Source organism: Cucumis melo, chromosome 6 (genome assembly GCF_025177605.1).
Source record: "Cucumis melo cultivar AY chromosome 6, USDA_Cmelo_AY_1.0, whole genome shotgun sequence".
Classification (NCBI taxonomy): Eukaryota; Viridiplantae; Streptophyta; class Magnoliopsida; order Cucurbitales; family Cucurbitaceae; genus Cucumis; species Cucumis melo.
Window position 1 is genome coordinate 29,499,415 of NC_066862.1, and position 69,118 is coordinate 29,568,532.

At 32.8% G+C, this 69,118-nt stretch overlaps 6 protein-coding genes across 8 annotated transcripts; 4 read left to right on the plus strand and 2 right to left on the minus strand.

Moving 5' to 3' along the window:
- Positions 1 to 2,361: 2,361 nt before the first annotated feature.
- LOC103490883 (protein transport protein SEC16A homolog) lies at positions 2,362 to 12,319 on the plus strand. The gene is made up of 13 exons (XM_008450621.3): positions 2,362 to 4,619; positions 4,845 to 5,171; positions 6,624 to 6,752; positions 6,934 to 7,056; positions 7,218 to 7,385; positions 7,642 to 7,767; positions 7,849 to 7,983; positions 8,643 to 8,770; positions 9,229 to 9,337; positions 9,423 to 9,740; positions 9,821 to 9,973; positions 10,094 to 10,398; positions 11,259 to 12,319. The coding sequence occupies exons 1-13, from the start codon at positions 2,907 to 2,909 to the stop codon at positions 11,788 to 11,790; spliced, it is 4,266 nt and encodes a 1,421-aa protein (XP_008448843.1). The 5' UTR covers positions 2,362 to 2,906; the 3' UTR covers positions 11,791 to 12,319.
- LOC107990976 (uncharacterized) lies at positions 5,186 to 6,612 on the plus strand. 2 transcript variants are annotated; one of them, XR_007821858.1, is made up of 2 exons: positions 5,186 to 5,745; positions 5,877 to 6,612. XR_007821858.1 is itself a non-coding variant. In XM_017045124.2 (2 exons), the coding sequence occupies exons 1-2, from the start codon at positions 5,672 to 5,674 to the stop codon at positions 6,335 to 6,337; spliced, it is 519 nt and encodes a 172-aa protein (XP_016900613.1). In that variant the 5' UTR covers positions 5,186 to 5,671; the 3' UTR covers positions 6,338 to 6,612. The 2 variants fall into 2 exon arrangements, 1 of the variants encoding a protein (XP_016900613.1); XM_017045124.2 differs by having other exon boundaries at positions 5,893 to 6,612.
- Positions 12,320 to 14,279: 1,960 nt separating the features above from the next.
- On the minus strand, positions 14,280 to 29,847 carry LOC103490884 (asparagine--tRNA ligase, chloroplastic/mitochondrial). The gene is made up of 15 exons (XM_008450623.3): positions 29,343 to 29,847; positions 28,761 to 28,829; positions 28,086 to 28,196; positions 26,664 to 26,768; positions 25,743 to 25,880; positions 25,555 to 25,635; positions 25,299 to 25,376; positions 25,140 to 25,208; positions 24,935 to 25,009; positions 24,739 to 24,822; positions 24,502 to 24,588; positions 23,664 to 23,759; positions 23,506 to 23,580; positions 16,233 to 16,359; positions 14,280 to 14,661 (listed from the first exon to the last, which is right to left on the minus strand). Exons 1-15 carry the CDS (start codon positions 29,718 to 29,720, stop codon positions 14,546 to 14,548), a joined length of 1,689 nt encoding a protein of 562 aa, XP_008448845.1. The 5' UTR covers positions 29,721 to 29,847; the 3' UTR covers positions 14,280 to 14,545.
- Positions 29,848 to 31,801: 1,954 nt separating this feature from the next.
- Positions 31,802 to 35,493, plus strand: LOC103490885 (peroxisome biogenesis protein 19-1-like). Its single transcript, XM_008450626.3, has 5 exons — positions 31,802 to 32,016; positions 32,101 to 32,149; positions 32,238 to 32,514; positions 34,687 to 35,003; positions 35,193 to 35,493. The coding sequence occupies exons 1-5, from the start codon at positions 31,977 to 31,979 to the stop codon at positions 35,236 to 35,238; spliced, it is 729 nt and encodes a 242-aa protein (XP_008448848.1). The 5' UTR covers positions 31,802 to 31,976; the 3' UTR covers positions 35,239 to 35,493.
- Positions 35,494 to 37,059: 1,566 nt separating this feature from the next.
- Positions 37,060 to 45,620, minus strand: LOC103490886 (putative glucuronosyltransferase PGSIP8). Its single transcript, XM_008450627.3, has 5 exons — positions 44,852 to 45,620; positions 39,296 to 39,554; positions 38,871 to 39,072; positions 38,067 to 38,214; positions 37,060 to 37,795 (listed from the first exon to the last, which is right to left on the minus strand). The coding sequence occupies exons 1-5, from the start codon at positions 45,130 to 45,132 to the stop codon at positions 37,264 to 37,266; spliced, it is 1,422 nt and encodes a 473-aa protein (XP_008448849.1). The 5' UTR covers positions 45,133 to 45,620; the 3' UTR covers positions 37,060 to 37,263.
- A 5,685-nt stretch (positions 45,621 to 51,305) lies between these two features.
- On the plus strand, positions 51,306 to 58,689 carry LOC103490887 (chaperone protein dnaJ 13). 2 transcript variants are annotated; one of them, XR_537960.3, is made up of 14 exons: positions 51,338 to 51,650; positions 52,403 to 52,689; positions 53,274 to 53,471; positions 53,565 to 53,679; positions 53,823 to 53,909; positions 54,084 to 54,172; positions 54,742 to 54,826; positions 55,119 to 55,172; positions 56,038 to 56,118; positions 56,450 to 56,527; positions 56,981 to 57,220; positions 57,859 to 57,966; positions 58,046 to 58,165; positions 58,319 to 58,689. XR_537960.3 is itself a non-coding variant. In XM_008450628.3 (13 exons), the coding sequence occupies exons 1-13, from the start codon at positions 51,504 to 51,506 to the stop codon at positions 58,094 to 58,096; spliced, it is 1,620 nt and encodes a 539-aa protein (XP_008448850.1). In that variant the 5' UTR covers positions 51,306 to 51,503; the 3' UTR covers positions 58,097 to 58,313. The 2 variants fall into 2 exon arrangements, 1 of the variants encoding a protein (XP_008448850.1); XM_008450628.3 differs by lacking the exon at positions 58,319 to 58,689 and having other exon boundaries at positions 51,306 to 51,650; positions 58,046 to 58,313.
- Positions 58,690 to 69,118: the final 10,429 nt, after the last annotated feature.

Here is a 69,118-nt window from a genome sequence, read left to right on the forward strand (position 1 = left end):
AAACCCCCTTTTATCTATCCTCCATTTTCTCATTCAGGTCTCGAAAGGGCTTTATTGAGTTGACAAGGTTAGGAGCAAAGCAGCCCTATAGGGTAGCCGATCGATCGACAAAAGTAGCAACTCTTTCTTCAGTTGAAGTTGTAGTTCTTCTTCCTGATTTTAAATATAGCACAATTAACCAAAATATAAAATTTCAAATATATCACTTGTAGACATCGGTAGACGTTCATTGAAATCTTGTTGTTTATAATAGTTTTGTCGATTACAATAATCTCACTTGTTTGAAAGGACTATAAATGTAAATCTACTCGAAGAATAAGCGTTTTTTAATTAATTATATATAATAAATTAGAGCTCTAATTATGATTGAGTTTAGGAAAGAAAAAAATTGATACATCACTTAGTTGGGACTTTGTTGAAATTAATGCGTTTTTTCCTATGTCCAATATTGTAATTTTATTCAATTCTTCTTTCAATTAATGAACTTTTAGAATTTCATATTGTCTTTTGTCAAAGTTAACAAGTGACCTTAATTAAAGTTGTAGCATTTATATAAGTTTAGGTTTTGAATCATATGAAAAAAGATACATACATACATACATACATACATACATACATACATACATACATACATACATACATACATACATACATACATATATATATATATATATATATATATATATATATATATATATATTATACTTTGCCTTCAAAAAGGTCAAATTTAAATTTATCCCTAAAAAAACAAAAAATAAAAGAAATAAAAGTTGAGTATGTATTCCAACGGAAAAATATTCCAAAGGCTAATACGAACTTATGTAAATGATCGTTTTTATACTATATGTACAAATATAGGTCAAATATGTACCTTATCCATTATTTGAAAGTTCTAATTATTCACCAAAACTAGTCTAACTCAATTGACATAGGAGATGTGTTAACAATAAGGGGTATATATGGATCCGATCCTCGTACCCCATTGTTTTGAATAACAAAAATTACAATTATGCATTTTTCTCAAATAGAGAAAAAATTTATGTGTGTTTGAAACTCGTGAAATAAAATATATGAGAAGCATAAAAAAGAGAGTCAATAGACACACAAATTTACGTGATTCACTAACGATGTGTTTGTTACGTCCACGAGATAAAGGGAGAACAATATTATTAGTAAGAATGTTAAAGAAAATACAAGATGACACCACTTGATTGTTCATAGCGTGACAAATAGATTAAAGACAATATATCATTTATACTTTCAAATAATATTGTTGTTCTTAATTAAAAGTAATGTTCATGCAAAACAACGCAGAAGAATTAATATATATATATATATATATATATATATATATATATATATATATATATATATATATATATATATATATATATATATATATATATACACTACCTATTACGACAATGTGTATCTCCCATTCCAATCTTAATTATAAGAATTTTAAGGAGAACGTTTCACTTGAAGCAATATTTATGTCAGTGTAATGACATTGTCGGTGCTGGACTTATATTTGTATGTTTTTCAAGCTCATAGATATATCACACACAAAATTTACTGTTCAAACTTCAAAAAAAAAAAAAAAAAAAAAAAAATCCTTTACCAATTTTTAAAATTGAAGACCCAAATAAATACAAACCCAAAAACACAACCCAATTTTTAAAAGTGAAATAGATACAATGTCAAACATTATGGTATATAATTAGAAAACACTACATTCCGAAGCTACATTTATTTTTATTTAACTTACTTTAATGTTCAATTTTAGTCGGTCTTGTGATAAACTTTATTTTATAAAAAAAATTTATTTATGTTGTTATAAAGATGGTAAATAGTCGATTCTAAAAATAAAGACATTCACAAACATAGTAAAATGGATCAAAATATTTATAAAATAAAAATGTCTTTTATTTACTATCATTTCTACTAAATAATAAAAACAGAAGATAGAAGAAAGACTAATGGTGAAATAAGTAAGTTAATGTAATGAAATAATAAACGTTAGTGATCATATCTAATAAGCACTTCGTTTCGTAATAAAACCACTTCAAAACTCCACTAATTAATAATCAAAACAATTAATTAATCCAACAAAAAAAATATTAATTCAACAAAAATAAAGAAAGAAAATTAAAAAAACGCAAAGAATCAGACAATGAGAGGAAAAGAAAAAATACGGAAACATCAACGTGGAGCAACATGAAACCTCCACGTATACAATAAAGACGCAATTAATAAATTACAAAAAGAAAATAAAATCACATAAGACGAAAATATTTAGAAAAAAAATGAATAAAAATTTTAGAGATTGATCCCAAAAAACGAAAAAAGAAAAAAAGAAAAAGAAAAAGAAAAAGAAAAAACACCGAAGCTCAAGGTGGGTGGGTGGTGCGAATTTCAGGGTTCATTTCTTTTTTTCATCTCTCTCTCTTTCTTTCTCTCTCTGTTTTTCTCTTTGCCATTTTGTTGCAAATCCATCTGTAGATCTGTAAGTTATTATGTCTGTTGTGCTAGAATTCATAGTTTTTCGTTTCGCGTAATGCGTTGAATTCTAGTGGATGTTTAGGTTTCTGTTTTGTTTTGAGTTTTGGTGTTCCTTGTAATTTGATATATCGTTGTTTGATTGGGGGAGGATTCGAAGGGTCCAGATCTTGCTTGTTTTAGGGTTGGATGTGTAGGATTGAAGCTTGCGTAGTTGTGGAAGTGGTATTGAGGTGCATTTGATCGATTAGGGGCTGGATCTCTTGGTATATGGTGTGGGTGTAGCTGTAATCGAATTGGGAAGTAATATATATATATTTTTTTTGAAGGGTTATTTAGTGGGCAGCGGTGTGAATTTGGGTTGGGGGTGTTTTATTAGGCGTTGGGTTGGATTTAGGGTTTAAAAGATGGCTGCAAATCCTCCTCCATTTCAGGTGGAGGATCAGACAGATGAAGATTTCTTTGATAAATTGGTGGAAGATGACTTTGTGGGGCCCGATGACTCAGGATCCAAGTTTCTTGATGGAAGTGATTCTGATGATGCCAAGGCGTTTTCCAATCTGGGTATTAATGATGCGGACAATACATTCAAGGATTCTGGTGGTGGTGACCATGGGCATGATGAAGCCGTAGGGGAGAAGGGTTCCGTGGAGTTTGATCCAGGGGCATTGGCAGGACATGCAGAAGAGAAGGGTACTTTGGTTTCTTCAAATTCTGTCGGGGGCATTGACGTGTTGGAATCGGGTAATGATGGTATTGGATCAGAATCGACCTCAGATTTGTTGGTGAGCAAGAGCGATGAATCTGATGGTCCGGCCATAAAGGAGGTAGGATGGAGTTCGTTTCATGCTGATTCATCGCAAAATTGGGGTCAGGGGTTTGGATCATATTCGGATTTTTTCAATGATTTGGGTAGTAATGACGCAGGAAGTCTCGGTGGGTCCTTGGAGAATAATTTGAATGGTGAAGCAACGATTAAATCTAGTGCAGACGAGAACTATGCAAATAACTCTGCTAATTATGTGCAGTATCAAAACGATCATCAAGTTTATGAAGGATCCAGTGATCAAGTTTCGGCTGGGCAGGATTTAAGTAGCAGTCAGCAGTGGGAAAATCTCTATCCAGGGTGGAGGTACGATTCAGCTTCTGGACAATGGTACCAGGTAGAGGACTCTGCTGCAGCGGCAAATGCGCAAGGTGCCGTTGATGCTAATTTGAATGGCGAATGGACTAATGTTTCTGGTTCAAACACAGAGGTTGCATATTTACAAACTTCTCAGTCTGTTGTAGGCACTGTAACTGAGACTAGCACGACAGATGGTGTTTCTAACTTTAATCAGGTATCACAGGGAAATACTGGGTACCCTGAACATATGTACTTTGATCCTCAATACCCTGGTTGGTATTACGATACAATTGCTCAAGTATGGTGCTCCTTGGAATCCTATAATTCATCAATTAAATCAACTAATGAAGCTCAGCATAATCAAAACGGGTATGTATCAGCTAATAGCTATAATTATGGCAACAGTAGTATGTATGGCGATTATGTGCAGCCTAACGACTATGGATCAAGTGATGTGCATAATCAAGGCCTAGATGAAAAATTGACAGGGTCTTACCATAATGACAACCAACAGAATTTGACTAGTTGGCAAACGGAAAGTGTTTCATCTCAGGCTGGGCCAACTTTTGGAGGAAATCAGCTACTGGATAGGTCTTCAAGTCCTGACTTTTCTTTAAGAAAAGAGCAGCAGAAGTCTGTTAGTTCTTATGGAACAGTTCCGTCATATTTCCAACCAAGTCAGGTTCGTAATGAGGTCAATGGACCTACCAGCTTAAATAGCTTTCCCTCAACTATGGATTATGGTCATCAGTTTCATCAGGATAATCCAAAGGAACATGAACATATGCCTCGATCGGGTGACTATTATAGCAGTCAGAATGTGACCAATATCCAACAATCGTTTCACGGAGGTCATCAGTCTTCTTTTGCTTCAAATGTTGGAAGATCTTCTGCTGGACGTCCTCCACATGCATTGGTAACATTTGGGTTTGGAGGTAAACTTGTAGTGGTGAAAGATAGCAGCTCTTTTGGCAACTCCACTTACGGAAGTCAGGTTTGGACATCTTTTTTCTGTCTGTTTCCTTTCTGTTGCTTATTGACTAATAGAGGGAAAGTACTGTCTCGCAAGTGTTTAATATTTTACTTTTCAATATATATATATAGACCACAATTAAAATAATCATGTCCCGCTATGTGTTTATTCAAATTAGAACTTCTTTAAGATTTATCCATTTGGATGCAAGTCTACTCTGATCCATCATCTTTGTTACTTGTGAAGGCTCCTGTTGGAGGCACAATTTCTGTCCTGAACTTGATGGAAGTTGTCATGGGTAACACCAATCCTAATGCTATTGGCAATGATGTTCGTGCATGTGATTACTTCAGTGCTCTCTGCCAACATTCCTTTCCTGGTCCATTGGTTGGTGGAAATGTGGGGAATAAAGAGTTACAGAAATGGATAGATGAAAGGATTGCAAATTGTGAATCATCAGGAATGGATTACAGAAAAGCTGAAGCATTGAGGCTGCTTCTTAATTTGCTCAAGATAGGATATCAGCATTATGGGAAACTCCGTTCACCATTTGGAACAGACACTGTGTTGAGGGTAACGTACTCCCCCCTTTGGATACAAGTGCGATGGATGTTATAACTAACTTTTGTCTTTGTTTATGTACATGTACATTTACATTGTTGTAATTCTTGCATTTTATACATGAAAAAGTAATGAAAATAATACAGTAGCCATATGAGGAGTTAAGATAATCTCCCTGAGAGGAAGGGCATGGAGTAAACAAAAGTTTACCAAAATTTGTACCAAAGATCGCTTGTAGGAGATATGTTCTTTAGGATGACTCATGACATGCATGTTTGTGTCGCTGATTGTTATGGAATTAGAGACTTTTTGTGGTGTGATGTGCCAATTTACTTATTCAACATTGTTTAACAATTTCTAATTACGAGTCTTTAATATTCAGAACTTTTTTCTACTTATTATTTTTAGACTTTTCATGTAGCTTTAGTGACTGCTTTTGTTTTCTATGAGTTTTTTTTTCTCTTACCAATATATTCGGGTGCAAATGATTGTTTTAAAAGAACAGTGTGTGGATGGGGAAGCGTCAGACGTGGCGGTTCTCATTTCCCTTCTTGAGAGCCATTCTTGACGTCTCGGGAGGAGAGAGGTGAGGGTTTGGGGTCCTCCTTTGGAGGGATTCTTGTGTAAGTCTTCCTTTCAATATTTGGTTAACCCTACGCCCGTAGGAGAGTTGGTCTTTTCTTTGGTTTGGAGGATTCAGCTTACTAGAAAGGTCAGATTCTTTTCTTGGTAGGTTCTTGACGGCTGACTCTATATGTTGGATAGGCTGTCCGGATTTTGCCTTCGTTAGTTGGTCCTTTCTGTTGCATTCTGTGTTGGAAGACTTGGATCACCTTCTTGGGCATTCTGCGCTGGCGAGTGGCATTTGGGATGCTTTTCTTCAGACTTTTGGCTTGTTGTATGCTCGTCATAGAGATGTTAGAGGGATGATCGAGGAGTTCCTCCTCAATCTGCCTTGTGGGGAAAGAGGCCGGTTCCTTTGGCGTGCTTGTGTTTGTGCCATCTTGTGGGTTTTGTGGGATGAGACAAATAGGAGGGTGTTTTGGGGAGTTGAAAGGGGGACTGGGGAGATTTGGTTGGTTATTCGGTATCATGTTTCTCTTTGGGATTCGATTTCGAAGACTTTTTGTAATTACCCTCTTGACATGATTTTGTATAGTTGGGCCACCTTTGTGTAGTGGGGGTCCCTTGTGTTTTGCGGGCTTGGTTTTTGTGCGCCCGTGTATTCTTTCATTTTTTTTCAATGAAAGCCGTCTATTTCTATAATTTTTTTTTGTATGAAAAGTCAAATATCTTGTCCAGTTCTCTATCTTGTAGTTTTGTTCTTTAGGTTGATTTCAACTTATTGTTGCACCTTTCTTTGCTATCGTCACACCCACGGGCATTGTTCCACCTTCTGTTCTAGTAATGAACACGTGAGGTCAACTACTATTATTTCCTAATTTGTACTTGTATTTTTATCAGGAAAGTGATAATCCAGAATCAGCAGTTGCAGGTCTTTTTGCTTCTGCCAAGAAGAATAGCGTACAATTCAATAATTATCATGCTCTTAGCCACTGCTTGCAAATATTGCCTTCTGAAGGACAAATGCGGGTATTAATTCATGATTCTACCATTCTCAAGGAAATACATTATAATGAGATTGAAATTAGAGTAAATGCGGGTATTAAATCGTAATTCTACCATTCTCAAGCAAATACACTATAATAAGATTGAAATTAGAGTAATTCATTACCTTCTAAGCGATTTAATAATTCCTTGGTGCATGTTCTAGGCAACTGCTTCTGAGGTTCAGAGTCATCTAGTATCTGGTAGAAAGAAAGAGGCTTTACAATGTGCCCAAGAAGGTCAGTTATGGGGACCTGCCCTTGTTCTTGCTTCACAGCTCGGTGATCAGGTTTGTTTTGTTTGGTTTTGTTTTGTTCCCCCCCATCTGTGGCTTTTATCTTTGCAACTCATCCTTCTTAGACCATGTCTTGGATTCTCAAATTCATCAAATTTGGTGAAAACTTCTTTTTAATTGTTATTTATGCATATCTCGTTTCTCAAATTTTGCAGTTTTACATTGATACTGTGAAGCAAATGGCTCTTAAGCAGTTGGTACCTGGATCACCTTTGCGGACCCTATGCCTACTTATAGCTGGGCAACCTGCAGAAGTATTTTCTACAGATACAACGTCTAACATCAATCCTCTGGGTGGTAGCATGGCCCAAAATTCTTCACAGGTGATGTAGGGTTAGGATTATTTGGGTCATGAAATATATTGAGCATTGTTGCTGTAGTGACTTGTCCCTTACTCAGTTATGGTGCTACAACGAATAGTATTTTACTTTCCATAATGAAGTGGAAACCATCTTAATAATAGGAGAGCAATGAAAATTGGTTTTTCTTATTTTTTAGGATATTTTATGTAAGTTTTTTTCCTGGATTTTTTCTTTTCCTTATGAAGCTCATATGTTGTTCTCTGGGTTATATTCACAGTTTTCTGCAAATAGTATGCTGGATGATTGGGAAGAAAATTTAGCAGTGATCACTGCCAACAGGACAAAAGATGATGAACTTGTAATTATTCATCTTGGAGACTCCTTATGGAAGGAAAGGAGTGAGGTTAGACTATTTCTGGAAAATGTTTGTGATTGATGTTTTATTGAATGTTTCATAACCTGAATTGGCTGGGCAACATTTCAGATAACTGCGGCTCATATTTGCTATTTAGTTGCTGAGGCAAACTTTGAGTCATATTCAGACAGTGCTAGACTATGTCTTATTGGAGCTGATCACTGGAAATTCCCTCGAACCTATGCTAGCCCAGAGGCTATCCAGGTATTCATTAGATATATTCTTTTCTTTGTATAAGAAACATGTTATTGATGAAAGAAAAAATATCTAAAGAGATACAAGAGGACATCTAATGAATTTCTCTTCATTAGCTATATTCTATGGAAAACAATCAGTTATACTCTTTAAGTTTTAACTTTCGGATATATGTGTGACACTTGTTGGGCATGTGTTGAACACTTGTTAATAACGATAAAAACGTGAATACTTGTTGATGTAAGACGAACAATTACCGGAACACATGAGTCAAAAGTGTTCAAACTTTTCTTTATTTATTAAATAAAATGGAAATAGAATAGAATATAAGACAAATTATTGGTTTTAGATGATGTTCTTATATAAAGAAAAATATATCTAAAACGTGTTCTCTTACTGTCTCCTTCTCATATAGGTGGCCTATATTTTTAGAAAATAACTCATTTAGGTGGCCTATATTTAAATAAAGAATAACATCTCGTTGTGGCGTGTTTAATCTTTAGATAAATTACTTTCTTATTTTTACAATATTGGGATTGCCTCTGCTATTGCATATTCTGTATGCAACTCAATGAAAACTTTCCTTTCTTGTGTCTTACCTATGTTCTTTCCTTTAGTTCTTTTGATGAATCACTTCATAAATTCTTACTACTTGTTTGTGTGGACAGAGGACAGAATTATACGAATACTCCAAAGTTCTTGGAAACTCTCAGTTTATCCTTCTACCCTTTCAGCCATATAAGCTCATATATGCATACATGTTAGCAGAAGTGGGGAAAATTTCAGACTCATTGAAGTAAGTGCCTTTACTGGTTTTACATCTTTTTTTTTCCTTTGCTAAAATAGTTAAATTTCATAAAATAGAAAAAAAAAATTGTGAAGAAGAGAGGATGAGGATCCTCCTGCGCATATGGAAATTGATCTTGAAGCTAAAATATGAAAAAAGTTTGTAATTTCTTCAATTTCACATAAAAAGGCCTAAGGTCCCCGGAAAGTGCTAAAGCACCTAAAAGAAGAGCATTCATGTTGTTTATCTAAGGAATTTTTGTATGTTCAAAACAGTGTTTCTAAATGGCCACTGAAGAACACCATCTATAGAACCAAAATCAATAGCTGCACTGTCTAGTCCTTTGACAGTAGCTGAATAGACTATTGAGCTTTTTTATCCCATTACAATTGATTTTGGGTTTTGTTTTAGCATGTTGATTTTACAAATTTTGCAAAACGATCATGATATTCTGGAATTTGGATCAGGTATTGCCAAGCAGTTTTGAAGTCACTCAAAACTGGTCGCGCACCTGAAGTTGAAACGTGGAGGCAGTTGCTATTTTCTCTCGAGGAGAGGATTAGAGCCTACCAACAGGTATTCATCTCATTTCTTTGTTTCAGAAATATAATGCTGAGGGCAGTTTAAAAAATGTTTTATACTATTTGTACACAACTCTCAGGGTGGATATACAGCAAATTTGGCCCCCGGAAAATTAGTCGGAAAACTACTAAACTTTTTTGACAGTACTGCACATCGTGTAGTTGGGGGCTTACCTCCTCCTGCACCATCAACCTCGCATGGTAATATTCATGGTAATGAACATTATCATGAGCCAGTAGTCCCACGAGTATCAACTAGTCAGTCAACAATGGCAATGTCATCGTTAATTCCATCTGCTTCAATGGAGCCCATAAGTGAGTGGACTGCTGATAGCACTAAGATGACAGCTTCAAACAGGAGTGTTTCAGAGCCAGATTTTGGAAGAACTCCAAGACAGGTGTGATGTTTGTAATTTCCATTTTTTCTGTTACTTCTGTACGGACTAGATCAATGGATCAATTTTATTATTTGCAACAGAATCAGATCGGTTCTTCAAAGGAATCAATGTCAGCTGATGGTCAAGGAAAAACGCCAGATTCAAGAACATCTCGTTTTACTCGTTTTGGTTTTGGTTCACAATTGTTGCAGAAGACTGTTGGACTAGTCTTGAGGCCTCGCCCGGGTCGGCAGGTTCTTAGCCATACTAATACTTTTCATGAGATCTTTGTCTTCTCTCTCTCAATCTTGTTGCCTATATCCCTTCTATCAGCCAATTAAATTTGTTTTTCTTTTCGGGTTGTGTTGGTAAAGGCGAAGTTGGGTGAGAAGAACAAATTTTATTATGATGAAAAGCTGAAGAGATGGGTCGAGGAAGGTGCTGAATCTCCTGCAGAAGAGGCAGCCTTACCACCACCTCCTACAACTGCACCGTTCCAGAATGGTGGAACTGATTACAACTTGAGATCTGCACTAAAGAAAGAAGCACCATCTCATGATGGGATTGCTGAGTTTCCGAGTCCCAATCCTACTCTTGCAGAAAATAGTTCCGGAATCCCCCCTATCCCACCAAGCTCAAACCAATTCTCGGCTCGTGGGCGGATGGGTGTTCGTTCTAGGTACTACAAATGTTTAATTCTTAATTTCATTCAGTGGACCATGTGTTTCTCGTTGCAACATTCAGTGGGCTTCTTGGCAAAATTAATATTTGGGAGATTTTTTGAAGTAAATGATCAAGAGTTGGAGTGATATTGTGGGTTGGTTTGTAATTTCTGGCAAGTTTTAAATGGTTTGTAATGGCCCAGTGGGGTTATTACAGAAAGAAACGTTTGGTCATTGTTCGTATTACTAGAAGGGAGAGAAGTTGTGAAATAACGAAATACTTGGATATTAGGTTCCAGATTCGTAAAACTAATCAAATCAATGTACAGTTAAAGGAATACTTTGGGAGAACTGGATGCTTGGTATTCACCTTGAGTGCATAGTTTGGGCACTAAAAATGCAGATCTTCATAGATAAACCAGTTAAACATTTGGCTGGTTGGAACAGGAATGGAATATTGGAATATAATGCCTCGCTTAGAGTATTGTACTAATAAATTCCAATGGTCTAATAAAGGTCAAGTACCGTATGTTTTGTGGGAACGAGATTGGTAAAACTTTATCCTGGGGTTCTTAAGTGTCCATGAACACCGAGTCAATGGGTTGGATTATTTATTTATTTTTGCTAATAGAGATCTATAAGCTTGATGAGGCTTCGAAATGGTGCGGTTGTATCTAGGATTTACTTGCTATTCGTCACATTTTCAGATCATTTATTTGTTCATATACTGATTTCCGTTATAAGTATTGAATGCGAAGGAGAAAATGACTGATATATAGGAAAAGGATTTACTCTTTCTTGGCTAGTTATACCTTTCTTAGTTCATAAATCAAAGTATTTGTACACATTTTCAGGCCATTTTGTTTTATTTTGTTAGGTATGTTGACACCTTCAACCAAGGCAACGGGAGCTCAGCAAACTTGTTTCAGTCACCTTCTGTTCCTTCAATTAAGCCGAAGGTTGCTACCAATGCGAAATTCTTCGTTCCAGGTCCCGCATTGTCAGCTGAACCAACGGAGGAAACTTTACCGGAATCCTCTCAGGAAGACACCACAACCAGTGAACACCCTTCAACGTCCACCCCAAATGATTCATTTTCTACTCCCTCATTAGCTACCCCCATGCAAAGGTTTCCTAGCATGGGAAACATCTCAGTAAGAGGTGCAAATATAACTGGCCGCGGAACCTTTGCAGCAGCCAACGCCCGACGAACTGCATCATGGAGTGGTGGAAACTTCAGTGATGCCTTTAGCCCCCCTCCTAAACAACCAACAGGACTTAAACCTCTAGGTGAAGCTTTGGGTATGCCCCCATCATCTTTTATGCCTAGTGAATCACCGCCTTTGGTCCACACACCGATTAATGGCGGTGGCGGCATGGGAGATGACCTCCATGAGGTGGAACTTTAAGTAGTTAACATGTAAATACCAAGTTTTGTTCCTTAGTTGATCTACACAGATACTTGAATGCAATCGGTCGTGGCTGCAGCTCTCCTGCATAAAAAGGTCAGTCATATGCACCAGAATATAGAGTTCATTAAAGCAAGTCCTCAGCAAGGATGTGCCCTTTTTGTTCCCTTTTTTTTTTCTCTTGAAATTTCTTTGTTCCCAACCCTTGAAGTTTGTGAACACAAATATAGTCGACAATCTTTGTATGTTTATGCTTAGATGTCAGTTCTCACTTTATTCTCCTAGGAGTTTCCAAACGTATGATACTTCTGGAGCTGGTATTTTACATTAAAAAGCAAAGACAAGAAGGCCTTTGTTGGCACATCATTGTACAGTTCATTTGTTTATTTTTTTTCTCCCCTATTTTTCAGAAACTAGAAAAATTGGCCCTCAAGGTGCTTCAAATTGAACATCATCAAGATGGAAAAATGTATTGAATTGTGAAGAATAAGATGATTTGCTTTTGTTTTTATATAAATTTTTTAGTCCATTAAGTTTAGTAAAGTGATATTATCCCTTTGAATTCTGTCATTGTAATTAGCTTTAAGATTCTGGTCCCATCCTCTTTTACCGAAAAAGAGGATGTAAAAATGTTTTAGAAGTCTATCGAAGCTTTTATGTGCTCGCTTTGTGGCAAAGTTCTAACTTTTAATCTCGAGACTCATGCCTCTTTTAAATCAGAAAAATTTACATCTTTTCAATATCTGTCTCTTTGTTTTAATAATGTTAAAAAATATCTGAAAGTTGAGTTTTGACGAAATGAATTGTACTATCACTACTTTTGTTACTGTGGTCCTTAAAGTATTAAAGATATCAAGTCATACCATACAAGTTAATTGGTAAATGATTATAGTATTTGGAGTTAAAATTTTTGCTCAAGTGGTAAATGATAGAGATGTTTTTTTATTCACTTACATGTCTATTGTGTCTACCAATACTCGATTAGTTAAATTTGAGGATTATGTCTCTCTTGAAAGTTTCAAGGCTATCTTTAGAAGCACTTGCATGGCAATGAAGGTTTGTCTTCCAATCCACCTTAGAAGGCGTGCAGAGTACCTTGAGTTCTTTTTTCTTAATTATTTAAATTTTATTTTAGTAATAGAAAAAAAAAAAAGACAAGGAACTCGAGATTTGAAGTCTTAAAGCCATCTTGAAGCCAGTTGTCAAAGATTTGTCAGTTTCATACAAACGATGCTCATTGATAGAAAGCTTAGACATTATCGACAAAGACTTGAACTTTGTTGTTGAAACAATTCAACCTTTAAGAAAGTTTTAGAGAATCTTCGAATATGTTTTGCGCATAAATAATAAATCCCTACTTTAGTTGTAATAGTTTCAACTAGGAAAACAACAAACTTGACAAATTCAAAATGATGGATGAACTTTAGAGCTTTTCGCATCGAAATTAAAGGATCATCATCAGTACGAACAATGATGCTAAAGCCCATCATTCTCGATATGGAGGAAGCATCAAAATTGACTTTGTATGAATTAATTTCAGGGGACTCCCCATGGTTGGTTTTTAATCCATGAAATCACAGGAAACCAACTTCACCATTCCTTTTTTTATTTTTTACAATATAGCTAACATGGAGCTATTTTTCTAGAACATTTTTGCAAGTAGGACAATAGCCTAAATCACGTATATTTTTATAAAGCTTTGCCCTTGTAGGAAAAGCTCCAGTCAAGCACACCACAAAGATGTTTCTGTTTTTTAAGAGACTTTATATTCCATAGTATTGAGAGAGCTCACTAGATAAATATTATTCAACAAGGTTTTATACAATTACATGATTACAACTAATCTCTCGTAATTCTGTTTGTTTCATTGTATGATTTATTTTTCATCTTTACACAAGATGTCTTTTATATAAAGGCTTATTGTTCTTTGATCATATAGAAGCCTCAAAACCAATATCTTAAACTAACTTGTATCCATTTTTGTTAGAGTATGGTCATTTTCAATCATAGTGAAAAGTCATGAAGGAGAAAATTTCAAACATTCTCTCCTCATGCAAACATTGATCGTGCACAAATTCACCTTAAAAGATAAGCAAATAATAACAATGCTCCAAATTTGCTTTTTTAAAAAAAAAAATTAGTACAATTGTAGGGACGAAGAATCGAATCTCCCACCTCTAAGATGGAAAGTCATCTTAATTACCATCATAATCACTTTAGCTAATTTGCTTTCCTACGTGACAAACACTATTTTTAAAAACCAAAGGAAAGAACAATACAATGATGAATCAAAATCAAGAGTTTAGAGTCTATACGCTAACACAAATGGAAACAAGTGATTTTGACCATATTGATCTTTTTCATTTTATTCTCCACTTCATCTTTTGCTTTATGTTACGATTTCACGCACCATATCCACAACCTACATTTGTTAATATTTTACAAATACGTACCCAAATATTAGATCAAAATGGTGATTCCAACCACAGTTTAGCAAAGATAAAGCACTCGTTTCAACCAATTCGTTCATGAAGAATGCTTTATTACAATGTATAGAATTAATACAACATAACTTTCAAACTTTCAGCCCTTGTGGTGGGAGTGTTTCCTCAATTTTAAGTGACATAACAAAAATACAAGGGTGAAGGAAGGGTAGAAAGAACAAGTTCCACAAAAAGGAGGGGAAGGGATGTTAAATAAAAGAATGAGTAAATTAAGATATTGTTGTCTGTTGATGAACAATTTTGGTCCGGCATTAAAATTCAGCAGAGCCAGGCGAACGAGGAAATGGGATGGCATCTCTAATATTATCTATTCCAGTGACAAACTGCACAAGTCTTTCGAACCCCAAACCAAAGCCTGCGTGGGGAACTGAAACACAAGAGCTTTGATTAGAATGTAGAAATTTGAATACGAGTTTTTATTTTCAGCTCAACAATGTGCTAGTTAGAATATGTCAACCTCTGATCACTTGGTCAAGAGTACATGTATCATGTTAGGTCAGCAATGTACTTGTTGGCACGAGAAAAAATTAGTTATCATCAAAAAATCACAATGCCATATGCTTGGAATCATATTATCGTATTAAGTTCGCCAAGATCTGAAAATTTTGATGCAATCATTAAAATTCCTTTGATCTATAGGCCAAAAAAATGGTTATGCTAAATCTTTCTCCTTTCGAAGTAGATTAGGAGTTCTGCATATAAAATCAATATAGATTCATCACAGATCATGCTAAAAATTGGGCTTTAGATCGCATCTCTGTTTACTCTTTTACCTCAGGAAATAGGCAATCCTGTCTAATATACGGTAATCCTCAAATAGATGGCTTTAAAAAGATTTTCATGTGATGAATCCTCAAAATTACGGTGATAGTTGATAGCTTAAAAGATTCAATTGCTTTAAGAAAGATTCAGCATTTTACCTTATATCAGCAGATCGTTACTAATCATCAAGTTTACTGTTTTCCACTTGAAGCTTGATTCTTAATATCTTTGTATCACGTCCTTTCGGCACATTCGATATTATCTTTGTATCACAGAATCATAGTAAGTGATGGTCGTCAAGCCTTAGGGTGGATCCTGTTTGTGGTCTTTAAAAGCATATCCAGAAGTACTTGAAAACCAGGTTCTGGAAATTTGCATTGACAGGTAATGGCTGCCTTCACAATTTCTTCCCCACCTCTTTAATTTTTTCCTCGGATAGAAGGCTTTGATTAATTCATTTATGTTATACTGATGAATACTTTCCTTTCCTCTTGATTTGATGTGGAATCTCATGATTAGTCTGATTTCCTTTCGGTACTAAATTATTCACTGTTTGTTTCATTCCAAATATCAATGACTCATGTAGGCAAATTCTCGGGGGCCCTCAGGCATTTTTTCTTCTTCCAAGTCAGTTTTTACAATCTAATTCCTCATCCTATCCCACTCGTCCCTACTTCTCAATCCGTACTACCAGAGATCGCAAGGATAGGTTGCCGGAGATGCATACAAGGAAAGAGGTCACCTCTTTAACAATTGCCTTTCCTAGCAATCTTCTAAAACTTTAGCTGAAGATAAATTGGACAGTTCTTAAGAGAAGGTTTTGAAGGTGACACGTTTCATTTCAATGCCTCTCCAGGCATTCTTGTCTAAAAGATTTGTACTTCTTTCTTATTTTTAATTCATAAGCAATTTTTGTAATTTGCTTTTGTTATGTTTTGTTCACTCCTTTGTAGGGGTGGTTCTGTGTTTCTAATGACCGTCTTTTAACTTTTATTTGACTTCAAATTGAAAAATGGAAAAAACGTCATTATTCTGTATAATTATAAGATTTTCTTCTTTCATATTTTTCTCTCTTTAGTCCCTTTGGGGACGTCTGATAAAATTGGAACATATTTTTTCTCCTCTTTAATCGCAAAACAAACTTAATATCATAACTCTAAGGGCATCAGCTCAAACCTGAACCATAACGACGCAAGTCAAGGTACCACCAGTAGCTTTCTTTATTGAGTTTCAAGTCATCCAGACGAGCTTCCAAATAATCAAGCCGTTCTTCTCTTTGACTTCCACCTATAAGCTCCCCAATCTGAAGAGAGAGCGAGAGAAGAGAGGAAAAAGAAAAGAACAATAACTTTATATGATGCCTTCACTTTAACAATAACCAAGGTTAGAAGTTCCCCTCATATAGCAGAAGTTATCACGAGAAAAATAAACTATCAATATTTAATTGTGTATTCATAGCCATGCTCTTGGAAAACTACTAAATTGGATATTATTAATGGTTAGTAAATAATAACATGCTACAGAATTCTGTTTCAGTTTGATAAAAAGAAGGAAGAGAGGGAGCAAATCACTATTTCTTTTCCAAATAAAAGTACCTGTTTCCAACTATTGGCTCAAGCCTCAAGATCTCTATCAGTCTATCTCAAACACTAAACCAGGTAAAGAGGAGGAAGAGTACCCTTTTGGATTGATATAAAAATAAAAGATCGCAAATCAGATAACACACTGGACTTTTTAACCGACTATTCATACTGTTTCTAAGTCTGATACCTGGCAGTCAATTCATTCAAAAAGTTACACGGCAAAAAGAAAAACACATCCCTTTTGGCCTTTTGAAGGTAAATAAATACATCAACATTATGTTAGACCTCCTGTTGTTAGATTCTATTATAGTAGAAGAAAGAAAGGAAAGTCACACGCTTCACATGTGTGAAGCTAGGCAATCATTAAGTAAAGTCGGTTAGCAATGTTATAAATAGGAGTTAGTTTGGGCGGGAAGCATTATTGAATTTCTGGTTGAGTTAGTTTCTATTGTTACTTCTTGCAAGATAGAAGAACAAGAGAGTTGTAAGATTGAATTGAGATTTCCTCAATTCATTTCTATTGTAATACATATTTCTCTACAAATAAAGATTGAATTTCATACCAGAAGATAGAGTTCTATCATTTTGATATCAGAGCACGATTCTAGAAGAATGATCCGCCATGGTTCAGACACAGATTGAAGAGCGATTAGAGGTATTTGATCAGGAAATCACCGAACTGAAGAAGGAGTTGAGTAAAATCCTGGTGATCGAAGCGAGTTTGAGTGAAATCGCGAAAAACTTTGAACTAATGTGGCTGCAATCGGAGAAGCAAAAGCAAATGCTTCTGATGATGATGGAGTCGAATGCAAAAGAACGTTCGATAATGAGTGAGCAACTGACAGAATCGGCTACATGCGATTCTACGATGGCAAAAGGGAAAGAAAACGGAGCAACGTCCAGTCGAGTTGTCGAAACAGACCAAAATATCGAGGATATCCGAAACGAGAAGAAAGCCGATAATGATGAAAATGCTGGAGATCAGAACAAATTTAAGGTCGAAATGCCAGTGTACAATGGAGAGAATCCGGATTCATGGTTATTTCGCGCTGAGAGATATTTCCAGATCCATAAACTCACTGAATCTGAAAAGTGCTAGTTTCGACAATTAGTTTTGATGGACCTACCTTGAACTGGTACCAATCACAGGAGGAAAGAGATAAGTTTGTGAGTTGGTCGAATTTAAAAGAGAGAATGTTAGTTTGATTTAGATGCACTAGAGAAGGATCAATTTGCGGTAGATTTCTTCAGATTAAACAAGAAACAACAATAGAAGAGTATAGAAATTTGTTCGATAAGCTAGTAGCGTCGCTATCAAATCTGCAAGAAAGAGTGGTGGAAGAGACGTTTATGAATGGGTTGTTTCCCTGGATCAAAGCATAAGTAACTTTCTGTCGTCCTAAAGGTCTCGCCAAAATGATGGAGATAGCACAACTATGGAAAACAAAGAAATAATCAGGGGAGAGGCAAATTTGAGTGGGTTTTCTGGCAAGAAATAACCTCCTCAAGCTGCTGTGAGAACTAAAGCAGGAGCAAGTTATGTTACGTTATGTTTCCTATAAGAACAATCACCTTAAGAAGCTCTGATGTTGGAGAAGTACGTAAAGAAGATACTTCAAAACAATTACCCAACGTTGAGTTTCAAGCTAGAAAAGAGAAGGGTTTGTGCTTTAGGTGTAATGAAAAATATTCAGCTGACAATAAGTGTAAAATGAAAGAGCAGCGTGAATTAAGAATGTTTGTAGTGGTGAATGAGACCGAGGAATATGAAATTATTCAGGAAAGTGAACCTGAGAGGAAGGAGCTAACCAGACTAGAAGTCAAGGGAGACAATACAGCTTATGTGGAGTTGTCAATTAACTCTATGGTTGGTTTGAATGACCCTGGAACCATGAAAGTAAGGGGCAAGATGCAGGAAGAGGATGTGATAATACTAATTGATTGTGGAGCTACTCATAATTTTGTTTCAGAAAAGCTTGTGAAGAAGCTCCAATTACCCACCAAAGAGACAGCACATTATGGGGTAATATTGGGCTAAGGAACTGCCATTCAAGGTAAAGGGATTTGTGAAGCTGTAGAGGTGTAGTTGAAAGACTGGACCGTTAGGGAGGATTTCTTGCCATTAGAACTTGGGGGTGTTGATGTTATATTAGGGATGCGATGGCTCTATTCCATAAGGGTGACGGTAGTGGATTGGAAAAACTTAACACTGTCATTTTCTTCTAATGGGAAGCAAGTTTGCATCAACGGAGACCCAAGCCTCACCAAGGCAAGAGTGAGTTTGAAAAGTATGATTAAGTCATGGGGAGAGCAAGATGAAGGCTTTTTCATTGAATGTCGAGCATTAGAAGTCGAAGGCTTAATCAGGACTAAATGTTGTAAGGCTGATGTGATTCCTGAAGTAGTCAGTCCTGTGCTTTCAGTTTTGGATCAGTTCATGGACGTCTTTGAATGGCCAGATAAACTGCCGCCTAAAAGAGACATTGAACATCATATACATCTAAAGGAGGGGACTGACCCCATAAACGTAAGACCTTACCGATATTGTTATCACCAAAAGGAAGAAATGGAAAAATTGGTAAGGGAGATGCTTTCATCAGGAGTAATTCAGCCCAGTACCAGCCCCTTTTCCAGCCTTGTACTTCTGGTCAAGAAAAAGGATGGTAGCTGGTGTTTCTATGTAGACTATAGGGCTGTGAATAACTCTACTATTCCGAATAAATTTCCTATACCTGTAGTTGAGGAGTTGTTTGATGAATTATGTGGTGCATCCTTAATTTCGAAGATTGACTTGAAATCCGGGTATCATCATATTCAAATGGCTGATGAGGACATTGAAAATACTGCCTTTAGAACTCATGAAGGCCACTATGAGTTCTTAGTTATGCCCTTTGGGCTAATAAATGCACCGACCACATTTCAAGCTTTGATGAATGCAATTTTCAAACCTCACTTGAGGAAGTTCGTCTTAGTATTTTTTAATGACATACTGATTTACAGTAAGAATGTGGATGAACATGTGAATCATATGGAACTAGTCTTGTCTACCCTGAGGTAGCACGAGCTGTATGCAAACAGAAAAAAGTGCAGTTTTGCTCAGCCAAAGGTAGAATATTTGGGTCATGTTATTTCTGGAGAAGGTGCGGAAGTTGATTTGGAAAAGATAAAATCTATAGCTGAATGGCCGAAGCCTACCAATATCAGGGAAGTCAGAGGATTGCTTGGGTTAACTGGCTATTATAGATGGTTTGTGCAAGGGTATGGTTCCATAGCAGCACCCCTAACTCAGTTGCTTAAGAAGGGGGGGTTCAAGTGGAATGAAGAGGCTGAAGAAGCCTTTGGAAAGTTGAAACAAGCAATGATGTCTCTTCCCGTTTTAACACTACCGAACTTTAACCAACCGTTTGAAATTGAAACAAACGCATCAGGTTATGGTGTTGGTGCTGTATTGATTCAGTCTAAGAGACCAATAGCCTACTACAGTCATACACTAGCTATGAGAGACAGGGCTCGGCCGGTGTACAAGAGAGAATTGATGGCAGTTGTCTTGGCTGTCCAGAGATGAAGATCGTACTTGTTGGGGGGTAAATTCCTTGTTAAAACATATCAAAGATCATTGAAATTCTTGTTGGAGCAGAGAGTAATACAACCTCAGTACCAAAAGTGGATAGCGAAGCTATTAGGATACTCCTTTGAGGTGATTTATAAGCTCGGGCTTGAGAACAAAGTCGCAGATGCTCTCTCAAGGAAACCATCAGATGTGCAGCTTTGTGGCATATCAGTACCACTTATGGTTGATTTGAAAACTATCAAAGAGGAAGTAGAAAATGACCCGAAACTCCAGAAAGTGATAATTGACTTAAATGAGCTAAGGGAACAAAAGGAGGGTAAATATTCTATTCAGAATGGTATGTTGAGGTACAAGGATCGGCTAGTACTTTCAAAAAAATCAGCTCTAATCCTTGCGGTCCTTAATACTTATCATGATTCAGTTGTTGGTGTCCATTCGGGATTTTTAAGAACCTATAAGAGGTTGGCTAGTGAGTTATATGGGGAAGGGATGAAAACGGATGAGCAAAAACATTGTGAGGAATGTTTAAAATGCCAACGAAATAAGACATTGGCCTTGTCTCCAGTTGGTTTGTTAGTTCCTTTAGATATTCCACAGTCAATATGGAGTGATATTTCTATAGACTTTGTGGATGGATTACCAAAAGCTAATGAATATGAGGTGATTTTGGTTGTGGTGGATCGTTTAAGTAAGTATGTCCATTTCTTACCTTCAAAACATCCTTATACAGCAAAAGCAGTGACAGAATTATTTGTAAAAGAAAGTTCGACTCTATGGTTTTCCATCATCTATTGTTTCAGATAGGAATAAAATCTTCCTCAACCATTTTTGGAAGGAGATGTTTAGATTGTTGGGTACTAAGTTGAATAAAAGTAATGTCTACCACCCGCAATCAAATGGCTAGACAGAGGTTGTAAATAGAGGGGTAGAGACGTATCTGAGGTGTTTTTGTAGTGAGAAACCCAAAGAATGGGTGAAGTGGTTACCTTGGGCAGAATATTGGTATAATACCACTTTCCAAAGGCCTAGGTGTAACTCCTTTTCAGGTGGGTCGTAAACCTCCATCCCTATTATCTTACGGTGATGCTGAAACAACTAACTCTACATTATATGAGCAGTTAAAAGAAAGGGATATTGATTTGGGAGCTTTACGAGAACACTTATGTTTAGCTCAAGAACAGATGAAGAAATATGCTGACTGCAAAAGAAGGGATGTGGAATTCTGTGTAAGAGATTATATTTTCTTAAAAATCAGACCTTTTCGGCAATTGTCCTTAAGAAGAAAAAGAAATGAAAAGTTTTCTCCCAAAATTTTTGGGCCTAATAAAATTGTAGAGGGAATTGTACTGTTGCTTATAAGCTTGAACTACCAGCTAATACTACCATTCATTCTGTATTTCATGTGTCTCAACTGAAGAAGTTGGTGAGGGAGCACACGAATGTACAGCCTACTATCCAGTATGTCAATGAAAACTATGAATGGAAGGCCAATCCTAAAGAAGTCAGAAGAACAAGGTTGGGCAGCGGGAAATATTGATCGGCTAGGAGGGGTTGCCGAGGCATGAAGCCACGTGGGAGGCCTATGAAGAAATGCAACGACTATCCAGATCTTCACCTTAAGGACAAGGTGAATTTGGAGATGGGAAGTAATGTTAGACCTCTTATTAGATTTTGTTATAGTAGAAGAAAGGAAAGTCACACGCTTCACACGTGTGAAGCTAGGCAATCATTAAGTAGTTAAGTCGACTAGCAATGTTATAAATAGGAGTTAGTTTGGGAGGGAAGCATTATTGAATTTCTGGTTGAGTTAGTTCCTATTGTTACTTCTTTCAAGATAGAAGAACAAGAGAGTTGTAAGATTGAATTTAGATTTCCTCAATTCATTTATATTACATATTTCTCTACAAATAAAGATTGAATTTCATACCAGAAGATAAAGTTCTATCACATTACAACTTTAACATTACCCAAGGAAACTCCGAGGAAGGAGGACTTGGGATTATTGACTTACAGCTGAAAATTTTGATCAATTTTGTCAAGGTAGATTTGGAGATTTCACATAGAAATGTTTGCTCTTTGGAGGAAATTGGTTTTGCCGTATTGGTCTCATCAAGAACTCAAAGCAGGAACTTATTGTCTAAGCACCTCAAAAGACCTTGAAAGTTGGATGCACATAGAAAAGTTCAAAGATTCTATTTATGAACACATCCTGTGAAGTAGGAAACCGCGTCGACATTCAATATTTATCTGATACTTCACAGGAAAATAAGACCCTAAAAGACAGATTCCCCTCTATTTGCCATAACTAAAAATAAGCGACTGTGGTTGGCATGTGGAATTCATCAACAGCATCTTGAAGTTTTTATCCAAGGAGAAATCTGACAGATGAGTAAATGAGTAATTGAGGATTGGGTCAACCTATCAAACTCACTGGCTGTGATTTACCTCGATAACGCACCGGCTATCAAACATTTTTTTTCACAACACTTTTTTAAGCACTTAAAAAATCATTCTAAACACGTTCTAAGGATCATTTTGGAGCTTGGAAAAGGAGGCGTCTTTACGTCAAAATCCCTTTCCAAGTAATTGTGTCATAGGCTGGTGAAACTGGCCAGTAAAGATCATCGTCTCTTCTTCTGGATTGGAAAATACCGTAAGGTCTTTTATGCATGGGTGGTCAGTCACTATTGCTTGAATACGCTGACAGAATTCAATGTTGATCTCCAGGGATTTGCATCTTTCCTAGTTGCCGCATCTTATGTAAAAAATTCTGGGGAAATCACACAATCACCTTTTCATTTGGTGTAATCAGTCCAGATTTACAAAGGAGCATTTGCTTGCTGCCTTTGAATAGAAGCTTGTCTTACCTTTTCACATTTGGAACCTCCTTTCTCTTTAATTCAATATGCAACCGTTCAAGAAAGAAAGGAAAATCCTCTAGCTTCATTTCATTTGGTTGGAGTGTAACTTTCTATCTTTTCGGATATGGAGTCAGATTCCCAAGCTCTTCACACATCAATTACATAATTGAGTCCCCATTTTTATAATTATAATTTATCCACCCTTACCGATTGATACAGCTTGACAAATTCTTTTCTTTTCTTTTGTTTTTGTTTTTTTTTTTTTTTTTTTTTTTTTTTTTTTTGACAAGGATATAGGTTAACAGTTGCTTATAAGCTATAATAGGGTCTTGTGAACTTGGTTTTTTTTGTATGTCCTTGTATGCTTTAATCCTTTCTTTAATGAAATGTAATTGAAAAACAAAAACAAAAACAAAAACAAAACATGACATTACCTTTGGAACCAACATATCCATGGCTGCAACAGTCTTCCCGTCATCATTTTGCCGCATGTAGAATGCTTTTATATCCTATAATTTCACGTCAATTGACAAAATCAGAGTAATTTCTTTTATCAATGTTCCCAAGATTAGAAACAAAAAGAAAAGCATACCCTTGGATAGTCTCTAATTATTACAGGGCATCCACCAAATGCCACCTCAGTTATATAACGCTCGTGTTCACTTTGCAAATCACTTCCCCACTTGACCTAAAAATAATTGAAAGAGTTTGAGATCCATACAGCAATGACCACATTAAAATGCACAGCAAATAGTATACTTGGGCATTTGACTTATTAGCACCAATGGTGAGAAAGATTCCTAAGAAAGTGTTCAACGTGATCAAAACAAGGACGCTTACATCTGATGACATTTCTGGGAAGAGAGAAAAACAAATGCCCAAACTTAGCAATGGCAAGATAGTATTACAATAAACTTGAGAGGCAAAAATAAGTGACAACGTTGATGAAAGCAACTTGACTCGCATATCAAAGGAATAGAGTGTGACAAACTAAAACTAGACTAATAAGAAGCAAACAAAACAAATATACCATTAAACAGTTTGTTTCCTGTACAGAATTTGATGGACCATCGATCAAGAAAGTGTGTGCTGTGTGGTTTTGGGAGGATGTATGTGCTAAGTAGTTAGAATGAGTGTAGGATCCGCTGTAGCCAACAATGCTTGGAAGAAAAATGAAAAATGACCTCGGTTAGTGTTGTGAAGGTAACCATGGCAAAGAGAGGGTGCTCTTTAAATTCTTGTTAGATTTGGAGTTGAAAGACTTGGAGATTTCTAGAATTATCTTTTGGCAATGTATGAACGTTCCTATCTAAGTAAACTGGTCCTGTCTAAATACGTTACCAATATGAAACAAGCAGAATAACAGAGAACAAAATCAAGATGGAACCAAAACCTCTATAGCTTGGTGTGATAAAGCTATTGGCCATTACCGGATATTCAAACTTTTTATTTGCTCGAAGAAGAAGCTCAATTGCATCAGTGTAAGGCAACTGCACAAAATCGTTTTCAACCAGGTTCTGCAGAATACACCGCACAAGTTACTGCAATAGTAAGTTGGCATAGATGATATATATCATGTAAGTAAATTTTCGGATAGACACTATCAACTAAAATTTAAAGGAATAATAGTTGTATAACAGACGAGGGGTAATGGTAAGATTTCCTACAGTCAGTCTATCAATAATTCCTTTCTCGATCCATGTATTGAAGAAATCCAAGTCTTCCTTGCAATTTTCAAGAACATGTCTCACCTACAAATAAAAGCTTTTGTTACCCTTTAGAAAAATATAGAAACTTTTCTTCCAAACATTTTTAAATCAAGTATGGTATAAGACAACACAATAGTCATGAAAGGTAACATACTACATACTGGAGATATGCAGTTGCACAAGACATGTCGTCATCCAAATCAGCAAATGCGAGTTCCGGTTCAATCATCTAAAGAACAAAGAAGAAGGTTTTTCTTCAAAATATATATATATATATATATATATATATGTATGCTTCTTATCACATATGAAAACTGTAGAACTGAACTTGGTAGGAAATTAAACAAAATTATTCTCACCCAAAATTCAGCTAAATGCCTAGATGTATTGGAATTTTCTGCTCGAAATGTTGGCCCAAAAGTATAAACCTGAGAAATATTTTGGAACAAGTGATTAGCAGTTTGTAAAAGTTCCATCATCGTGCCTAAGCAAGAACCAGTGTGGAAGAAAAACCGTACATCAGAGAGAGCAGTAGCATAAGTTTCAGCGTTGAGTTGCCCTGAAACAGTCAAGAATGCTGGTTTCCCAAAAAAATCCTTAACACGGAAATAGAAAAAATAATTGATTAATACTTGCAAAGAAACAATCAGGTGAATGCCAAAGAGCTTATCTGATCCAGACTCATCAATTTTTCTTCCATAAGATTAAAAGATGGTTGCACATGATATAACTAGTCCAAGAGCTAGATTCCTAAGTTAGAAAGCTAATTCACACCTGTGACCAATCAATAAATCCCTCCTTTGTCTTTGGAATAGAGCCCACATCAGAACTAGCAGGTTCTCCAGAGCTTGGAATCTGTCAACATCAAAAATTTCTTTTTATTCATTTTAAAATATTCTAATGTTCTATAAATATATTGTAGAACCATACAAATTCCAGGACTTTTAAGTTAAAACGCCCACCAAAGTAGTCACACAGAACTGTTCACCAGCTCCTTCACAATCTGATGCCGTAATAATAGGACTTGAAACCCAAACAAATCCATTTTCTTGGAAGAACTTGTGCGTAGCATATGCCAAAACATTTCTCACCCTTGCAACCTACACAACACCATCAAATTCGAACTGACAAATTAGGCAACTGTTCATATGAAATTACTAAAGAAAAGCAAGTACAGAAATTTATGTAACTAGTTATTTTGATCAGTTACCAATTACTGGGAAACAAGAAAGTGGTAATTGACTAGTATAGAGGAAAGCCATAAATAATTACCACCAAAGCCATAAATAATTACCACCAGAGGTTGAAGAAGCAAAATTAAAAGATGAAGTACAAAAACCTTAGGTTATGTCAATGTGTTGTTGAGAAATCCTCCCCCGCGGAGGGAAAACATAACCTAAACTTTTTTTGTTATTATTAACCATTCTTTGGTTAATTGGAGGGAAAAGAAAAACAAGGTTTGAGCTCAGTGCATTGATTCCAAAACCAAAGACCTCATCCATTCTCCTTCCTTTTATTAAATATGTCATTTCCAAACAAAAATTCCGTACAATTGCTTTACAATTCATCCAGTCTTTTACTTTTCCTTCTAAATCTATATCCACAGAGTGAATCCATCCAAGAATGATGCCATGCAAATCGCCAATGATTCTAACCAGGAAAAGATGTTGAATGTTATTTTCAATATCTACCACCCCACCCACAAAAAAATGATGGTTGAGACATTTAACATTTGATCCATCATTCATCCCTAAATTATTCATGACGGTGTAGTTCGTTTTAGTGAATTAGACAATTAAGACCTTTATTTTTCATGAATATAAAAGATTATCACCCTTGGCTTGAACTCTAGAAACTAAACTGAATGAAAAACAGAACTATACCGCCCCGAAAGTGTTTGTTCTTGGACGAAGATGAGCTTTAGTTCTCAAAAATTCTCTGCTAACTTTCTTCTTTTGGACGGGATATGAAGGATCACTCTTGCCAACCTGAAATATAGCAAATATTAATACTAACACAAGTAGAGGAGAAATGTTTTCTGAATTTGCTCATCGATGATGCAATACAAAAACAACACTTTCATTGAGAAAAATAAAAGAGCACAAGGGCATACAAAAAAACAAGCCCACCAAAACATCCCAACTAAATGAATGGGTTCCAAGTAATCTATAAAGTACGTGATACAAAATATAATTTATCAGCCATGAGTAGAGCGTGAATCTAGGTAGATTCAGTATCTCAACTTTTACCTCATTTAAGGAAAAGCGTTTCCCATTTTTATCTATTGACAAAAGTAGGAAGCAAGTTATTGCTGGAAGCGTCCAACACTCGTTTAAAACCCCTAGATTTCCTACTTTCACTTATCTTAAAATCAAATATGTTCGGTCACTTTTTTTTTTTCCTTCAAAAATGTTTTTGAAGAATATACTTGATATCTTAGCCTTTTTTAAAGGAAACGGAATCTAATTTTATTAGTTCAAGGAAATTTCCAAAAGGCTAGCGGGGTTACAAAGATCCTTCCCACTAGAAGTATCCCTTAATGCGTAATTACCATAAAAAAATTTCTAATTTCCTCCAAGGGGATGCTATGTACAAAATAACACAAGAAGTAGGTGTGCCTTTTCTCCTTGACATTGAGTCCAGCCAAGTTTTTCGAAGGAAGCTCCTAATAGCTAATTATTGCATATACTCATAATAAAATTCTCTCCATGCAGTCTTTTTCTTACTGATCTCCCTTTACCCACATATTTTCTCTTATTAACTTCTATCAACTCACACATTCTTTCACCAATCTCGTGCACATTCTTGAATCTCCTCTTCTGTGTGCATACTTTTTCTCACTACTGCATCTTCATACATGTTTTCTCCTGCTTTTCTTTCTTAAAACACAATATCCTTTTACACACTTGGACCCTCCTTTACCTGTTGAGTTCTCGAATTTCACACAAATTAAAAATTCAATACTTTTCTTACGTGAAAGTGTGAGCCAAAAATAGAAAGGGTTACCCAATGGACCCTCTTAGCAATTGTTTAATTCTTTCTAGCTTCCTCTTGTACACGTATGCATGTGGTCACTGCCTTTGCAAAGAAGATAATCCAACGCACAAATCCCTCATTCTAGAAACTAAAAAAAGCAAAAGGAACAAATACTTACAAGTTATGTATAGGCATCATTTTCTTTCGTTCAAATTATATATCAACCTTTTCTGGATGCATATACTATATGATGGGCAAATACTGCAGTTGATGATCAGGGGAAAAAAACAATTGAACCTAATTAAGCAAAAAGAACAAGAAGTACTAACCATAACAACTTTTTGGAGTTTCAGTTCCACTTTCTGTTTTGATCCTTGGCTGGCCACCACAACCCCTTCCACCCATACTGATGCACCAGTGGTGATCAAGCCAGATTCAACCTGCCAACAAACTCCAAATCTGAAATAAGAACAAGAGACAAGTAGATATCATAATTAATGCATCTCTTGGAGTTCGTGATTTTTTTTTCCGGTTATCTGTCTGCAACAGTTAATGGAGCCTTTTTTTCTAATCCTTACTACCGATCTCAACTAAAAAAATCCGAGGAGGGGAAATATCAGTTCATACAAGTTCCTGTAGATCTGTACTTTTTCAATTTTTCCAAAAGAAGTTTGTCTCAAGGAAAACAAATTAATCCTCTATAAATTTAAATAACTTCATCCTCTATTCCCAACGGTTAGATAACAGCTATCATGATCATCCACCAAGAATATCAATAAAAAGAAGAGGATGATCACACTATCAATGAAGGGTGATATAACCAAAACACACATATTTCTAACCCGATACAGTTATCCAGTCTTCCTGTGTCTTATTTTATCTCATTTTAATTTGATGTTCAATGTCTTCCGGACAGTTTTGTATCAAAATATGGATATGCTGGCCATCAACATCATTTGTTCGAAAACAGAAAAAAGAGTACAACAATGAGTTGACTTGGGTACCTGATCATAACCTTCTGTCGTTGAGTCAATTACACATTGCATATTTGAAATGCATGATCCATCATTAACCTATGCACAAAACAAAGCGAGGCATTTTAGATAATAGTGGTACTTCTTACAACAATCTATATTCAATCCTTTGTCTAATATTCCAATTTCAAAATTCCTTTTTCTTTTCTTTTCTGCCCCCATTTGAAATTAATGTCAATGATGGCTCTGATCGTATTCTCAACCTATTCAGTTCGTCATTGCTAAAACTAATAAAGTTTGCATGGAAAAAAACGGAGCTTTGTACAAAACTACGACTAAATCAACAACAGGCACTTACTCCATGGCACCATTGAAACTTTCATCAACAAGGCTAAGTGTTTTTTGCTTAAAACGCTAAGAATACTAGACTAGCCCAAAAATATCGAACCAGCTTCACATGATTAATGAAATCTTATCCTTCAATTTCATTCAGAATTCACCACCAGAATACATATGATTCGAAAAATTAAGAAGACGGGAATATACCGAACTTGCTATCCAAAATTTCTCAGACTCTAAAATAGTCTCACGTCACGAATTAGTTCATCTTACCTCCATGAACGTAACACTGCTCTGAACTCGAAGAGTCCGAACCCATCCCTTAACAACAAACGTCTGCCCGAGTCTATCCAGCCCTTCATCGCGGCCGCCCTTTATTTCAGAGATCCTCAGCTTCTTCCTGAATTCCCCAACCTTCTCCCCACGGGTGACCTTCCAATCTTTGGAAACGTCAGGTTTCGTCTTCTCCGCAGCTTCCCCGGCAGGGACAGCAGAGCAGAAACTTCGCCGGAAATAATATGAAGAGTGGCGGCGGGAAATTGGCGGGAAAAGAATGTGGTGTGAAAGTTTTCTTGGCAATCCGGTGATGAAACGGAGAGTTGAACAAGGATTGAAGCGGAGAGAAGTGGCCGGGGAGATAACGGCAGCCATTGAAGAAAGCTTGTTTTGTTAGAGTGAGTGTGTGTGACTCCTAGTGGTTGTGTAAATATCCACTCAGTGGTGGAGCTGACCCGAATGACCAACTGATTGCTAGTGCTGCCGCCGCCGGCATGTTTAGTTGCTAAACCTTTAAAAAATTGGATTTTTTCGTTGGTATTTATTTTAGACCAAAATGAACCGAACCCAATATCGTTAATTTAGTAAATGTTCAAAGCAATTTCGATTTAACTTTTTGAAATTTTTCAATATTAGAAGTTTTTCTCAAACCGATACCAACATACTCCTTCGTTCTTCGAGTTCGATTTTTCGGTCTATTATATTTGTCCCTAATTGTTATAACTAGGTCAATTTGGGACGATAAAATTAAAAAAAAATGTTTCCGTTACTTTATATATGTTATGATTAACCATAAATAACTATATTTTGTTGAAGAGATGGAGATTAAATTTAGATTGAGAGTACGATAAGAAAAATAAAAAAAGTCACAAAGCATTAGAACTAAAATAGCATTTTGAGCCTATTTCAAAGTGCATAAATGTATTAATCACAATTTATAAATAGTTGAGAGAAATACATTTTTTCTACGAACCAACAAAAAAATTCGCACATTACCTCTAAAACGAACCATACATCCAAGAGACAGAAAATTACTTTACTATTGGATTCTTGCATACAATTAGAAATGGACTCGATCGAAGAGATTCCATCAACAAAAGAAAAAAAAAGCTATATAATTGGTTGCATTTGATGCATGAAATTGATTGAACTTTGCTAAATTTATTTGCAAACTTACCTTATTATTTTTCTTTTCATTGTTATACTTTTTTTCTCTTTTGGATATTAGTATTTTTGAGTTAGGAGTACAGTGGACTTTTAAATTCTCGTATTAAGCATGATAGAGGAAAAGAGAATATTAGATTTTAAATTATCAGTTTTATAGTTTTTTTTCTTCGATAGATGATATACTCTTGATCAAAAGGTAATTCAATACCAAATTCCCCATTTGAATTGGCATCAATCCAATTACAATTAGCATTAACTTGTGGACTTTGAAATTTGTTATTAGGTTCATCAAAAGGATTCCTAAAGTACACAATTATCAAAGTTTTCATATCACTTTTAATCTAAGGTTTAAATTTGATTACATTTTGATTCTTATGGCTTCAAACGTGACATCTTAACTTATAACACGTATTGGGAGTGATTCTAAAATGAGTAAAACGCTATTCCTAATTTCAAAATCGTGCTTTTAAAAACTCAAAATTAATTTACATCATATGAAAATCGTATTTAAAAGCATAAAATTAAACATTAAAAACTAATTTGAAGATCCATCCATATATGAAACCAATTTTAACATTTTTTCGTGGGTTAGAATATGAAAAACTTTTAAAAGTTCATATTTTCGAATGGTATTTGAGTTTATATTTTCTCTAAAAATTAGCATTTAAGGATTTTTAATCCTTTTACAATTATTAGGTTTTAAATTTTGAATATATTTTCTACCCTAACTTAGTGTTACTAATTTAGTCCCTTAACGTTAATGGTAACAAACGAGTCTATCTATTTCTAATTTAAAACGATTCAATTATCTTTTTATTCAATTAAATTTTTTAGATTAATAACTATGCGAAATCAAACTTATGTATAAAACTAATGATGCGTTTGAATTATATATTTTCAAGAGTTCAATTAAAAAAACAGGTTATTTAAAAAAAAAAACAGAGTGTTTGACAATAATTCAAAATAGTGTATTTTAAACAATTTTCACAAAATTGAGTTTAAACAAAAATAAATTTCTTTAAAACCATTTTTCTATTAAGCAATTCAAACAAACCCTAAATTGTTACTGTATTGTTTTTTTTCAAAATTGGGAGTAGAAAAATTGTAATGAAATTTAAAAAACAATATTTTAAACCTAATTTAAATTAAAATGATTGGCAACTTTCTACCCACCAAGAGTCTGTGTGCTTAGAAACTTGGCGATGCCTTTATGGTCAACGAGTCAAACACAAGACCGAATTACAGCCGTTGGATCGATTTGCTGACAGTTTTGCACCCTTTGTTGGTTACACCGCCAGATAATTTCTTCAGAATTTGCCTCTCACAATTCCATCCCAACGCCGAGTTTTCCCAAAGACCCTTTTCCCGGGCCAGTTTTGCGACTGGCTAACACTCAATCTCTCCAAAACTGGGATAAACCGATAGAATCAGAGCAAATTCTCGAAACCCACTTGCGTTTCATCCATGGCCGACCATTCTGATGATTTACACGAACTTCTAGATAGTATGCTCTTTAAACTTCATCCAATCCTTAGTGGGTTTTCGTTTTTCTTCTTGTTTGTTATGAATTCTGTTTGAATTGTCTCAGGTGCTTTGGATGATTTTCAGAAATTCGACCTTAATCCTTCCCTTTCGAGGTTTATCAATCAATATCTGTTAGAAGCTTTTCTTTTGGGTTTGGTGTTTTCTCGGTTTATTGATGTTTTTTGTTCTGTGTTCTTGTAGAAATGGAGATGGGGGGGAGAGTAGAGCGGTTCTTCCTTCTGGGGTTCAAGGTTTAGGGATGGGTTTGCCTGACTTGAGGAGCAAGAAAAAGGGGAAGCAAAAAGTTTCGAAGGAATCGCATGTTTCTGAAGCTCTTGATAAGCTCAGAGAGCAGACTAGAGAGGCGGTTAAGGGGCTTGAATCAGTGTCAGGTCCTAAACCTGGTGTTGATGAATTTGGTAAAGATGCTTTGATGGAGGATTGGGTGAAGCAGTTCGAGGAGATGGCTGGCTCTCAGGTACATTGCTAGAAGCCTTTGGAACCCTTGAATGTTCAATTGGGTCTTTAATGGAAATACTTTTTGTAGTCTGAAGTGTCTTGAACAATGTTTCGTAATCTCAAGTGTTTAAATACTGATTGAGGGTGAGTTTGGTATGATGATGGAAGAGTGGAAAGTGCTTTAAAGATTTTTTAAGAAGTTTTTTATGGTCTTTGGTCCACAGTTAAATGCGTTTCTTCTGAAATTTTTTCATAGAAGAAGTGCAGGAGGTAAAGATGCCTAGGAATTTCCCTAATTCCAATCAGGATCTTCTGTCTTGGTCCGTTAACTTAAATCACATTCACATCCCTTCTTCTATTGATTGGAGTAAGTACCCCTGCTCTCTTTGTGAGGTTGGGGATTAAATCTTCTTTCATTGTCAAGCAACCTGTGAGTTCAATGATTGTAGAAGTGAAAGGTCGAGCCATCAACTATTGATATTGTAGTTTGTGCCTTATCCAGTGACCTATGTTCGAATTGTTTATTGACAGGTAACTTGTGAAACTGAGTCTTTTGTTTTAGGAAGTTTAATGGAAACACTGGTGAGGATTCAATGATTGTCGAAGTGAGCCATCAACTATTGAACTTTGCTTGTGCTGACAATTATGTAGATGCCTTATTCTTAGCATTTCATTTTAGTTGCAAGTGTAACCGAATATTTCTACCTTGTTTTCAGAAGTCCGACCTCTTCCCTGGTCCTTTTTCATTGGAAATTTGTCTCTAGGATGGTGTATGCTTTTTGGTTACCCTTTCTCGCATCTTTCTTTAGGTCCTTCACTTACTGAGGTTTTGCCTACAGGCACTTTAGATTTTACCTATTCGTGTAATGGAGTTTTTAGCTTGTGAGTTGAAATGTCTGTGGAATAAGTTTTCTGTTATCAATTACTTCTAAAATGATTTATTAATCACTGCTGAGAGAGAGATGGCTTCGTTCTTGATTGGTGAATGCATTGGGATGGTAGGTGCTCTGAAATAGTGGGGATTGGTCTAGGCACAAATATCTCATAAGTTCAACTTTTTATGTAAATAGTTAGTAGTCTTGTCAGATTTTCCACCACTTCTCTCATGGTGTGTGTGTGTGTATATATTCAAATTGAGATGGAGTGGATATTTCATTGAAGGAATAGCTTTACTTTCTAATTGGAAGCTTAAACACTGAGACGAAGCAAGTAGAACTCCTTTTCTGCAAGAAAGAAGTGTAAATGAAAAGGCCAAGGGTTTTCCTCAATCATTGTTTTTCGAGTAGTCTTTAGCTCCATTTCAATCATGGTTCTGCATTGAAATCTTAGAAAAAAGAAAAAAGAATTGACGTAATTTTAAGATGTTTAATAACATGATTCCATAGGATCCTAGGAATTGTTATAATGACTGATTTGGTCTGTAGCTGTCGAGATTTCCCTCTTTATTATTAACACATAGGACAAGTCTCTTTAGGGACCTCCTATAAAATTGGAACAATAAAGTAAGGATAGCATAGTACAGTGGAACTGGAAATATTCACGGGGAAGTGGGAACATAAACACCTTCTAATTCCCATTGGAATCTTTTTAATACTCATGGTGTTGAGTCTCAGTCCTTGTGCTTTATGGTCTTGACTTGACTTCTCACTAACCTCTAAGAAGGCTTCACCCACTTCAAGGTTAGCTTTAGAGACATCAAAGATTTCAAGTTGGGGTAGACATCCTGAGGTTCTTTTTTGGAGTTTTGATCACTCGTTTCTCATCCTAATATGAACAGTAAGGTTGTTTTGGTGTGTTAAATTACCGTTTAACCAAAAAATTTGAGCTGATGATGGGTTGTGGTAAATTTAACTATATCAGCACTTTAACACTCCCCACCTGTGGGTTTGAAATTTCGTAGAAGGCCTAACAAGTGAAAATTAAAATTAATTGGAAAGGAAATAACAATATAAGGGTTTGAACACCATATTACTTCTTGATCTAATACCATGTTAAATCACCAATTGACGCAAAAGCTTATGTTAGTGAGTTATGTTGAACATAGTTATATCAACATTTTATCATTTACCATTTTTCCATGTTGGTTGAAATGGTAACTCTATGTTCTTTTATCTTTTTCTGAATTATGCTGTTTCTAGTTTTTCTATGTTAATCATACCATGAGTTTAACATGCACCGCTCCCAACTATAGGACATGGAATCCATTGTTGAGACCATGATGCAACAACTTTTATCCAAAGAGATTCTCCATGAACCAATGAAGGAAATAGGAGAACGATATCCCAAGTGGTTGGAGGATCATAAAGCAAGTTTGAGCAAAGAAGAATACGAACGCTATTCTCAGCAATACAACCTGATAAAAGATCTCAACATTGTGTATGAACGCGAACCTGACAACTTCAATAAAATTGTGGAGCTCATGCAGAAAATGCAAGAATGTGGCCAACCACCAAATGATATTGTGCAAGAGCTGGCACCTGATTTCGATTTGTCTAATCTTGCACAACTGTGAGTTTATTCTACCTGTGATCATCAATTAGTTACTGTTCTCATCTCATCAATTTTGTATTTTTTGTCATAAGCACATTTAAGTACATTAAAATGAAGTTTTGAGATGTGTTGCGAGTAAAATGAAGAAAAACTGGATCAAATTTTGATTCTATGTTGACAATAATCAGTATACTCTTCTCTATGCAGATCTCCAGAAATGTTAGAGTCGCAGCCGAATTGTTGTATAATGTGAGGTAATGCTTTTAAATGCCTTTGTGCTGCTTCCTTCCATTTACTCTCATATTTAAATATTGTTATATCCAAGAAATTACTTTGTCCAATAATCATGTGTTCATTTTCAATGTTCAGCAGTAGTTTTTTAGTTTATACTCCTTTTATAATCATAGGGTGGTGGATGAGTATTGGACTCAGATATCTCTTCTCTCTCTCAGATACAGACATTGGATTTTTGTAGTATTAGAAATGATTTCTTCTGCATTGTCTGTTCTATGAATTGTCCCCTCCTTGCTCGATTTCTCATGCACATGTTCACACAAACTGATACACATTTTTTGTAGTATCAGAAAGGCCATTTAGATTGACTTTTTGTTGCACTTACAAATACTTAGAAAGTCAATTCATACACATCCTTCTTCTACCTTACCTATTGTGCCTTTGCTTTGGTTTGAATACCATTCCTCGAGCTTGAGTTCATGTGCGCATACCACTACATGTTTATTGTAGTGCCAAGAAATTATCCTCTCTACCATGTTTGCTGTGCCCTTCGGTTTGAATCATGCACTTTTCTCTCCATAAACACGCAGTAATTTTGTAGTACTAGACATGGTTTCTTCCTATTTCATTTTCTTGTGCTTTGACTTGGATTATGTAGTGGAAATGACACAACACCTTGTGGAGTCTTTGAATGGAACTGAATATTCTGCTTTGGTCCTCATAGTCCGAACTCAAAGTATACTTTTTTTAATCGTATTTTTTAAATGATGATAATTATAATAATAAGAGGCCATGATGAAGGTTTAATTTCTGTTCCATTTTAGTTTTTGATCTCTTAAATTATAATATATATATATTTTTTAAATTTTGTACATGATGATAATCACAATCATTTTAGATTTTCCTGTTATTTTTTGAAATTATGAAGGAAAAAAAAAATAGTACCTTTTATGTTTTCATGATTTAATCCATTTAACAAATAATAATAATGAGTTTCCTTGGGTGGAAAAGAACTTTTTTTTTCCTTAATATTTGGTAATTTTATTTAATAACGAAAGTCGTCATACTATAGTATATACATACACTATCCATTTTCATGGAAAGAATAATCTTTGTATAATTTCTAATTTAAATTATTAAAATTAATGAGATGTTCATGAGTAAACTATTTCTTTTTTCTAAAGCTATGCATTTTTGGCTATTGAATTGTCAATGCCTAATCTTCTATATATTGGATATCTTATATCAAGTTATACTTTTTATTTATTTATTTAAATCAATCAAACATTTGATCTCTTGGTTGAGAGAGGTAAGTAAGAGAACCCAATCTCTTTTGAGGCTGATAGTATGTCTTGATGGGTTGAGTTACATTTACATTGCTTAGACAATAATACAACTTGGAATTTACATCTAAATTTGGAAGATACTTAGGGGCATTTTAGTTTATATTCATCTTTTGCTCATTTCATCAAATTACATTATCATTGTAGAAAATTCTATGTATGATGAGAACAAAAAAAAAGTTTATGATTTTATTTGATATAGAAATCAATCATATTTACATTAATAAATTAATACTTATGATAAAATTAAATTAAAAATGGAAAGTTGAATGATTTATTAGGTGGTTTAAGGAAGAAAACATCTTTGAAATTTGATAAATGTCCATATTATCTCATCAATCAAGTAGTAAAAATCGGTCTATTTTTTTGGTTTTTGTCAACTAGACATGACAATGTTCTCTTCTTTTTCAATCAAACTATTGACTAGATTGACGACTTTTACGAAATTAACTCAAAGTCAAATCAAACATAGTTGAAAGAAAACAAAATAGAAATCATTTGTAGAAATAATATAACTTGATTAATAATTTACAAACAAAATTCCATCACAATAAAAACGAAACAAAAAACTATATATGCTCACTCTCTTTCCCTGTATAAAAATTGAGTATTAACACCAATGTTTCTTACACCAAACCAAACCTTTTCCAATTTCCAATTCTATCCCCCAAAAATAAATATTTAAAAGAAAAAAGAAACCCTCAACACCATTTATTAAACCTAGAAGACGGCAAAGTCTCACCGGATTTCACTACGAAGAACGCCGACGACTGAATCGCCGCCGCCGTCCTCACCGCCGCCGACCAAACAACCGGCGCAGCGCAGAAGGCGTAGAGGAAGATGGAGAGTCCACGGACGACGCCGTCAGAGTAGAAGGGGAAGGCCATGACGAGAAGGGCGCCGAGGATTCCGATGGAGGGGAGGATGAGGGGGAGGAGAGGGAGGAGGAAGACGGTGGAGGCAAGGAAGGAGAAGGTGGAGGAGCCGAGTAAGTAGAGGCCCCAGCCGAGAAGAGGGTGGATGGTGGTGGGGATAATGAAGAAGGGAAGGGCGTAGGCGGCGAGGATGGACCAGAAGGCGGTGAGTTTTAAGGCGGAGTGGAAGGAGGCGGTGGGTTTTTCTGATCGGCGGTGAGAGAGTTTTATGAGATTAGGGCGGGCGAGACGGATCATGGCGAGAATGCCCAAGTAGAGTAGGATTTGGATTAGAACTAACGGCATTTCTGCTCCGTACCTGAAATTACGAGGATTCCTCATTAATATATCTTCTTAAATCATTTTCAAATATACCAACAACAAAAAAAAAAAAAAAAAAATCAATAGCTTAGTATTTTAAAATAAATGGATTAACAGAAAACCAGATTCTCAATCCAAAAGATAAAAAAGGGATATTTTTTCACTATATAAATGAAAAAGTATTTTAGAATGTGAAGAATAAATTCAAGGTTAAAATGTAACATAAAAAATGAATTTTAATTGGAAGTAAGAGGAGGGAGTTTGATTACCCGAGAGTGTGGCGACGTTGTTCATGCCATTGGAGGCCGAGAGGTAGTATAGGCCATGACCACCAATACCATGGCTTCAACCATGGTGCCCCTGGAAATGTTATCACACTATTTGGTCCACAAGGAATGCTCCATCGCAATCTTAAATCTGTTTTACAATAATCATTCATCAAATTAATGCCCAGAATATACTTTTCAACTAAATTACTCTTTTAGTCTTTCATGATTGACTTGTCCCTCCCAATTTTCTATGAATAGATGCATATTTTCTGTATATATTTTCAAAAATTAGGTTAAAAAAATTGAAAAATAGTCAAAAATAAAATATTTGACAAAATATTTACCCTTCTTAACAAAATTAAATGTAATAAATTTTGGTTTTTAGTAGTTTTGTTTTGTAAAGTATAGATAATTTGTCCATTCTTTCTATTTTTTAAAAAATCCTTAAGAGATTATCAAAACATTTTTTTATAATTATTCAAAGTTCATATAATTATATTTTAAAAACTTATTCTTGAAAACTAAAAAATGTGTACTTAACTTTGAAGTCAAAATATATTCTAAGAAAACTCGAAGACCACACATAAGATTTTGAAAAATGTAGATTTTCCGATAATTGTAATATATACATATTAAAAAATTTGTGTGCTTCTGATTTAGCTTAATATAATCCAAAGAAGTAAAGGTTGACCTTACTGCTTAGTTGGAAAAGTATAACTTCCTCAAAACCCATAGGAAATTGTAATTAATAAACTATGTTTGTAACAACCAGTATGGTCTCTAAGAGGTTAAGGAAGGACTTACAATAGTAAGTAGCATCCATTTGGTAGCCCAAGGGGAGTCTAAAGTTGCCATCAAGAATTGAGTCATTAGAAGGAGGATAGAACATGGGCTGGTTGAGCAAATCAGGGAAGTAGCTCCCAATGAACCCTTGATCTGCACCATCTGGGTTCTCTCTCCCTACTCTCACCTCATTCATCATGTCATCAAATACCCTCTTTGATGGCTGCCACGTCCATATTCAAATCAAAATCAACCATTTTTCTAAGAAAAACAACATTGAGTTCATACAAAACATAATGACATGGACTAAAAAGCTTAATCGAATCTTTCTAGATCACATGTATTAATATCATCTTAAGTTATCGGTTGGCCCAAAAGCTTATGTTGTGTGCATTGTATCTAATTAATTCGAGAGAGTTTAGATCTTTATAACGATTGAGACTTACCTGAAGAACGAAGAGACCGGTGTGGAAGACGCAAGGGTTGATGAAGACTGCACAAAACTGACCGCATTGGAAGAGTTCGTCGGTCTTCTGTAGAAAGAGGTTGTCGGCATCTAACATCACTACTCTGTCGTAGTCTGTTAAGCTCCATGCGTATAGTTTGTTCAATGTTAGCTTGAACCTTCTATCGAAGTTCGATTGGTTCCTGTATGGGTTGTTTACGTTATCAACGCTCACCACTTTTGCTCCATCTTCTTCTTCCCTGCACTAGCGACTTTAATTATAATTCAAACTAACAAAGCTATAGAAACTTGTCTACAGACGATTATCATGAAAACTCATTCATCTAACCACGAAAACTTAAGTTTAAAAGAGTTGGATAACTTCGCATACCCAAATTCGACCAAAATTAAGTCAAAGGAAATAAACGAATCAATACTCATCCTACTTCATTTAGACTCTAACCACAAAAATATTCCTAATCACTCACAAATCTTATCAAGTTAGAGACAAAATGAAGACTGCATCCAAAACTATGTTTCAATGTAGAGAAACTTTAAATAGAGAAAATACAAAACCTAACCTAAAATAAACAAAACGTGTTTAAAAATACATTTGACATTGTATCCTAATAAATCTAAAAGAAATGTTTTAACATATGTAAATGTGCTATGAATCAATATTCTTCATAAATTTCTACATTCCATTTCTAAACTAAATTTTTAAAAATAAAAAGTTTTTTAAATTTTATTCGTGTTTCCAAAATTTGACTAAGAATTCAATCATCTTTCTAAATAAATAAAATTTATAATATAAAAATTGGAACACAATGTTCGTAAACTTCAAGAACACAAATCAAAATCATTCTCAAACTATGACTTATAATTATCAAATTGGAACTCTGAAGTTAAGATTAATTACCCAACTAAAGTAACTATTAAAAAGAAAAAAAAGAAGAAGAAAAGAAAATCCATATGTTTACTTATCCCCCAATCTCTCTTAGGTAGACTCTAGAGACTATTCTATTTATCAGATACTTAATTTCAGAATTTAGATTACACGAAACCCGACAACTTTCCATAGGTGAAAGAGTCAAATCAGGGAGATAGAAAAAAAAGTTGTTCCCTTCAAGTTCAAACCCATGTGGATAGGGACTTCCTCAATCCTCACCACAGGCCAAAACTCTGAACATTGACATTAGCCAGACAAATTTATTAACATTTGAAAAACACAACGATAATAATAAATAATAAATAAATAAGACAGAGAAAGGGAAAGAAAAAAAGGTTGTTGGCCTAAATGTTTCAAAAAGTCGTTGTTCTAAATTCTGGATAAAACGACCCCATCGACCTTTTCCTTCCTAGTCCTTTTTCTCCTCCAATAATCATCCATCTACCCACCAAATATAAAAATGGCGACAAAAACGGAGAATGAACAAAATTTATTCATTATATAATATATATACACACACATATACATACACATCTACTTATAGATGATTGAAATAATAATATACATGGGAATCAATAGTTATGATTGATCAAATATCATTTTCTGCACAAACTAAAAAGTGACGGATTACATCAAATCATAAATAAAGGGTTTCTTTTTTCTTTAAATAAAGAAATGATCAAAATAACCTGGTGATTACTTTAAAAACTATTTTAAATCTGTTAATTATTGTTAAAAAAAAAGGGAGAGAGCCGATAACATAAAAAAAATAAAAAGTAGCACAAATCATACTATCTTATATTAATGTGCGTCAACAAACTAATAGTCACCAAGGTCACTCGTAGTGGTCCTTCCATAAACAGCGGACGTGATCTAGTTCAAAAATCTACTACTTTAGATTCTCACTCATGTATTTAATGATCAGAAACTAGGGGCGCCCTTCAAACAATTTTTTTCCTAGTCAGAAATGTATATTTATAATCTGTCTTAAACTATATTCCCACGAACAAACATAGATTCATACATATACTTTATAGAAAAAAAATTCCAATAATCACTCAAACAAAATTACTCTGGTTAAGCGTGTTTAACTTTGAAATTGATTTGATTAAGTCATCAACCAGAAAAGTATATAGATAATAACTTTCATATTTTTAAGATTTATCTTATTTAAATGTGATCTATGTTTATTTTATATCTCATGTTATATGATGTTGAAAGAATTCATCATTTATGCCAATCATATTGACTTCTTCTTCAATAACTTCTTTTAGTAAAACATTCAACTTCCTAGAAATACATCCTTTTCTCTGTTTATCCAAGAAGTAGATGCACATTGTCAAGTTGGTTGGAACCCACGTGCCAAGTTCTAATATAAATCAAGATATTTGTCAAGTAGGCAATAGAAAAATTAAAAGATGATCATCATTGAATTTAAGCAACTAAGTAATACAATTAATTAAAATAAGATTCAAACATTAGCTAAAAGGGTAATTATGATTTGTTCCACTAAGATGACAAAAAAGTAACGATGATAAAACCAAGCCATTAGGCGATGGAAAACAAGGCAAGAAGCTTCTGCGAACCCTACTAAGTCCCCATCCCACTACATTGGTATACGCTTTTTTTTCTTCAAATGCCTTGTCACACTTTAAAACCAACTTTTCAAAATCTAGCTGACTTTATCCTATATTATTCTCCTTTCTTTTTTAAATAATCTAATCTTCATTTTAAACACCTAATACAAACCAATAAATAAATAAATTAAAGAAAAATATCAAACTTCTACTTGCACATTATCAAAGCTTTAAAAGACGTTTTCACTCGGACATTGATAAATGTTAATTGTATATTTTAAAATCTAAAAAGTAAAAAATCCAAGTAAATTTAAATTTTTGTTAAAATGAATGTAGTTCAACTAATAGTGTTTGTACAACATAATTCTACATAAATCTAACCGCAAACTACATAAATTAAAAATCTCATATCCAAAATCAAACATCATTTGATGTGATCAGGAAGAGATAAAAAGAATAAAAATAATAATTAATAAATAAATTTCAATCCTATACCCAAAACCTTAAATCTTGAAATAAATATCGTAGTATTTACTCAAATAAAGCTGTCACTCAATATAAGGCTTGTTATATTTAGAGACAAGTCTAGCTAGTTTACTAAAAACAATTATCTAAAAAGAATTTTATTATCTCAAAAGCTAGAGTTGACTTTTGAAAGCTTAAAGAGAGACAAAAATCTATGCTTACATTATAAATTAAAATAAACTCATGACTACTTCATCATTTAAACAATAAATAATGGTTTTTATATAAATATTTTTATTAAAATAATATATTAATCTCTATATTTTTAACTGTTCAATTTTAGTTTATGTAATTTGAATTAGGTAAAGAATATTACAAGTAAATATATTTTTCATGTTTAAACGGTAAAAATGTTAATTAGTAAAAAAATAGGAATAAACTAACAGTAAATACTAAATATAAAATTTACCGAAACTACCAAACTAAAATAGATAATTAAAACTAAAGTAGAGTGGCTAGATGAAACAAACTAAAATAATAGAGATCACGATAATATTTTAACCTAAATTGTTTTGTATCCAATCATATCATACCCATCCCCTTCAATCTTTTTTTTTTTTTTTTTCTTATTTTACATCTCTCTCCCAAGAGTGGGCTATAAATCCTTGAAAGAAGAGACAGAGAGAGGGGGTATTTAAGAAAATGCTCTAAAGCTTATCTGTTAAAATTCTGTATTATTATTTCAAGCTGAGCGACAATTGGATAAAGTCGCTCAGACCCCTTTTTAGTATCCTCAGCATTGGGAAACCCTATCCATCCGTCCAAATTCAAGCAGAAAAAGATTAAAAAAAAAAAAAAAACATAAAGATCTTAAACGCCAATGCATGATCCTTTTTTCATATTCTAGATCATCCAGGAGTCGTCTTTTTATACGGGCCACATCATTTTCCTTACTGGCCGGCTATATCCTATTCCCAAACCCTACTGTGGCGACTTTTAAAAAGGAAGAAGGGGACTACTACAACAGAATATTCAGTTTCTTTTTATAAACTCTCATGAAATATAAAAGAAAGTAGATTGTACATGTCGATTTACACATATATTCTCATGAAATATATAAAATGATTTTATATGTCAATTTCATTGAAGTTTTAGATGGAGTAAAATACTAAAGAAAGTAGATTTAGAAATGGGGGAAAAATAATTTAATGACTTTTTAAATTGTCTATTCATCCAAAAATTTAAATCGATAGAAAAGATAAATTTAATATAATATCTAACAATAACGAGAATCACGTTAAATTTAAATTAAACTCGTAATTCGTAATTGAATTCTAAAAATGAAAGAGAATGTGAAAGATTATTTTCAAATATCAAAGAAAGTCTTTTTGAAATTGGTTCAGTCCATTTCTTTGATACAACACAACACATTTGAGTGACTAATAATTATAGATGAGACAAAAATTTACTGCTTTAATTCTGGAAAAAATAAAAAGACATTATATCTATTTGGTGTCTTAAATTTTAGGAGTTATTTGAAACTGAGAGTGTTGTTGTGGAATGTGTTAATGATTTAGTTGTGGAACTCACCAAAATTTTGAAATGAATAAAGAATGAAACTCACAATTCACCATTCAAATACACCTTAAAAAAGTAATGAATATTCAAGAATTTTTTTTATAACTATTTCATTTTTTTTTTTTTTTTGTCTTTTCTGTTTTTTAATTTCTGTTTGTTATCTTTTTTTCTTTTTCATTTTTTAGTTTTTCTGCCTAAACTTAAAAAATAAATTTCTTATTTTAAAAAAAGATTAATTACCAAATATACTTCTTCTGAGTTCTAAAGTTTATGAAATAAATTTATAATTTTAAAACTTCCAAAACCACAAAACTTATCATTTAGATGTTGATGGTTTAAATCAAAGAAAAAGAAAACTTCAAATTGCCAACAAAGCATAGCTTAATAGTGCGACAAAGTTACGTGGTTCAATTTCCTAACTAAGAACTCAAATAAAATATAAAGAAACTTATAATTTTTAATAATATTCTGAATTTATAAATGTCAAAAACCAAGCCGATCCAAGAGGACTCTTGTATTCGTATGTCAAGACTAAAGCCGAAAAAGAATCAAATAGGCCGGCGGACGGCCGCCGTCCATCGGCCGTCCAATCCAAGTCGACCGGAGAAGAAGCCGGAGACGAGAGATGGAAATGTTCCGGTGGTACACAGACTACGAAAGTTAAAAACAACTTTACACCAATCACACCGTTCGTTCAACTACTACCGATTCAATCTAATGGACAAGATTAAACAGAAACACCACAATTCGTCCCTACTTCTTAAGCTCTAACAGGCCCGCCCTCCGCCGGACCCGCCGCCGTAAGGTTCAATCCGAAATGGAAAATTATTACTAATAACATCAGTTTCAGCCAACAGCGCAAGCAAAAGAAAAGCATACGGAAAAAGAAATCGAAAATCGGTTCAGAAAACAGAAAAAAGAAAATGAAAATTCAAAAAGAAAAGAAGATAGAGAGAGATACAGAAGAGAGAGAGATTCGGAATCTTACAGAGCACGAACCCAACGAACGGGCACATCGCGAGACGCAATGACGACGAGATCAGCATCAACGTTAAGCTTCACAAGCGATCTAATCAACACTCTCGTCGCTACATAGAACTCATAATCCCTAGGCGTTCCCATATACATCATCGATGCATAAGCGTTTCTATGCTTCGTCGTTTTCGTTGTTATCTTCGTATACTCCGCTACTGATTCTTCAACAACCGCCGTCGCAAACACCAGCACAAACAACAGTGCTGAAATCCTCAATACTCCGTTGAAACTCATCGTCTCCGTTACGTTTCTCCAAATCTCTCATCCACTAACTACACCTCAACCTCAGCATCGATCACACGTTATCCTCTGTTTTTCTCTCACGTCTGGATTTTTTTTTATCACTTTTTCAATGAGAGGCAACGATGTTTCGCAATCTCAGGGAAGCTGGTTCGGAGTTTGGATACAGAGACGCGGGAAAGGGAGGAGGAACTGAGGGCGGCGAAGGGGAGGGAGAATTTTGTTTAGTTGGGTCTGTTTGGTTTTTATTGTTCGAGCGGGAAGAGGAAAGGGGGAAGTGAGTCACGAGGTTAGGCGGAGAGATGAAAAGAATAAGCGTTATAAAAACAATGTACGCGTTTTTTATGTTTTACCTTAGCTTTGAATCTGGACCGTTGGTATTAAATACCTTTACTAGTTTGACCTGTGCCAGTTGTATCGTCCCCCATTGGATTACTCCCCTGTTGGTCAATAAAGCCGTCACCACTCTCCCCGACCTTTCTCCTAATGTTCCTCAATACTCTCTATCACATTCCATTCCTCAAATTCTTTGTTTAGATTTGTTCCACTTTGACCACAATCGACCTTTTTTTCTTCCCCTTTTTGTTTTCTTTCGATCGATCCTTTCGATTTAAGTACGGATGTTATTAGTGTTGAGATGACGAGGAGGAAATAGTAAACATTATAATAATTAATGTTGGGGTATAAATAATAATATTATAATTAATCGTAGGTTATATCTATGTTGTAATTTCATATGGATATGGTGTTTTCTATATATATAATCTCAATGTTTGAGTATTCTTTCAAGTCTTTTTGATAATCACTTTCTTTTTGTTTTATATTATCGTGACTTTCTTTCTTTTATTTTCATATCTATTTAAGGGGATGTTTGAAGTACATAGTAGGTTATTGTAGTACGTAGATTATAATAAATCATGTGTTATGTATGTGATAAATTATGAAAATATAAATAAGACTAAGATTTGTAAATAGAACTGTGGAGTGAGCGTAGGTACTAAGGTAAATGATTAATATGAATGATTAACTAATTAATGATTAATATGAATGATTAACTAATTTAAACTTTTTGTTATTCCTCTAATTTCTATATGTTAGAATTGTAATTTCCAATATTGAACCTGATACTTCTTTCCATAACCCGTTATCGGGTATTAATTTATATAAGGTTATTTTAAGGGAAATTTTCATAAATATAACAAACCACTCAAATATTGATGGTCCGTGTAACAAAAGCCATGAAGTTAGACATTTTTTAAATATTTCAAGTTTGTCCTCTTGTCTTACTTTCCCTCTTCATTGTGATTTCTTTCCATCACATTTACTCTTTTCCTCACGTTGTTTAGATTTGGTTGATCGTGTACAAAAAAAGATAGCAAAATCTAAAGGATCGTGTATAAAAAATCTTAAGAAATACCATTTAAATTGGAGTAGCCAAATCTAAACGAATGTGTAAAAAAAAATAAACGATCGTGTAGACAAATCTAAATGATCGTGCACCAAAAGAATTAAAAAAAAATGTTTAGTCAAATCTATCGTGTTCCAAAGAATTTTTAAAAAATAAACGATTATGTAAACAAATCTACCAAACAATAACCAAATCTAAACTATCATGTATCAAATATATGACACGTTGTTGACGACGTGGTTGACAGAACATTTTTTGATTTTTTATCGTGGACTTGTGAATTTTTTTCGTTTTCAAAATTATTTTAAACAGAATAAATATTTTACCGTTTTGTTATATTTTTTAAAATGCCTATGTGTTTCATATAAGAAATAAAAAATTAACTCGAATTTAAGAGGTGCCGCCTTCGTTTGAAAATTAGCCGCGTTGTCGATGTGTCGTACGCGTCTTTGGGCCTTTTGACTAGTGAACGTTATGTCGTAACGTTTTCTTATTCTTTTAACGGCTTTTCCTTTTGTAGCGTTTTTCTTCCAAAATAAATTCAAACCCTTATTTGCTTATTCTTTTCCAATCAACGCAACTTTGCATATTTAGGTCCGATTCCTTAACTATGTCGTTTTTTTTTTCTTTTTAAAAACATTAAGACTGTTAATACTTTGTTTAATTAGCCAAATTTTAAAATCAAAACGGTTTTTTTTTTCTTTAATTTTTAAATTTTAGGTTTCAAAAAAATTCAGTAAAAAAATAGATAGTAAAGTAAGAAATTTAAAAATAGAACGAAGTGATTTTCAATATAAGTCGGCAAGATTCTTTATAACCTTAATACAAAAGCAAAAAAAGATACCAAACAAGACCTAAAATTACCCAATAGTATTGCAATTCAAAATTAAAAAACCGAGTTGATAAAATACTATAGTTCAAAAGTAAGAAAAACAAATTTAACCGTTGAAATGTTTTAAATTAATCTACCCCTTTGAACGACTAAGTATAGAATTTTGTTGGCTCTATTTATGCTTAGTTTACTATTCGTGGATACGAACCTAAAATTATGTTTTTTCTCTGTTACATCATTTTTTTTTTTTTGTTCACTTTATTTGTAGATTTCTTAACTCTTACATTCTCTTTTAAACAACAATGTAACAGATTTTGAGTATAGTTTTAAAATCTGTTAAAGAAAAAGAAGAAAAAAAGTTTACCTCCCTTTTGAGTTTATTTTAATTTAGTCCTTGAGTTTTAAGATATTATATGTTTAGTACTTTAGTTTTGAATTTTATTTCAATATGTGTTACTAACTTTCATTGTTTCTTTCATATAAATTCAATACAAATCTATATTTGGTACCTTTTGATTGGTTTCCATTGGTCGTTGTTATATTTCACAATGTTATATTTTACTTGTAAATTTTATTATTTATTATTAAAAATATTTACAAAATATAACATAATTTCAGTTTTTATCGATGGTTTCTATTAATTCCTAAAATTAAATCAAATTATTAATGAATCTAAAATTTTGTTATATTTTATAAATATTTTGGTTCATTTTGTTATATTTAAAAATTGATTTATTTGAATTAAAAAATAAAAGAAACATATTATACTTTAGACAAAGTCAAAAGAGAAACTTCTTAAATGGTAAGGAAATTAAAGACCACATCTCATAACACCTTTAATTATATAAAATGTTAAGAATATTGACTTTTTCAAGTGCCCCTTGTAGTACAATTCATGTAGTACTTGGCCAATCAAAGACTTTTTCTTCAAATTTTATTTGATTTTCCTCACCAACCATAGAGTTCATGTTACATAAATATATATATTTGATAATGTTTTGTCAAACCTCCAAGTGAGATTATAAAAGTATGGCTCCAAATATATCTTAGCATTGAAGGAACATGCTAGCAAAAAGAGAATGAAAAAAAAAAGTGAAGTATTCAAACTTCAACTCGTTCTATTGAGAAAGATTTGGGCATGCATTTAAATAGTAACGAAACTTTTGTTAAATATCATACGTTTGAATATCTTTCTTTATTGGATATCTTTATCAACTTTTTATCGAATAAAATCATGTCGTTTTTTTTTTTTAATCTTTCACTTTCGTACGTTATAACTCTGATAAAACACTGGAAATTTTATTTTAAACTTCAACATTTCTTACGACTTTTAGTTTCAAATGAAAGATAGATGACAATGAACATATTTTTACGTTAACCATAGTCGTTTTTACATTTTGTTTGAATTAGTGAAGGAATGTTGCAAACATTCAACGTATAGAGTAAAGTTTTACGACCTTAAATTTTGTGTTACTACTACTTTCTCTTGTATATATATTAGTATTTTTACTATAAATTTTGCAAGCATATTAGTATATTATATTTTAAAATTGCTTTAAAGTATAAAGATAAGAAAAATAAGATTTTAACCTTTTTTTATTACTCATATTATTATAATTAAAATAAAAAATGAATTAACTCATATTCCAAAATTATTATATTCAAAGTTGTGTAAGGTTATTGAGGACTCCAAATTTCTCTTCCAAGTAGATTTATTTTGTATTATTTTTGTATCAAACAATTTTCCACGCATAGTTTTTGTTATTAATTTTCATCCACACGTAGATATTTTCATTGATGTTTCTATATTTGTATGTTCATGCATTTGCGTCAACAAAAAAAAAGATAAGTCAACATTTTCATTATAATAAAAAGAATAAGTGAAACTTAAAAGATTATTAACAATTTGTAACTAATATGAAAATAATATGATTAATTAAGGTCTCATTTTGCAAAAATTTTAGATTTTTGTTTTAAAAATTTGAACTTATTTCTTTTATTTATTTATACTTTTTTATTTCATAATCAATAGTAAAAAGTATATTAACTCATAGTTCACGATGAAAAGATTGTTAAACACTTTGTAGATTCTAGAATGATTACCGGATCCTAAAATTGCTAAAAATTCAAAGTTCCACAAGGTCTTTGATTTCTAGTCCAAATAACATTTCTTGCACTCTGGAAATTCCACAAATTGGAATTCCAATCCTCGAATAATCCAAATCATAAGTCAGCTTAGAGTCATCCATGAGAACTTTTAAGAGAGAAAACATATATACAAAAAAAATATGCTCTTAACTTACACATTTTCGTAGATTCAAAATCGATACTTCTATTATATCATAAAATAAAATCAACACCGTAATTTTTTTAAAAGCGTAAAATGTATGTTTACTAATTTAATTTTTTCCCGCTTATTTCTTTTATAATTTTTCAAATATATCTTTCAACGTTGACATTTTCGAGACATTTCGACCTATGATTTCATTCAATTGAGATCTTGATATTATAGTCGACGTTACTGCTATATACATACATAAAACACTCTGAAATTACAAACCAATTAAAAAGTTTTAAGTATAAAATATTATTTAATTTGGTTTATGTTTTCAAAATATACATTTTTTTTAGGTTTCTTTTTCTTTTTTACCTTTTTACTTTTGAAATATGAGTTAAAAATGAGTTATTTTAGTCCAATTTATTATTCTAAATACACTTTGTTATTGTCCAACTACCATAATTTACATTAGGTAAGTCATTTATCAAAACATATATTTTTCTCCAAAAAAAGATAAAAAAAAGTGAAAGCATATATTTAATTTAATTTAATTTAATTTGTTACCTCCTCATGTAACCAACGCTACAAGAAGGGAATGTGTCAAATCCAAACAACCAAACACAAGTCCAAGTTGAAGGGTTAGGCCCAATTCAATTATGCCCAATGCCACATAGTAAGGCCCATGAAAACTCACCATTAACACAATAATGTTTCCCTGTCTTTATTATTTTTAAGTTCACCTTCAAACATGAAAATTATGTTAACGTTACTAAACTAAACTCAATTTGGCTTTTATTATTTGGAATACTTTCAATGTCAACATATATTTGAAGAATCCGATGCTTGAAGACATCAATAGATTTTTCAATCAGCAGAATAATCAAAAAGTTCAATGTAAAAAGTAAGCATGACTCTACTTACATATAATATTTGTCAATGAAAAAATGTTTATAGTTTGAATTTTCTCATTCTTTTTGTTGCAATAAAATAAATTTTCACATATTCGTATGTAGGCGAGTACATGTTCATCTTGTTGTTGCACTGTCACATAACATTAACCCGTACCCTTTTATAACAAATATTATAGAATGGAATAACTAATACTAACGTTCATAGCAATCTTCCCTATCAAACATCCTACAACGTGGAAGAGATCACCAGGATATATGGATTGTATTATACTACCACAAAAATATTTAGCTATCAATGTTGGTAGACCACATGGCGATTACATTCCCCTGCTGGAGAACATGTTCAAGTCTAAATGTGCACTAGGGTTGGTAACTCAAAACATAACAACGAAACATACATAGAGACAATGTCATCCAACATCAATAAGGATCGACTCTGATAAATGTAAACAAGTTAAATATGTTCTTTTTCATAAATTACTAAGTACAAAATCTAAAATTGAGAAGATCAAAAGGTCTATAGTTCAAATCTCCGACCTCTATTTATCTTAAATAAATCGAATAAACTCAAAGTACAAGAGCCGAAATTTATTTTTAACATTGTTATATACATTTGCCCACCTAGATATTTTCAATTAATATTAACTCGATCGATGTACCAATGCATTAGCGACTAAAAGAGATGTGTTTAGAATATATTTTGTACATGTTAGGGGATGAAGAAATTTGGCGTTGGAATTAAATTTGATGTTAAAAGGAAAAGGGAAACGATTTCCAAATAAGCAGTGGGAAATATTAACAACACGAGCGGGTAACCTTGCTAAGCTGACAGCTCTTCCGCCCGCGGTTCGGCAAAAGCTTCCCAAAACCCCACACAAACTTCTTCCATTGTTGCACTTTTGTTAAACCTCTAGCCGTTGCTTCAAAACCCTAGAGATGGAGGAAGAAGAGAAAGCTGGGCCTCCCAATAAGGATTTGTATGCTCTACTCCACATTTCACCCGAAGCATCCGACGAAGAAATCCGAAAAGCTTACCGCCAATGGGCTCAAGTCTATCATCCTGATAAATATCAATCTCCCCATGTATATTTCCCAATTCACACTTACAATTCTCTTATTGTTAATCGATTCTCCGTTATCTCGATTTCAATTTTGCTTTCTCCAGTGTTTTTAAGTTAAGTTTGTCGTAGTGACGTTTTTGTGTTATTTTGCTCACTATTGAACTTATTTACGATCAGGGATAGTTGACCGAACACTATCGTGGCTTAATTTTTGTTTAATTGTAAAGTGGAATGTGTTTGATTTAACTGAGTGGCATTGTTCATGGCTTTTTGATACGTTTGATTTCTTTTCTTCAGTGGGTTTAGCCATCTTGATCTTTTTCTTAAAAAAATTATTGTGTAATCTCACATTTGTAGGTTATGTCGTGCTTTTTGGAACATACAAGGTAGCAGAGTTATTGATCAGTAATTTTGTGAATGATTTTTTCTTTTTAAAATGCAAATAGGTAGTGTGCTTAATTTCATCATGGAATACCCTATAAATTGTGTTAAATCATTATATAAGTTCTATTCCTGTTCCTAGAATCTTTAGAAGAAGGAAATACACGCAGAAACATATTTCCATTTTTATTTTACACTTACTGGGATATGTGGAGTGAAGGTGGTCCCTTGGGGGGGTGGGGGGGGGGGGGGGGGGGAGGGGAGGTTGTAATTTATAATAAACAATACGAATTATGTCTTGATGAAATTTTGAGTATCTATCTTCTAGTTTTGATCCTGTTGTTACTGTCCTTGTGAGACTTTTTTCATTGTTTTTTGTGTTTGGTTTTCTAGATGAAAGATATCGCTACAGAGAACTTTCAACGAATCTGCGAAGCATACGAAATCTTAACAGATGAGAATAAAAGACAGATATATGACATCTATGGGATGGAAGGATTAACTTCTGGTCTGGAACTAGGTCCAAAGTTGAATAAAGCAGATGAGATAAAGGAAGAACTTGAAAGGTTGCGGAAAAGGAAGGAACAAGAAAAAATTTCAGCACATTTCAGACCTTCTGGTACCATACTGGCTAATCTGTCTTTGCCACATTTTTTGGAGGGCGACGGCATCATGAGAGGGTAATGAAATCTTTCCGTTCTGTTTCCCACCGTCCATTTTAGTTTAAGCAAATCATCATTACAGTGCATTAGGTACAACATTACATGATTTCACCAGGCTGCCATAAGTAGTTTGAAATAGTCTCCTTGTCACCTCTAAGTTCTTTTTAAATTTCATAAATTTAAGGGTAGTTATAATGGTTAGCAATTTTAGAGATAATAATTAAGTGTATAACGACATTTTTAAAAAATTGCAAATATAGCAAAGTCTATTGATGATAGAGTCAGTGATAGTCCAATAAGTGATAGACTCTGACAGATTTTGCTATATTTGTAGTTTATTTAAAATTTTGCTATATATACTAATACTTTGAATCGAATTGCATTATCTACAATTGTCCCTGAATTTAAATAATCAAATCTATATTGCTGGTACTAATAATCTTGAGCTATCTGATTCAAACATTGATTTGAAGTTCTTCTTTTTTTTTTTTTACAAGAAACAATAACTTTTTTCTATTCTGATATCAAGTATATATTATTGAAGTTTATCCAGTCTTGTTGCTACTGTGTTATTCATCTACTCATTTATTTATGTACCATAGAATGGCCATGACAAGTGAAGTCCAGTCTCAAATTTCAAAAAGTAATACTGTTGGAGTAGGAGGAAATTTGGCAGTGACTGGGAATGTCGGTGGTGGGGCTGCTTCTGCATTGTTTCGTCATCAATTTTCTTCAGTTTCTTCTGTAGAATTTATGGCTTCAACTGGTTTAAGATCACTTATTGGGATGCAAGCATCTCGGTGAGATATTACTTCCCTTGAATATTGCCTTTAGGAAAATTTGCTCTCTAACCCACATCTACCTCTCACTCTCTTTCTCTTCTATTTGTTCAGTCATCTTACATTGCACTCAACGGCAACAATGGGTATTTCAATGTCATTGAAAGATGGATCATTGAATCTGTCCAATTCTTGGACTCGCCAACTTTCTGAAACAGCAAATGGAAATGTAAGCTCCTGACCCCCAGATTATGAATATTTACTGAAATGGTACCTGAAAGCATGGAATAGCTTATCATCTAGACTTGTAGTTTCTTAACACTGGATCTGCTGCTTCCCTTGCTTCCTGAATATTGCCTTCCCTTTTTTTAGATACAACTTATTTTAGGCCCAGAGTCATCTGTTGCAGTTGGATGGCAGAAGAAAGAAGAGAAAAGTTCTGTTGCAGGAGAGGTGAAGGTATTCTCTTTCTGTGCCTGTCAAATGTTCCTTGGTTTTAATCATGCCCTAGTACAAGTTGCTAAATTCATATGTTCTCTCAATAGTATAATTTGTTTCCCCTTTAAGATTTCATAATTCACGTTTCGTTGACTGCCTTTTTTCCTTAGCACTATTCATGTGTTGCGCTTGCAGTTTAGTACAAGTTCATTTGGGGCATCTGCTCATTATACTCATCGCTTCTCTTCAAAGTCTCATGGCCGAATTGCTGGGAGAGTTGGAAGGTAGTTGCTTTAAAGATTGTTGTCAATATGTCCAATGTTTCATTTTTCCTGATGTTGCCTGTTTTCTTTCCCTTTAAGTTGTTAATAACATAGTAATTGTTAGAACATACTGCATTTAATTTATCTTGGAGTTGGCCATTGTTGATCAAGGAACGTATGAAACAAGTATTTGTGGGCACAACTTTAACAGGAGCACTAAAATTTTATGGAAAATGCTAATTTAGTTGCTCATCAGGAAATTCGATGGAAAAGACTAGAGGAATCTTTCTTGGTAACTCTAGAAACCTTAAAGAGATTTTTCTCTCTTTTTCGGACGCATTTAAATGCATTATTTCGAGATGGTTTTTCCTTTGCATAGGGTTTTGTAATTACTCTCCTTGATTTATGTCATTGGACTTGATTTGTACGCTCCGTGCCATTCATTTGTTGTTCTCTCTTTATTTTGGAATGTGTGATATAGGATAATGGCCGAACTAGAAATACCTGTGTTTATGCTCCACATTAACCTTTAGCTCGGAGATTGCTTCTTGGCATTTCTATTTTGCTGACTTTAGTTTTTAAAATTGCAGCACCATGCTTGAGCTTGAACTTGGTGGTGGGAGGAAAATATCCAAATTCAGTACTGTTCGGATGTTGTATTCAATTGGCATTCAGGTAGTCGGAGCTTCATGTGTGGAAAAATAAATTGATTACTGTGCACCATTTCTTGAGCTTGCATGCCTGTTTCCTAATGAGTGCTGAAGAATTATTTAATCTTCTGGATGAGAGTTTGGGCTTCTAATGATTCGTGAATGCTCAGTGTTTTTCTTTTTTTTATTCTATTCCTTGAGGATTTATTCTTTGATCTGGTTTCCATAAACCGGAAACATGTTTCTCAACCTGTATAATTGATTCCTGTTTTCGGTTTTACTTGCTTCATTGTTTGTTTGTGTTTTCACTTTTCCAGGGCATCTTTTGGAAGTTTGAGTTGCATCGTGGAGGCCAAAAATTGATCATTCCAGTGAGTTTGATCTCCAATTTTCTCTTCTTTTAATCTTTAGTTGCTTGTGCCTGTGTTCCAACTTTCTTATCTATTTTCTTTAACAGCATCGTGGAAGTAATAATGAAACTTGATTACTAGTTAGCTCTTTAGCTATGATGGATGAACCATAAACTTGCATTTCATATGAGTAAAATGCGAACACTTTGAAGGACCTATTAGAACTTTCCTTTGGATCCTTTGGTTTGAAAGAAACAACTGGACGAAAAACAAATTCCTCTCTGTTGGTCTTTGCTTGGGGCCCAATATTTGTGATAAAGAGAAAACCTGTACTTTCTGGATTATGGAATCCAAAAACAATTAAAAATTATTTTAAAGAATAAACCCACAGATTGAGGCACTGGCTTCATTTGATTATGTTGAAAAAATAGAAACTGGATCAGTAAGAAACCAAACAGGCCCTAACTGCTTAAGGACCATATAAATCCATCTGTATGGACAAGTAGACATCTAAACCACAAATTTTGTAGCTTCGGCAACAACCGCATATCAATTATGGATATTCAATTTTAATGTGATGGAAATTAGGATCTTTCGTAATTCTTGATGAAATTGTGATGTTTGAATTTTGCAGGTTTAGGGTTTGGGGTCTGTTTATTTACTTCTCTTTACATTTAAATGGTAGTGATGTTCCAATGATTTAATGTGTCTTTTGTTTGCTGTTCACGCACATGATATACTATATATTGTGCACTTGGACTATTTTAATGATCCACCTTTTTTTTGCGGATTCAACTTTTTTGTCTTTTGTTTTTTTAATAATCTTTTCTTATTTTATACCTCTTAGTTTATTATGTCTTTTTTTCTGATTTGCTATTTCACGCAGATTCTGATTTCCAGGCATTTGAACCCCTTATTTGCAGCTGGAGCATTCATTTTTCCCACTTCAGCATACTTTCTGCTCAAGGTTTTCTACTACCAAACGTTTCACCAAACTAAGTTAATGAATTGGTTTGTCATTTGTGCCATGTTGGAATTAGGAAAAGGGAACAAAATCAGGCACACCATAAAAAAATATTAAACTGCAGTTATTCAAACGCATTTTAGCTTTTAGATTGCTTGTAGGCTTTAGTTTTTTCTATTAGTTCCCTGCTAACTAATCTTTCATTTTATCTCTTGAGATTTGTACTAAGAAGTAAGTGGAGGTGAAGACCATTGTAGTTGATTATCTCCTTTTCTACAAAATAATAGTCCTTCGATGTTTCTTTTAACTTAAATCTTCTGTGCTATGATTGCAGAAATTTTTGGTAAAACCTTACTATCAGAGAAGGGAAAAACAAAAGGCTTTAGAGAACATGCAAAAAACTTCCGCTCAGGTATTTATTTCTTGTTCAATATATGGAGCTTTTGAATACATGTAGCCAATCTGCTTTGTTTTTATCTCTGTAAGATTCCATAGATTGGTGTATATATATATGTATATTTCTCTGTACTTAAGTGAAAAAGATGAATTTAAGAGGTTAGGTTGCCTACATGAGACTCTAAATATTACTGTCGTCATTATTGCTACCATTGTTTGCTTGTGGGTGAGTAGTTGAAGATGATAGGCTTGCTTCTTGGACGTTGAAATGTTAATTCTGCTGTTTTAGATTCTTTTAGGCAACTTTGCCACGGTGTACAGAGTATCCCCTCCCCCATTCACTTCGAATCACATAGCCTCTTTAGAAGTGTGTTCTATCTCAAGTATTTAATGATTTTTATTGGCGGCTTCTGTATTTCAAATTTTTGATGCAGGAATTGAGGCTTTAATATGTTGTTTGTCAATGCAGGTACGAGAAGCAAGAGCCGCTGCTGAGAAAGCTCAACAGCTACTGCAAAATGTAGCCAACAGGAAAAGAAACAGGCAATCTGAAATTGGTGGACTCGTTATTACTAAAGCAATTTATGGAAATCAGAAGGATTTGAAGAAAAGGGACGAATTAAAGGAACCAAATGACGAGTCGTCCCTAAGCATTATAGATGTGACTTTACCGCTAAACTTTTTGGTTAATGATTCTGGGCAGCTAAAGGTATTTTCTTATGCCTTCTTCATTTCCTGTGTTTTTCTAGATACAAATAATACCGATACCATTTGGAAAATGACATTGGCACTTACGATTGGCTTTAGACTATTATGAGGTTGCATGAGCTTGAGGGCCGGTAGAAATAAAAAACCATGGGGTCATGTCCGATGGGTTATTTGTGTCATTGTGCTCGTGCACAAGGAAAATGCTAGAATAAACATATTAGATAACACGAGGTCTCATCTCAAAACCAATTGACAATAAGAGGAGTAACTCATTTATGTTATTAAGATCGTGAGATCCCTTGATTTTTCCGACGTGGACTCTTCACCAGAACTAGAACCTATTCCCATGCTACAAACCCATGAATGCTACTTCTTGATTTTCTATTAATTGAGTTGAATTAAGTCAAATCAAAGACCAAACTACCTGAAAATGATATGTCAGTGAGTACTGTATTATTATGTCGTAGCTGAATGCTGGAAAGGGGTAGATAGTTTAGAAACTTCCTTCCAAGGGATTGGACTCGTTGGCTTTAGCTAGGTGCTCACTAGTTAGATTGAATACATGAAACATATGTCATATATGAGTAGATACACCTGGAACTGGTTATTTCATCATGCCATTTTATCTATTTGATGCAGCTCCATGAAGGGGTAAAGAAGTCAGGCATCATGGGCTTTTGCGATCCATGCCCTGGAGAACCAAAACAGTTGTATGTTGAGTATAACTTTGGTGGCCAGACATATGAGGTAACTATACCAACCATCATGAGTTCTCAAACGAACACATTTGTAGGTTTAGTTATTTTAACAAAATTTTTCTATGTAGGTGGTTGTGGATGATTATGAGGAGTTGCTAATACCAAGGCCATTTCAGTGAATCTTATGCCAACTTTAACAATTCACTCCTGGTTACCTCTAGCAAATTTTCATGCTTCATCTGCTTGAGGTAATTCATCTTGGTTGATATAATTATCCCTTAAAATGGTCACATTCGTTTTATAATAATTTTGTATTTTAAAGGTTTCAAAGCAAGAATTTTTTCCCCTTACATTGACAATTTCTTCCCATGGTGAAATAAAATCCATTTTTGTGAATGTAGGATCTCTTGTTTTTCCATGAAATTCTAAAGGGGGATGAAGTGGACTGTGAATCATATTTTAAGAGTGTTTCTCGAAGAATAGAAATTTGGATATGAAAATTAATTCTATGGATCACACTTAAGGAGGGGTATTCTTAGGATCTTGTTTCATTTCCACCAAATTAAACAATCTTACACTAGTCCAAAACCCAATTAAAACATTTTCTACACATATCTCCTTGACCATAGTGTTACTAATCAACTCCACCTACCCTTATAATGTGTGTGTATATATGTATGTATATATATATTATTTTGTTTGATAAATCCAATTATGATAGTTACGAAAATGTACCAAAACTTCATATTTATATTGATTTGATTTTTCATAATGTTGTCTTTTAGCACAGTGAGCTCTACTAGGTTGCTAATTGCTATCTTGTTGATCACTAAGAAGACTTAGATTCAGTGGATGTAAAAGTAACAAAATCTGTGAGAGAACAAAACTTGTAATTCTTAACTAAGTTGCTAGAAAACCACCATGGAATCCTTATTCATCTAGAATAGGGCCAGTTGCTTTAGTGGATTCTTGACTGATTTTTCTCCAGGAAACCTGTTATTAAGATTTTAAAATTGGTTAGAGCATAAAAGATTTCTAATCTTGTTATAAAGGAAGACTCTCTCAACCATCATAAGTTGGTATAGTGGTTAAAAAAAGGATACAAAGTCTCAATAAATAGTCAAGAGATCATGGATTTAATCTATGGTGGTCATCTACCTAATAATCAATTTTCTACGAGTTTCATTGACAGCTGAATGTTGTAAGGTTGGGCTGGTTGTCATCTAAAATTACACTACAAAATATATATATATATATATATATATATATATATATATATATATATATATATATATATAAAAAGAAAAAAGGCGTGCCTGTTTCGTTGCAAGAAATATTTCAGTAGATTTAAGTTGGTTAATTTTGAGAGCTGATGCTAGTATCTAGAAGCATGTGATATTTTTCCTTATGGATAAAAAAAGGAAGTGGGTTGAATTTTAGTTCTGGAATCTTCTAATTATTATAGGATACCCACCTTGCTCCACAAGTGTTTCTTGCAAATGGTAGAAAGACAACCTTTTGCATGGTGGGAATTGAAATTCTGTATCTTTCGTTAGCTATGAGTTTTACTAATTGAACATTTTGATCCATTCCTTTGTTAGTAATGAAGAAAATATGAGTAATGTAAAAGTATAATGTTTTTCCTTTGGAAAAATAAAATAAAAGGAAGAGTTAGGAAAGTAGAATGTATTTTTTTTCCTTCAAAATTTAAATTGTTAGTGGGATGAAAATGGTTATTATTGTTACTATTTTCTTTTCTAGGGACGTTCACTAGACATACCAGAAAAATGAAGAAAATTTTCTAACATTTTATTCCCAAGTTTTGAGTTTCATTTAATTTAAACCTACCTTTGATAATTTCTTTTGTGGCCGACTCTTAATTAATTCAAATATGGCTTAAAGTAGGTGATATTGAGTAGCTTTTGGGTTACAAAAATGTGGGATGAGAAATCAAATGGTCAATTTTGGAGAGAAAATAAACATTATTATCTGTTAATGTTATGTTTAGTCGGGTGGAGTCTTTTATTAATTCATTATTCTATGTTCTATGTTCTACGTGGTTGATTATTAAGTAATACATTAAATTAGTTTGAAGGGGAAAATGAGCAATACAGTACCTAACATTCTTCAAATAATTATATCCTACGGTGAAAATGGACCAAATTAATATATATATATATATATATATATATATATATATATATATATATATATATATATATATATATATATATATATAATTTGATTAGAAAAATGAAGATTTTTAGCATTTCTCAATTGCTTTACCTGAGCAAAAATAAAGATAAAATATATTAAAATTTTAGATTCTACCATAATAGACAAATAGAGTATTAAGATATTTTGTAGAGTTAAAAGTAGACCATGTAACGGTTTACATTTAGGAAACCCGCTAAAAACTCTATGCGTAAACGTTCATTTATAATGATTTTCAATTTTATTTTCCAATTTTATTGAGCTCAATTTTGGATAATCTGAGAAGATGATGATGATGGGCTCTTTATATCCTTATTATTCAAATATCACATGCTTCTTAGCCTTTTAAATTTTATTCTATAGAGATTCAAAAGATAAAATAAAATAAATAATTGTATTTTATAGTCTTGTAAATTGTATTTTTGTCTTTTTTTCTTTGCATTCCAAAAAGAAAATTGCTAATTGATCTATTCAAGAATAATGATTCAAATGATTTAATATTTTTGCACAAATAACTTTTAAATTTGTTTGAAAAGTATTGTTTACAATTTTCAGTTATTCAACTTTGTCATTGAACCTCTTTTGGATATTTCCTCTTAGATAAAGACTTTTTTAAAATAGTTACATGCATCTCGACCATCCTTTATTTTATGCATTTCATCAAATTGTCTAATACAATTTGTTATATGATAAATTTTATTATTATTATTATTATTATTTATTATTTTTGAACTATTTTAATATTTTTTTATGCAAGCGATAAAAAGAAATGTACAAAGGTGGATGATGTCTGAGATGCACTCAAGTATTGTTTATTTTTTTCTTTTATCTTTAAGTTCCATCTAGGAAATGAAGTTAAAAAATCATCACCGGTTTAGTTTTTTTAGAAGATGATGTTCATCTATTAAACCTAATACAAACATAATCCAATTGGTATAATATTATGTGTTAGTCATCAAGAGGTTTTCAATTTGATTCTTACAACTCTTTATTGTATTAAAAATTCATATCGACTTTGTGTGTTTAGTTCTTGAAATTTTAATTTTGCATTTAATAGATTTATGAATTTAAGAAAGAGTGTATTTTCAATTATGTGATAAGAGAGTTTATGATATTAAAATATTAGAAAAAAGAAAATCCATCAATCAATTAGATATAATATCGAATAAACCTAAACCTCAACTCTTTCGGTAGAAGGTTTGTGAATTTTTAAATATGTCAAAATAAGTCAAAAACCAATTAGATACAATTAAAAATTTATGGACCTATTAAGCATGATTTAGGGTTTAGAAACCCTAAACCCTAAACTATAAGGCTAAGATTCTATGATCTTAAGTTTTAGATTTCTATCAGATACTTATAAAGTTTGGTACTCAACATGACAAAAACCTAAAAATTTATTACCTAAACTTATAAATTAGGAATAGTTGCAAATATAGCAATTATTAGATACAAAATATTAGCATGTATAACATATTTTTAAAAAATTGCAAATATAGCAAAATCAATTAAGGTGTATCAATAATAGAAGTCTATCACGGATAACCTATATTGTAAATATTAGTGTATTACTGACAGACTTTGTTATATTTACAATTTTTTTGTTGCTATATAATTATTTTATAATTTAATCAATTAAACGATAAAACTAGGTCATTTTTCTCATTGTAAGACATGGGGAATTTTCTATGTTAGAGCATGATTTGTTCAATAACTAAACCTTTTATTTGAAGATGTAATAGAAGTACTAAAGTTTTGAGTTGATTGCCTATTATTATTAAAGATATAGTTGACATTATCCTTATTCTTTGGAATTTGGTAAGTTGTCATCATAAGATAAAGTGTTAGATAGATAAGATAGCTTAGGTGTAAAGCTTCAAGCTTTCATAGATTCTTTTTATCTAATAGCAATTTCTTGGAGAAACAAGAGAGAGTTAGTTGTTCTTTCTTGGCTTTTCTTTTTCTTCTCACCAAACATGAATTTTTATATTCCACGTTTAATTTCCTATTCTTATACTATCCTATTCTTATACTATTTGTTATCGATACATCAAATGAATCCAGATTTAAGATGGGTTTGGATTGACTTTTTAAGTATTTCAGTAATATTTCGATTTGACCATTTATTATCTCATTCCTACTCTACTAAAGTCTTTAAAAATGAATTATATTAAAATTATATCGAGTTGGTTGAAAGACTTGAAAAGATTCAAATATTTTTGTAAGTTTTGTATTGAAATCCAAAAATTATACGATCAAGATATTAGATTCTTATCAACAAAAGTTAAGAGGCGTTCTTGTAGTGATATTTAACATGAAACGTACCATCAAAAGTAACGATGGTTAATTCTCTATTGTATTATTTTCCTTTCATGATAATATAATTTACAAGATATATCTTGTTCACATAGTACATGTTCATCTTTTAATTTTTGACTTTCACTTTCGTACCGGTGTTAAAACCATTTTTTTTTTCTTATGGACTTATCAGACATGAATCCTAGTAAAAAAAAAAAAAAAAAACATTTTGTGCATACGTTATTTTCTCTCATACTCTTTGAGAGGAAAATAAGTCTATTCAAGCGTTATTGCAACATTAGCTTAATGACATTTTTTACTCTAGAGAAATGTTCTTTTTAGGTAACATTCTCTCCATCATCTTGAATGAAGAGGTTCAAAGCTGCGTTGTTCGTTGGATTGGCTTTGTTAATTAAAAAACAATATCATAGTAAAAGAAAAGAAAAAGACATTTACCATTTATCTAGAGACGAAAATCGAAGATAAGGATGAACATAAATTTCCTAGGAATAGATGGGGGAGAGCACATGGTCCACCCACTAGAATATTTATATCTATCTAATATGACTTTTAAACTTCCATATAGCAATGATGTAATAAGAATTTTACAATATATATAAAAGATTGATATTATTATTATCATTTAATATTCCCCACTATTGACTACAAATAATTGGTAGTCTTCAAAATCTCATCCAACCAAAGGCCTTCTTCTCCCTATCGATCTCCTTGACAAAGACCTTTTTCTCATGTTTTGTTTTTAGTTCTTCACCAAACAAAGTGACACTCTCTTAACTTTTTAATTATTTGCTTTTCAACACTACCAAATTCAATTATTCTTTCTCCAAAATATCACCAAAAGAAATAATAATAATAATAATAATAATAATAATAATAATAATAATAATACGATGAGCTGAGGAAAAGTTGTCGAAACTGGAAATACTTTTGTTACATTTATTTGAATCTCATATTTTTTTTTAACCGACAAAAGTGAAAATGATGTATTAACGATTTCAACGTAACATTTTAAGAAAGGTCTGAATTTATTTGCTTATAAAAGTTTGACCTATAAATTGACATAATTATTAAATTAGAGTTTGAATTGATACAATAATTTTAGAATTATTCGTAAGATTAGTTGACATTTCCCAGAAAAGAAAATGACTTAGGGTTGGTGGTGAGGAAAAAGCGAAAAACACAAACTAATAATAATATAATAATAATCTTCAATGGTGTAGGTAGGAAAAGGGGGACATCCAATTTTTCCTTTTTTTTTTTTTATTGTTTATTTAGGTTTCAAATATAATATCTATTTCTTTTTCTCTAACTCAATTTATTTCTTATTCATTTTTTGGTTCCTAAAAAAAAAGAAAAAGAAAATAGCATGCATATTACTATTATATGTTTCTTTCAATATTTGAAGTTATATATCAATCTCTTTTTAAACTATTGAAAGTAGATTGATGAAAAAAAAAATTAATAGCCATGATATTAAAAACTTCATAAACTAATTAAAGTTAACACAAAAATGAAAATGAAAATTAAATATTTTCCTTTTGAATTAGAGTATGATTAGGGCATGCAATGACATGTTGTTTTCAACAATGAATTATTTTATTATTAAAGATCCATAAATTAATTATAAGTTTCATAAATACAAAAATAATAATAATAATAATAATAATAATAATAATAAATTGTGTGACCAAAATTCAATTGATATTAAGAGGCAATTGAAGGACACAGCTGTTGGCTTTTGGAGAAATATGTAAATGACATAATAAAATGAGTGAGTAGGAACCCCCACACACCCACTTCTCTCATCTAATACCCTTTTGATTATTACATGTAAACCCTTAATTTGTTGCATGAATGAAAAATAAAAAGAAAAAAAAAATTATATTTATATCTTTCGTTTGGTAATAATTTTTTCTTTTACGTCGAGAGTTGCACAAGATGAGACCAAAATCTACGAACATGTCCAAGTCTAAAGGGTATTGGAAAAGACATAAAGGACTGGGATTTGGGTTGAACAACCGAGCCAAGTCCAAACTGATCAAATCCTATAGTCTCGAGCATAAAAAATGACTAGTACTTGTACAGTACTATTGTTCATGTAACCGTAGAGGTGTATCAAATGTAGACTTATAAATGACCTATTTGACCACTCCGAAAAGGAGGGTGGGTATCTTAAAAATAGAAGTTCAATTTTACAAACACAAATAGACGACTATATGAATCCATCGACATAGGTAGAATTCTATCTCTCTTTATCTCTACTACTGCTATATACGTCTCTCGAAATAGACATAGATGGAATTCTATCTATGTCTATTTCAGATAGACACAAACGTCTATTCGAGATACACCTCAAACACAATTGAAGTCCAGCACTGTAGTTTAGGGTAAAGTTGTAATTTTTCTTCAATAACATTTTTACAATTATCTCCCTCTTCTTCTTTTAGATATCAAAATCATAAAAGAAGAGAGTGAAAAAAGAGATAGGTAGTCGAATAACACACTAGAGAGAGAAAGTGAGATTTTATGCGAATCTAATGAGAGAAATGTTGGTTTTTTTCATCTTGTGAGTGTAGCCGGCGTGTGTAGACTCCAATTGGAGTGAGTATCGACCGTAGACAGTGTGGATTAACTTCAGTGGTCTGTTTTTTGCCATGGATAGTGTGGTATTCCAGATTTGGCACGAGTTTGGTTTGAATGAAAAAGATAAAGAAGAAGGGTTACTCGATAATTTATAAAAATATATTGTAAAATTCAATAATTTTTCTTTTTTGTTATACAGATAGTGAATAATTTAATATTTTGTTATATATGTGTATAAATTAACCTATAAAAAAATGATAAGTAGTAATTTGCTTTCGTTGTTGGGGACATTAATATAGTTTTTATTATTATTATTATTAGTATTATTATTTTTACTTTATTTTATATTTAGAATTTTATTCGGAAAAATTTGCAATTAGGTCGGCGGGTCGGAGCTTTCTTTTGTGTTTGGTAGCCGTCGGTGGGCCACCTTTCACAAGGGCCCATTAGCCCAACTTGCCACGTCAGCATACGAATAAAGTTTCTTTTAATAAATAAAATTAAGATTGAGATTAAATTTAATAAAAAATGAAGTAAAGTGTTAAAAAAACCAACGTATTATTTAGTGCCTTTTAGAAAATATAACAAAGTAACAAAATATTTACATTTTATAGAATAATTCTAAAAACAGAAAAAGTTCATAGGCTCACAATGAAAAATACCAAAAATGTCTCGTCAATAACGCGCTTAATATATTTGGTATATGATCGTTTAAATTTAGTTATTGTTTGCTACACGATCATTTAGATTAGATTTAGATAGCCAAATCTAAACTATTTATTTTTTCAATTTTATCGTTTAATTTGGTTACATTGGTTACACGATCGTTTAAATTTGACTACACGATCGTTTAGATTTGGCTACCATAATCTAAACAACATAAAAAATGAGAAAAAGAAGAAAGACGATGCACGCAGTAAAAAAAGAAAAAAAAAAAAGACGATAGAAAGAAATCAAATTTGTTACCAAAATCTAAACGACGTAAAAAAAGAGAGAAAAAGAAGAAAGACGATCCATGCATCGAAAAAAAGGAAAAAACGATAAAAAAAAAATCAGATTTGGCTAGCTAACGCAAAGAAAGAAAAGGAAAAGAAAAAAAAATGGAAAGAAATCGTAGTGGATAAAAAAGAAGAGTAAAGAAAGAAAGAAAATAAAAAAATCGTAGACAGAAGAAGAAAGATAGAAAGACAAACCTAAAATATTTAAAAATAACTGAGGTATTTGTTATTTCGCCGTAAATATTTTAGTAGTTTGTTATGTTTATGAAAATTTTATAATTATTTATAAATTTAATTTTAAAAATAAAAAAAATTAAGTTCTAAATGGTATTCCATAATGAATTAAGATTTTTTTAAAAAAAATAAATAAACTTTGGAATAAGAGTGAAGAAGAAAAGAGACATAATTGTAATGAATACTCGTTGGCAGCTAGCACTCTAAAATAAGATTAGGTTTAATTCACTTTCTTCTTTTGAATTAAAATAAAACCTTAGAGTGTCTTACCTAAACTCATGTTTGTTCTTTTATTAAAAGAAAATCAATCATTTTTTAGAAGAAAAATAAAATACTTTATAATGGGTTAACCTACTTAAACTTATGTTCTTATAATATAATAAAATGATTTTTTTCACCTTTTATCTCTTGTTAATATTAAAATGTTTGTACGTCAAAGTTTGAGATGCAAATGTGTTTTTGATATTCATTTGAAACGAACAATAAATTTGTTTGTATTAGAGAGAAAAACATATGAAAAAAGAAAACTTACACGCCAATATGGTACTTTGTCACATACTCTTTGATGTTTAAGCTTGGAGACCGAAAAGAGTGTGAATGCTAGGAAGTTCAAAACTATAATTCAAGTTATATATACCTCGTATGAAGCTATAATATGATGTGTTTTATAGGGACTATCATCTAATTTGGGTTGTTTCGAGAGGATTTCCATTTTGTTTTAGGATATAACTTATTAGATTGAGGGGTGCCTTATTCCACATTTGACTAGCCTTGACAACCTCGACCGGCGCCGAACATTTTTTTGGTCTAGGTTGATGCTTCGAGCATGCTCCACTAATTATTTAGCTAAGCTCGACTTTAGTCGTCGAGGGTGCTATATTTGACTCAAGGCATGCTATTTTATTAACCTTGTTACTTCTTTCCTTATTTTATATCGACCTATGCTTTGTAGTCCAAAATCATCCCCTAATAATAATGTTAATGAAACATAGATAAGGACAAATGTGAGAATGATATGGACAATACTTCACGATTAAAAACACGGAAGGCTAAATTACACCTTTAGTTTCTAAACTTTCTTATTGTGAATTTATTAGATATATAATTTTAAGTTTATAGTCTTATTAACTATATATTAATTTTAATTAACATCTTATAAATTAATTCAAATTTTATAAATTTGAAGTTATAATTTAGACACAAGCTTAAAAGTATATTTAAGACAAAATTGAAAGTCTATAAACATCCCTTTTTAATAACTTACAAACAAAATAGATACAAACTTCTTTTTGGACAAAATATAATTTTTATATTCTCCTTGATAGGACATAAAAAGAAAAAGAAAACAAAGGCTAATTTTTTTTTCACTATCGAGGAATTTTGTAATGTTCTTTAAAATAATATATTTTAATTTTTAGGTAGAAAGCCAAAGGAGTGAGAGAACAAATTTAATAGTCCAAATTAAAAAACAATCACTTAAATTTGTTGATTATATATTTTTAAATTACAAAAAATGAAGTATAGTAAAATTTTAAATCTATATAATAGATTCAAGAATTTTAACTATATATATTTTAATCTAAATATTTTCAAAAATTTACTATTTTATTGTAATTTTTAATAGTTTTTTCAATATTATATATGTCTTGTATTGTCTACCATTTGAAATTAAGATTTGGTGTTAGATATCAAAATGACTTTAATATAGTTATGGTTGTAAACAATTTTTTCATGATAAAATAGGACAAGAAAATAGCATATTTCGGTGAATAATAAAATTGGATTCAAATATTATTTTATTTTGAACGTTATTTATCTTATTTTTAAAACATATTCGGTTTATTTTCATCTTTACATTTTAATTAAAATATTCATTTTGAATACCGTAATCTTAAAATGTCATCGTTTGGATATTTATTTATGCAAAAATTTAATGTATTTTTTTAATACATAATAGAAATCTTTGTAGCAAAAGAAAATCAAAGTTTGAGAAAAATGAACAAAAATGAACCAAATATTTTAATATATATATATATATATATATATATATATATATAATGTTTGAGAAAAACAAAATAATAAAAAACAAAGAAGTCACAAAATTCTACATATTTATTGTAGTGATAGAATCAAAATTAAAAATTCAATCATATGTTTCTAAAACTTCACTTAAAAATATTATATATATATATATATATATATATATATATATATATATATATATATATATATATATATATATATATATATATATATTTGTTGGAAACCAATTGATAAAATCATCTCATCCTCTAGATATTAAAATGTCCAATCAAAATCATGAATATAAATGTTAATTTTAGAAAATAGTTAGGAATGCATAAAATCAAGGGGAAAACAATAATGGAATGGTGGGTATAAATAAAATGGACCATTCATGCTCCATAATATAATATATACATCCTTGGATTTTTCCCTCCTCATTTTTAAATTTCCCATTTTATTCTTTTCTTAGGGACCCATTTTATTTGTTTGTAGACAAATTAAGATTCTTCTATCTCTTTCAAAACCACCAACCTCCTTGTTTGTTTTAAAAGATTTTTTTGAAATGTATGTAATGTTACAGAGACATGAATGAATCGAAATCGCACATTCATGCGAGAGTGATCTTGAAGATATGTAAATATGATTAACAAAGACTTAAAAGAATAATTGAAAATTAGTACGTATAACAACGGAAAGAATGTTAGAACAATTAGGTGTGTTAAATTTTGAATTTTGTGGTTCGATTGTATTACACCTTTACTTTAATTTCATATTTATTGAATCAATTTAATTCTAAAGACTTATATGTAGGTTAACATGTAAGAATAG

Excerpts from the sequence above, each read along its gene's own strand:
- LOC103490883 (XM_008450621.3), top strand. The coding sequence starts at position 2,907 with ATGGCTGCAAATCCTCCTCCATTTCAGGTGGAGGATCAGACAGATGAA. Across the intron at positions 4,620-4,844 it reads ACTCCACTTACGGAAGTCAG|GCTCCTGTTGGAGGCACAAT; the intron begins GTTTGGACATCT and ends TTACTTGTGAAG. Across the intron at positions 7,386-7,641 it reads TGGCCCAAAATTCTTCACAG|TTTTCTGCAAATAGTATGCT; the intron begins GTGATGTAGGGT and ends TTATATTCACAG.
- LOC107990976 (XM_017045124.2), top strand. The coding sequence starts at position 5,672 with ATGGGGAAGCGTCAGACGTGGCGGTTCTCATTTCCCTTCTTGAGAGCC. Across the intron at positions 5,746-5,892 it reads GACGTCTCGGGAGGAGAGAG|GTTCTTGACGGCTGACTCTA; the intron begins GTGAGGGTTTGG and ends TTTTCTTGGTAG.
- LOC103490884 (XM_008450623.3), bottom strand. The coding sequence starts at position 29,720 with ATGGCTGCCGTTATCTCCCCGGCCACTTCTCTCCGCTTCAATCCTTGT. Across the intron at positions 28,197-28,760 it reads CGACAGAAGGTTATGATCAG|GTTGAATCTGGCTTGATCAC; the intron begins GTACCCAAGTCA and ends GTTTGTTGGCAG. Across the intron at positions 26,769-28,085 it reads AACTCCAAAAAGTTGTTATG|GTTGGCAAGAGTGATCCTTC; the intron begins GTTAGTACTTCT and ends GCTATATTTCAG.
- LOC103490885 (XM_008450626.3), top strand. The coding sequence starts at position 31,977 with ATGGCCGACCATTCTGATGATTTACACGAACTTCTAGATA. Across the intron at positions 32,150-32,237 it reads CTTAATCCTTCCCTTTCGAG|AAATGGAGATGGGGGGGAGA; the intron begins GTTTATCAATCA and ends GTGTTCTTGTAG. Across the intron at positions 35,004-35,192 it reads TTGTCTAATCTTGCACAACT|ATCTCCAGAAATGTTAGAGT; the intron begins GTGAGTTTATTC and ends TTCTCTATGCAG.
- LOC103490886 (XM_008450627.3), bottom strand. The coding sequence starts at position 45,132 with ATGAGTTTCAACGGAGTATTGAGGATTTCAGCACTGTTGTTTGTGCTG. Across the intron at positions 39,073-39,295 it reads CCGGTCTCTTCGTTCTTCAG|CCATCAAAGAGGGTATTTGA; the intron begins GTAAGTCTCAAT and ends TGGACGTGGCAG. Across the intron at positions 37,796-38,066 it reads CAACGTCGCCACACTCTCGG|GTACGGAGCAGAAATGCCGT; the intron begins GTAATCAAACTC and ends TCGTAATTTCAG.
- LOC103490887 (XM_008450628.3), top strand. The coding sequence starts at position 51,504 with ATGGAGGAAGAAGAGAAAGCTGGGCCTCCCAATAAGGATTTGTATGCT. Across the intron at positions 53,910-54,083 it reads CTGTTGCAGGAGAGGTGAAG|TTTAGTACAAGTTCATTTGG; the intron begins GTATTCTCTTTC and ends TTGCGCTTGCAG. Across the intron at positions 55,173-56,037 it reads GCCAAAAATTGATCATTCCA|ATTCTGATTTCCAGGCATTT; the intron begins GTGAGTTTGATC and ends TATTTCACGCAG.